A 70,092-nucleotide genomic window follows, 5' to 3' on the forward strand; every position below is an offset into this window, starting at 1 on the left:
CATTTTTTTATGCCTTAAACTCATATTTGCATTTAAAAAATGTATGATAAGATCTTGAGTTCTTGTTTCATTCATTCTCATCTCACATTGATTCTCTGAAGTTGTGGCTGATCAAGCCATCAGAAGAAGATTACCACTTGACAACTAATGAAATTAGAGATGTGATCAAGCTAAAAGACCTTAATCCCATGTCAATTAAACCCAAAACTCATTCGACAAAGAAAAGAAGAGAAAAGCCAGATGGATCTCAAATGCTCAATATCAATCCTCTTCTTGAAATTCTACCCATAACTAAAACCCTGCTTGTTATTGGACATATCCATTGATTGTGAAGATAAGAAGAACATGAACTGAAGAGTTGAGTTTGCCTTTTTCTGATTGCTTGCTAACGGCAAAATCCTCTGTTTAGCGGCCAAAGGTTGAGGTTTTGTGTTGGGTGGCTGAGGTGTCAGAATTAAACATGTGTTGCTATCTTATTGGATAGGCAGACCATGTGGCAATGATGACTGGTGCTCCCGTTGTACTGAAAAATTTCTCCACTTTTACACTACACTCTTTTTGAACCCAGCTTCATATATAATTAAAGCCCAACTCGGCCCATAATTTTACGGGTGAAACTTGTTAACGACCCGCGACAGTTGGCAGAGCACAGTTGGCTTCGTCTCCAAAGCGTTGAAGCTCCTCCTCTTCCTCCTTCTCGATCTACAGACTTTTTTCTTTTAGCAAATCTCGATTCACCTAGTCTGAGGTGCGTAGTTAGTTTCTTTTTGTTAATCTTTCTTATTCTGTGATTATTAGCTTAATCATTTTCTAACCATCCGTTTTTCCATCTCTGCTTATTCTCAATCGGATTTTGATCGATCGTCCTATTAGGTTATCGGGGAATATGAGTCGCGGTGGATTTGCCGTTGAAGTTACCGGCCTGTCTCCTAGAGCAACCGAGAGGGATGTCTATGATTTCTTCTCCTTCTCTGGCTCAATCGAAACCGTTGAGATCGTCAGGTATAGACGAGCAATTTGTACCTGACTTCATAGTTTTACCTTAGTTCTTTCGTTTTCGGTTCATTTTACTTTGATTGTTTGGTTTGGGAAATTTACAGATCGGGTGAGTGTGCATGTACCGGTTATGTGACGTTCAAGGATTCCTATTCTCAGGAGACTGCTTGCTTGCTCAGTGTGAGTCTATCCTTGACTCATTTTGCAATTTCAATTTACTAATAACTGTTTAGGATTCTTTGAGGATGCTTTGATTAATGCAGTACTGTATTTTATCAGTAGTGTTTGTGGCTTTTCTATAAGCGTATCTGAAAATTTAAGCATAGGCTGTAGAGTTGTTCGTGTTTTAGTGATCATGTATAGTGCGAATTGTGCTGTTTATTAGCTTTATGACTTGCCAAAGGCCTTTTGGATATACTGATATATGCTTATAGGAGTTAGCATGTGAAATTGGGCGTTCTGATTTGGTTAAAGTAAAAGATTAAGTAAAGAAGGATATGCTAAAGTTTTAACAACATAACATGCTACCTAAGTTTAACCGAAGTTTTTTAAGAAAGCGGTTGAGTGAGTTAGACAATTACAAGATTCTCAAATATGTAGAGAGGAGTATTTGTTTGCTTTATCGAAAGTGCCTCCAATTAATCACAATTACCTGCTTGGCTTGTTTCATGTTCCTTGCATGTCCCTTTGCTCCAGGTCATATCATTTATTGATATCTCCTGGTACGTGAAGATATTGATATTTTCCCTCTTTTAGTTGCATAAGAAACTGCTCGTAAACCAAGAGGGTCCTGTTTTTTAGTTGTTTCTCGTAAATTTCTTGTGAACTTATCGAAAGTGCCTCAATCTCTTTTGGTTGTTTCTTGTTCCATCCTAGCCTGTCTTACTTTTCAGGGCACTTATTTGTGATTTCAATAGTCTGACTCAATGATGATTTGTTACAACTGATTCCTGATTTATCCTCATAATCTTATTGTCTCAGGGTGCCACTATCATTGATCAACCTGTGTGCATAACTCGCTGGGGGCATTATCAAGATGAATTTGACTTTTGGAACAGGCCTCAATCAAGGGACAATGAAGACACTCATTCAACTGTATACACCTTTTGTATCTTTAATCTATGATATAATGTAGTTGCTTGCTGGGTTGCATATTTGCACACAAACATTTGATGTGATTTATTGTTACGACAAATTATAATGTGTACTTATGTATCTGCAGCATCCACAAACAAGCCAAAATGTTCCTACTGCTGGAGAAGTGGTGTCTGTAGCACAGGAAGTAGTCATGACCATGTTATCCAAGGGATATGTGCTGGGAAAAGATGCATTAGCCCAGGCGAAATCATTTGACGAGTCTCATCAATATTCAGCGACTGCAGCAGCCAGGGTTGCTGAGCTGAGTGAGAGAATTGGCCTCACTGATAAGTTCTGTGCAGGTGTTGAAGCTGTGAGATCTGTGGATGAGCGGTACCATGTATCAGAGCTCACGAAATCAGCCATATCAGAGACTGGAAGAAAAGCCGCAGAAGCTGCGAATGCCGTGGCAAACAGCAGCTACTTTTCCAAAGGAGCCCTTTGGATGTCAGGTGCACTTAACCGAGCAGCTAAAGCTGCAGCTGATTTGGGCAATCGTGGTGTTTCACAGTAACGTGTAATTCTATATAGTTAAGATACTCCTGTAAAATTGTTATTAGTTTGTAGTTTGATACTTCCTGACTATGGTGCTGGTATACAATGTGGTTACAGAAAGAGCAGGAATGGTGGAGGTGTGATATATCATTAGAAAATTTGGGAACCCAATAGCCAGTAAGAGCTGAGTCATGATCCAGTCATCAGCTATCAATTTGTTTTTAAAGTATTGCCAACTAGTTTTATAGATTGATTTTTGATCTCGCAACAAACGATACGCCTGGGAATATTTTATGGTTTCAACTCGAAATGTCACACTAAATATCTGGAAGATTAAAGCGTCATTACTCGGGAAAATTGGAAACTTCAAATCAGGAAGAGTCGCCAGAACGTAGAATTGACTCCAGGTCGGTGAGCTCAGTTCAGACGTCCACACAATCACCATTCATCCAAATCAACGGTCCATATCAAAAGACGACCCCTTTCCTTTGACACTAAGCATGGGCTTAGCATGAAAGATACACAACGCCGCATGTTTAGGTTTAAACAAAAATCACGCGGTGGCCCACAAAAGCAACTTTAACGGGCCTCTTTTCCTTGGCGCGGGCCCACTTATTCGATCTAACCGAACGCAAGGCGCCGCTGTAGGAGTCGCCTCATGGTGCCGCGAAGCAGCCGAAACAAAACCCCTGTATTGCGATCGAGACTCTCCAATTCCACACCCGCCCAAATTTGACTGTGACCCTGGAAATTCCAATCTTCTCTCTCAGTTTTAATTTCTTCGATTCTCAGATCTTTACGGCGGACACCTAGATCGCTACGCCGCAGCATTTCTACTTCCACAGTTTCATGTACGGTTGATTCATTCAAGCTCTTCTCTGAGTCGCCGTCGACCGAGTTACTGAGTCACTGGCCGAGTCGCGATGGCGGGGAAGACCGACTCGGTGTCCATTCGGGTGCCGTACAGGAATCTGAAGGATACGGAGGTTGAGATGATGGGGATGGACGAGCCTCATCATCGGATCGACCTCAATTCCGCTACGCCGTCGCCGTCGTCGTCGTCGTCGCCGGCTGGGGTTTCGAAAGGAAGCGGCGACATGTCGCCGATGCAGAGTGTGGCGGTTCCTAATCAGAACACGCTGATGACGTTAATTCTCAGCTGTACGGTTGCCGCCGGCGTTCAGTTTGGTTGGGCGTTGCAGCTTTCGCTATTAACTCCATATATACAGGTCCAATTCTTATCGGAGTCATGAGCTTTTAGTTTCCTGAATTCCTAGTTTTATTGATATTGTAGAAACTGCAATAAGCTCCAGGAAAGTTAGTTAGGATTTAGAGAAGTAAGGAAGTTAGATTATTGATAGACGATTGTGCTTTTATATTGGTTATGCATAATATACACTAACATAGTTTGTAAGAAATGTTGAACTTGATTCACATTGCAATGCCGCTTCATTTCTCTTCATGTTGGTTTGTTAATGCAGTGCTAGAAGTTGTGATTGTAAATTTGTAATATAACTAATATGGAGAGATTGTGTCTTCTGTATGTCACCACGTTCTTATGCGTTTAGTATCAGTGGGTGCTAGTATTCATCTCTATCTTGCCATTGTCATTCATACAGTTCTTATTCTGCATCATGTTGCGTACCTTTTATCTTGAATTTGACGCTGATATGATGAACTTACCTTACCTTTTTTTTTTGATGTTCGAGTATTGTTGCAGACACTTGGAATAGGGCATGCATTTTCTTCGTTTATTTGGCTTTGTGGCCCTATTACGGGCCTTGTGGTAAGTGATGGTAGTCAGTTTCAGTAATTTATCAATTGTACTCGTACCTTTTCAGCCTTGATCTGTTAAATTTTTTATGCCAAATTAACGCATGTAGTTCTCGGGGAATTTTTTTTTTGTCAAGGTTCAACCCTGTGTTGGTATTTGGAGTGACAAATGCTCTTTAAAAATGGGGAGAAGGCGCCCCTTTATACTTGCAGGATCTCTCATGATCTCTGTTTCTGTGAGTGCATCATTGCAATTTATTTTCATTTAAATTTAATTCAAGTACAGGTTGTGTCTTTATTTGCTAAACCAAGTCTTGTAATATAGGTGATATTAATCGGATTTTCTGCAGACATTGGATACTTAATAGGAGATACACACGAGCATTGCAGGTTTGTCACCATTTTAATTTCTTTGTATTATATGTCGCAAAAACTCGTCTACTGTTAGCCAACTCATCTAATTAATTGCAGAACCTTCAAAGGTACCCGTACGAGGGCAGCTTTTGTATTTATTATCGGATTTTGGTTGCTGGATCTTGCTAACAATACAGTGCAGGTTAGTGTTCTGAGACTATTAAAGACAAGCACACTTGTACTTTGAATACTTAGATAACAAAGTGTTCCATTTTACAAGGTTCTTATGATTGAGCACAAAATGAAACTTTTAATTTTGTAGGGACCAGCACGTGCTCTTCTAGCTGACCTATCAGGTGACCTCTCTCTCTCTCTCTCTCTCTCTCTCTCAGTCACCACAAATTTTATGTTTTCTTGGGTATGTCATTTAACTTACAGTACACACTATCTGAACAAAAATCCTGATCATTACTATATTTCAGGTCCTGATCAACGTAACACGGCCAATGCTGTGTTTTGCTCATGGATGGCTGTTGGTAACATCCTTGGATTTTCAGCTGGAGCAAGTGGAAATTGGCACAGGTGAGACCATCAACTCATGTTATTACTTTAATGTTATTCTTTCAGTTCTGTATTGAGTGTTTTTTTGAAGCTTTTATTATAACTTTTCCTTCTTATCGCCTCTTCTTGTTTCTAAAGTTGTGCCATTTGAAACAAATTAAATGCTAATGTTGTTGTGCTTACTGAAATCTGCTTTCTCATTAAGATTATCTGCTCCGGACAATACCGTTTGTCATGCAACTTCGTTTTGTATCTGAATTTTTTTTCTTTACAGGTGGTTTCCTTTCTTGCTGAGTAGATCTTGCTGTGAAGCCTGTGGAAATCTTAAAGCAGCATTTCTTTTAGCAGTGGTAAGTTATGAGTAACACAGAAGCTCATATATCTAGACATCAGCTACTTCAGTTTGAGAATCTTGTCAGTAACATTGTTTAAGTGCTAATTGAGTGACATTTCACTTTGTTTTTTTCTTTTGGTCCGAGACAATTAACTTCTATCTCCATGTTTGCGAGTAACTTCAGGAGTCATAGCTGAGTGATGATCCTGATTCACTCTATACTCTATTACTATATATTGCTAAGCATATGTGATTCACGTCTGGTACTTCAGTTCGTGGTTTTATGCTTAATCAATTTTTCATCAAAATGCCCCCCATATATGTATTTTATTTCTACTGTATGTATGAAATAAGTACTAAAAGGCTTGGTCGGCCGTTTATCATATTTTTTATACTGAAGTTTTGGGACAGAGTGGGATACAATCCTACAATGTATATGGTGGTTCTGCTTAGGGGACTAAAGTTTCTGAAATTCTCATTTTGACTTATTCTTAATTCTCTACACTAGCTCATCAGCCCATTCAATTTTTGGTGAGGAGAAAAGAAAAGGCCTGCAGGTTCTAGCTGTGGATATCTGTGGATATATGCTATTCTGTAAAACCCTATATGCTAATTCTCGATATGTGTGCAGGTATTCCTCTTGTTTTGCACACTTGTTACTATACATTTTGCCAAGGAGGTCCCACTCATTGCATATCAGCCCATGCGTGTATCAGATTCAGCTCCTTTATTGGAGGAACATTCAAAATCATTGTCCAATAGGCCAGTTATAGATAATGCCAATCAGAATGGAAGTGCTAATGGATATGTGAAAGATAGAAATGTAAAACATCCCCTCCCAAATGTTGAGGAAGTTCAAAATGGTGGTTTTCAGGATGGGCCAGGAGCAGTGTTGGTAAATTTATTGACTAGTTTAAGGCACTTACCACCAGCAATGCATTCAGTCCTCATTGTTATGGCTCTTACTTGGGTACATGCCATTCCTATCTCCATGACTGTGTCTATGTCATCCTTTCTATCAGTACTTCCCTGATTTCCTAGTTTTCATTAACCATTGGGGTTTTGAGTGTGTATTTCCATTATGGGGTTCCTTCTTGAACTTAAAAAGCTTCCTTGTTATTGTGATGCTTCATGCAGTTATCCTGGTTTCCATTCTTTCTTTTTGATACGGATTGGATGGGGAGGGAAGTTTATCATGGAGATCCTACAGGGAACTTGTCTGAAGTGCGTACATATGATCAGGGTGTCAGACAAGGTGCATTTGGTTTATTATTGAATTCGGTAAGAACTCCAACTTGACAACCAGTACTTCTTCTGTTTGAGAAACTAAATAATAGTTTTATCTAGGATCCATAATTTACTGCCAATCAACCTATGATTAAAGCCCTTTTCTTTTTTTCTTTGGTTTAGGTCGTTCTTGGAATTAGTTCTTTCCTAATTGAGCCGATGTGTAAGCGGATGGGGTCAAGGCTAGTTTGGGCTATGAGCAACTTTATTGTGTTCGCCTGCATGGCAGGCACTGCTATTATAAGTTGGATATCTGTAGGAGAGTATAATAAAGGGATTGAACATGTAATTGGAGGGAATGATAATATCAAAATTGCTTCTCTGATTGTTTTTGCTCTTCTTGGGTTTCCTCTTGCTGTAAGTATCAGTGTAATTTCTTTTACAATGTTGATACCACTCTATTCTGCCTATAAGTACAAGAGTACTGAGATGTTTTTATGTTGCAGATCACATACAGTGTTCCCTTTTCTGTTACAGCTGAGCTGACTGCTGATGCAGGCGGCGGACAAGGTTTGTATAGATTTCACCTTTTGTACCTGTTGTTACTGAACTTAGAGATTATGATTCTGAGGTACTTGTACTGTTGATGCAGGACTGGCTATAGGAGTTCTGAATCTGGCAATTGTCATCCCACAGGTAGTTAAGATGCACTATCCGAAATTATCACTAACTGGTTAAGCTGAATTAAGTTGTTCTGAAACTTGTGTTTACTTGCTTTCTTAAGGTAACTTAATATTCTATCTTTAATATTTTTCTCTGGAATGGGCCACGCTTGGCCTTGTCAAAACTTAATGACTGACGCCTGACAAACTTGAAGTTGGACAGGCCAAGAGTGTGGCTGTGATAAGTTCTAATGGAGCGCGGGTTGAAACTTGTTCATCATATATTTGCTGTAGTTATTTTCCTGGTTCTTAGTTTTTCTGATACTTTTAACTAAGAACATCAATTTTATTCATTATTTTTTTAGCACCTCTGCATTTGGATCTTCACGTGATTAACAATCACAGGCTTTCAAACTTGTTGTATTTTGATTTTATCATTCTGATACAATATGTTGTTGATATGTTCAGATGATTGTGTCTCTCGGTGCGGGGCCATGGGATGCTTTATTTGGTGGAGGAAATATACCTGCCTTTGTTTTGGCGTCTTTTGCTGCCCTTGCTGCTGGCATTTTTGCAGTTCGCAAGCTACCAAATCTATCAAACAGTTTCACGTCGACTGGTTTCCATTTTGGATAGTGTTGGGCAGCTCTTTAGGTGATAATCACACCATGCGCGACTCTTATCAACAATACAGGAGCTTTGGCTCCCTGAAGGATGGTTCTGACATTTGCGTACGTATAACATTCTTATCAATAGAATTACCCAGTCCATATTCAATTCATTCTTTTTTTCCCTCACTTTTTGTGGGTATCTGTACTCTGTAGAGTATATATTCTCAGTTATTATAAAAGAGATATACGTGCATATATTTCTCACTTGCTCATTGTTCATCACTTCAACTAAATTTAGTTAAGCATATTTGGCATACTGAATAAGGCGTTTGACCATTCTTGTAATACTTCATCGACTCTGTATATAATTAGGAGGTGGTAATTGGCATGCGTATGTGTTTCAATTTCTAAATGACACCCATTTGTCAACATAACTATCGTATCATTTGTAAGTTAATGGTACTGGAATACATCCAGAATCATAATTAGGCTATTATATTATGTTCATATTTTCTATTCGAATCATTCATCTGAGTTATTTTGATTACATTACTGACGCCGGCTGAAGTACCTAGGTTTTCTCAGGCCTCCACTGTTACTTCCACGCTCAGCTTCCCCATCCAGGAAAGCCGCCAATGGTGGTCATGCTGATCCACTGTTACTGGAAATAGATCGGTTTTGTGAAGACATGCCTTAAGGAGACTAGCCTAACAAGTTTTTACTATCTTTATACAGATTGCTAACTTTTAGCAACACTGGTATCATATTGTAATCTTGGACATTGTATAGAAGAAAATGCTCTTTGATAATGAGAATTAAAACAAAGAAATCTGTAAACTATGATACTGGCTGTTAATTAATTGACCACATATTAGTCGAGCCACCATAGACTGATGTAGCGTCGTTGTCCAGGTCACAAGTCTTGCGTCGCGGTCTGGCTTACCCAGATGTTTCCCCTCGATAGCAATACGCCAATCTTTGATGTGAGTGGCATTCCAGTTCCTTCTTTAAACTTCGCTTACAAGTGGCTATGAACCTTGGCTTGGCTTTCGGGCGTGTAAAATGGCAAACATCCGAAACTGTTGGCAGGTCTATTCTAAACCATTCCCTTTCATCTAAATCCATATGTTATGGCCAAGTTATCAGCATGCAAATTCTGCAACAGTTTGTTTCTATTTTTCTTCTCACCCATCTCTTTCCTTCTAGTTTCAACACTCATCACTTCAGCATTGTCTGCATTACTCTCCAAATTTCCAGGTGGGTCCTCCGTAATGGACGGCTCCGATGGATGGGCCACCTCACTCTCGCCACAGGAAGCTCATCGTGGCCACGAGCTGCAATGTGAACAGTAGCATAATCAATAGAGAACAGTTTATATGTTAACCAGTAGTTGAGGAATCACTATCAGATCATATCTCCTATGCCCAAAAGCAAATCCCTGAAAACAATAAAAATCGTTGAAATTCATTTATAGAAAAAGAAAAGAAGAAAGAAAAACCTCTTGGGATCTTGGCTTTCAATTTGGAGAGATTTAAACGTGACGTCGAGCTATGCAACCAAAGGCACATGAAAACGCACCAGAAGCCATGAGAGCATGTGCCAGAGGAGAAGATTAAGCTCTTTCTTTTCTAATTTCAGCATCACCTTACTTGCAGACACAGACACAAGTTGTTATATATCTTTCTCCTCATTCTTTCTTGCCAACTAAACAAAGAATAAAACCCCCTGAAACAAATAATGGCTAACAGATAGATTAGATCATTTTACATCATTAGAATTAGATAGCAGGCTAGGCACCATGAGGAGTAGAGCTTCAATAAGGCCGCCTGTGCCACGTGGACGATGCGACCGACCAATGAGGTGCTAGCAGGCCATCGCTGTGAGGATATTTTCAGCATTCAATCGTTCTATAGTAGGGATGTTTTCGGAAGACTGACGTGTGGCGTGTTCTCATTGGACGGCCGCAGTTAACCACGTAGCTCAGGGGCCTTATCGGACACATTCTCACTAGGAGGAGGAGTAAGGAGAACATGCATCCACCCTATTCCAATGGATTTGGGGGCACAATGGCACAACTAAATACTAATATAAGCATGTGATTTAGCCAAGAGTTCCTTGTCTTTGGCAAACAACATGAAGCAGAACTTCTATTTCATATACCAGTAGGACCTTCCCATGTCCTATCATATACAATATTGTACAGTACAGATGTTCTAGTCGATCTCTTATTACATAAAATACACAAAGATGCATAATTCAGTATCTCCCTTCTTACAGAGTAAGGCTGCTAATGATTTCTTCATCAAAGAAATAAAAATCCCACAGTAGTTGACAACTTCACAATTCGCACCCATTCTTTCACAATAAAGAAAGAAATAGCCGTCAGAACAAACCCATGTCCTTTTGCATGTAATCTACTGCATGTCTTTAATTCATAACCAACTACTCGAGCGATGAGAACCTCTTTCTTTTTCCTTTTTCTCTGTGAAAAGTAGGGGGCTCTGTATATATGATTGTAACATCATGATGATATGTATCTTAACAAGAAACCAAATATGCGATTTAAAATCTCATTTGTTTGACGTGCTTCTGATCAGAAAATCGTCAGGGGTCAAATGTCAATCTTATATATACATACACATAAATAAATACACACACAATCACCAAGGTGACGAGGATTGCATGATTATGGATTTATGGTTCTCACTTATTAACTGGGTGTTGGATTCATATGTTAGATTCTTTAATCCTTTCATGGGTCCTCACTATCTGTTTCTGATGAACTGGGGAAGAAACAGGGATAGGACCTTGATCAATATTCATAAAGTACTTACTAGTCCAACATTTATGGCCAGGCTAGGCTAGGATAGGTATATAACCCCTAAATCCTTTACTTGTAGTAGAAGTTGCCCCTACTAACGCTCCCTTCCCTTTCTCTTATCTTCATTTCATGATCATGCTACAACAGTAATGTTGTACACAGGTCCTTTCAGCCCATGATAATTTGATTCCCCTTTATATATGTGGAGACTTGAAGTTGACAATCAACTTTGAAATGTAGCTGGGCACCAGCTAGCTGCATTTTGAGTCCCACAGACACACAACCTATTTAGCTTTTTCACTTTTTTTCTTTGAAGTGAAATTTGATGGGATATAAAAGAGTACAAAGTAGAGAGTTACAACAAGAGTATAAAGAAAAGTATCCACCAGAGAAACAAGAGAGTATACACATTTCTACGATACATACACAAAATGGAGTCTCGACCAAAACAAATTGGTCATAACTAACAGAAAGAAAATATAGACCGATACGACAATGAGGTGGGTCTCGTTAACCTTGTTAAAAGAAAATAACCGAGTGAAAATAAAAAGAGAAAAGAGTAATCAATCAATCAATTTTTTAAAAGAAAAGAAAAAGTTTCTGGTTTTTGTTCTGTTGCTCTGTGCAGTACACTCATAGTGACATATGCCATTTGGGAAATGAGGTGGTGTGGCAGAAGAGAGAGGAGCAGTGGGGGGAGAGATAGAGACTTAGAGAGAGATGGAGATGGTTGTAACAAGTATTGTATATTAGGTGGTACACAAGGACAAAGAAAGACACAGCTCTCTAGTAGGGTTGATGACAACAGCCCCTTGCTCGGGCTTTTCAAAACCCCCACCCCCTTTGGCCTCTTCGCCTTTCTTTTCTCTCTCCATTTCTGCTTCAGCATTTTATCGAACACCTTCAATGCATACTTAGCTGCACCAGGGATCAGCTTCAGAGAGCTTCAAGCTTTGATGAGCCTTACAGAACTAAATGATAAATGGGGATGGATATGATGGGAAAGCGCTTCGTCCTAATCCACGATACCTGTTGGTGGGTTAGGTAGCAAACCCTGCCCCCCTCATTGGACCCATCATCTCCCTCCATAGATTCCTCCTCTCTGTGCAGTTACAGTCCTCTTTGGAATTACATATACAGCCAGCCAGCTCATTTTTTTTCTTCTCTTTTTTCCCAAGTAACCCTATTCTCTTCTTTCTACTCAATTATAATATATCACACTCACGAATTTGTTCTTATGGTATATGTGTACAAAATTAAACCCTAGCTCAAATAATGTAATGTCACATAGAGAATCAAGACTGAAAATGCACTCATTTTGGATTGCCCCGTTTAAAGAATGTTTTATAGTACCCCGTAAGTAACACAAGATACACTATAAATAATTATTGAGAATATACATCCCACATTGTGAATTGAGACATAGCATGTAGGTCTATAAGAGTTTGGGTCACTCCATCTATTGCCAATTTGTTTTAGATGTGAACCCTAGATCACTTTATCATGGTATCAGACCGGATTACTCACATCCACGTATGAAGCTCAAATGACTACACACACTCTACATCGAAGCTCAAATGACCACACACACTCTACATCACCCAAAATGTTGTCCACGTGTATGGCTTGAAAATTCTCAAATCTCACATTGGGAATTAAGACCTAATTTATGGGTTTATAAGAGTTTGAGTCAATTCATTTATTACCAATTGGTTTTGGATATGAACCCTATATCACTTTATTAAATTTACTCTAAGGGCTTCTATACTCTTAAATTTCAATATTTTTGAAGACAATTTTCGAAATACTGTATAACTTTTTGTTACTCTCATTTCTGACCTCAAACTAAAAAATATCTGTATAGATTTCTATGTGATATGTAATAAGTTAATGTTATGAACAATGAGTAAATTCGCACCAGATCTTCTTGTCCAAATCTTGCATTTTTGTATGCTTGCATCCAGATAGACTTTAAGAAATCTGCTCCCTAGTAAAAAATTTGACAATTTGAATTTCTTACACAGCTCGTGTAAGAAAGACCAGAGTCTTTATCCTATTTCCTAAACAAGAAATAAAATTTCACTCAGTGATTGATTTCTCATATAAAAGGAGAAATCCTTCCTATAGTATATAAGAATCACAAACACTCTCTCCCTCCCAAAAGTGTGTGTGTGTGTATATATGGAGAAAATATAAATTCCTAGAAGCTGCTGATAAGGTATATAAGCCATCCAGTGCAACAGTTTCTGCACAACCTTCCATTTGAAGAAAACTCAAATCCTCTTTTCTCCAATCTTCATGAGAGCTGCCAGATTTTCATGACACTTCTGGTTAAGGTATACTGTATTTGGTGCCCATGGCAAGAGCTTAATCAAACTTGAGCCATGACTGGGAATGGGATGGCTTTTTTCCAAGCAAATTTCATGCTACAATCTCCTCACCATGAAGATCATCATGAACACCACCAGCCTCCCACGTCTCTCAATCCATTACTGCCTTCCTGCACACCTCAAGACTTTCATGGTAACATAACACTCTCTAGCTAGCTCTTGCCTGCTTTCTTTCTTTTTCTCTCATTCTTACATTTTTCTTGTTTTTTTTTGTTAATATATGTTAAGGTGTTGCATCGTTCCTAGGGAAGAGGTCAATGTCATTTTCTGGGATTGAGTTGGGCACTGAAGAGGGTCATGCGGAAGATGATCTATCTGATGATGGGTCACAGGCTGGAGGGGAGAAGAAGAGGAGGCTGAACATGGAGCAAGTGAAGACACTTGAGAAGAACTTTGAGTTGGGGAACAAGCTTGAGCCTGAGAGGAAAATGCAGCTGGCTAGAGCTCTTAATCTGCAGCCAAGACAGATTGCCATTTGGTTTCAGAATAGAAGAGCAAGATGGAAGACAAAGCAGTTGGAGAAAGATTATGATCTTCTTAAGAGACAGTTTGATGCCATCAAAGCTGACAATGAATCCCTCCAAGCTCACAACCAAAAACTTCAAGCAGAGGTAATACAATTAGCAGCTCTATTATTGAAATGCTTTCATGGTTTGTTAAAATATAGTTCATTTTGAATATATGAGCCCCTTTTCATCACAAAGGTTTTTGCTTTTTGACTTTAATTTTTATTGTTTGTATCATGATTTTCAGAACCCCTTTGAACCAATAATCACTTATTTACATAGTTGCTTTACAACATAGATTGCCCACTTTTTGATTCACTGATTGATCATAATTTGGGGATCAATGGTAATCATGATCCTTAAAGTACACATCTTTCTTACACATACTAAAAACTATTCTGGGTTTTGATTGGTTTCTTGAATATTTAGAGTATGGAACTTGACCATGTCCATTTCTGGTATGGTTCTTGCAGATACTGGCACTAAAAAATAGAGAACCAGCAGAGTCTATCAACCTGAATATAAAAGAGACAGAGGGTTCTTGCAGCAATAGAAGTGACAACAACTCTGCAGAAATCAAGTTGGACATTTCAAGAACTCCTCCAGCTATAGATAGCCCTCTATCCTCTCATCAAAATCCAATTATTACAAGCAGATCCCTTTTCCCTACCTCTACTGCTTCTACTATAAGGCCTTCTGGACTACAACAACTCTTTCATCAAAACCCATCATCAAGGCCTGAGCTACTCCAATGCTCTCAGAAGATGGATCACATAGTAAAAGAAGAAAGCTTGAGCAACATGTTCTGTGGCATTGATGATCAGTCTGGGTTTTGGCCATGGTTGGAACAACACCAATTCAATTGAAGTGTGCTCAAAGAGGCAATCTACCAATTACCAATGATGCTGTATGAGTTTTCTATTATCATAATTCATGTTTTGGGGTACTTAATTAAGATATTATTTATAGGGTTGAATTTTCAAGTGGTGGCAGAGAAAAAAAAAATCCTCATTGAGGAATAAAGGGGTATGTATGTTGACTCTGAAATATATATATACCAAATTACCAATACCATGTTTTCTAGGGTGATTGGAGAAATCACATTTTCCAGTGACTGAATGTGTCGTCATGTTTTTTCTTACTTTGGAATCATGCATTTGTACTACTAGTCTACTATCAAAAGCAAACTTAATGTCGGCAATGGTTCCTGCTGATTTCACTAATGTAGTTCAAACTCTACTATGAAGTTGGTCAGTTACTGAAGCTATAGACTTGAGAGAGATAGTGAAAGAGAGTGACCAAGTTCTCTACCCTAGCTAGAGTAGAAGAGTTTCAAAACTTTGAAGCTTGAAGCAACCGACTGCGTAAGGAGGCTAGGAAATGGTATCCAGCACACAATTCAAGAAGGAAAAAAGACAAGGAGATATGTATATGAAAGATTGGAGGAAAACAGAGTTGGAAAGGGGTCATATTCTCGTGAAGGGGACGTAGGCTAAGATTCATTTTCATATCAAACAAACTAGGCAATGGACAAAAGCTCGAGTATATGCTTCTGTCTGTCTACAGAGGACTGCTCCCACCAGCTCTGTTTTGGCACTCGACCAGCACTCTCTTATGTCTACCTTTCTCTCTGCTTTTGCATTTGAATAGACTATGGCTAGAAATCAAGCGAAGGAGAAGAAGTCATGTGAACTTTGCTGTCACCCACTCCCTTCACCCTTCTTCACCCTTCACAATCCCGCACAGACATCTCATCAGTTCCTCCTTCACCCTTTATATATATATATATATTGATACATTTCTCTCTTACATATATTGGTCCATTTTCTAGCTATATATATAGTTATATACCAGCTCTCTCTTTTCAGTGATGTAATGCTTTATTTTTACTCAATACACACGTCCATTCTGCAACAGTTACTTTCAACTGACCTAAAACAAAAGAACAATCCTATCATCAACTCAGTGAATCATTACCATTATTGTTGCCTCTCTCTGATACCCTTTCAAGATACTTTGATCCTCAGAAGCAACATACTTGACATGCCAGTTATATGATTGCATTGCATGTAAATAGACAGTAGCAATCTATTGCATTGCATGTAAAGCTAAAAGGTCAAGGCTAGGGTTAGCTATCTGCAGCTGTCATTCTGCAAATCACCGTTTTCTGGCATGCATTTGCTTACTGTAATCTGGAGAACATTTAGGCCAAGATCCTTCACAGTTCTTCTTTTATCCAAACAGATAGACTGCATCGATCTGCTTGAAGATTACAACTGTCATAACAGAGAAATATCTCCCAATATAAATAACCCAACTTGAAGCCTGCCCAGAACGAGTCATATATATATATAAAATTAACAAGCATGTGACAAAATCTACAAATATGTATAATATATAGTTGACACTGAATGATGAGAGTGAAAAAGAAAGAAAGCTTGGCACGCAAACAATACAGTACAAATGTGCCGTTATGCATGTTGATGTGTTTTTTCTGTCAAGTAATCCTTTTCATGGGATCATGCTGTGAAAAAATTAAATAATGTTTGGCCATTCAAGGCTGGAAGCTTCGGCATTTTGCTGAAATACGATGCTTTTGGTTTTAGATGGCAACTTATATTTATATACATGACTAATGCAAATGAAGTAGTGGCTGAAATTAACAATTCCCACACAAACAAGAACTCGTTAAGTGGCCACATGCAATTGTAGCTTCACAGCTTAACCAAGCACATTTGTTTGCGAGCACAAATGCACATTTGTTAGGTTTCTATATATTGGATTAGGATAGCACAAGAGTATTTAAACATATAGGGAAGCTCCCTAAAGAGCATGTTTGCGATTTTGAAGACCACAGGCTGAGGATAACATGTGCTCGACACAAAGCATAATACAAGTTATGCGTGCATTATTGCATTAATCTAATCTTAATGCGTTTTAAACTTTTAAGCTACTATGAATTTCTCAATTAGAAGTTCTGTCAACGGATAAGGTAATATATATTGAGTGACTTTTGTGGGATAATGATTTTGAATATGCTAGATATGGGTTTGGGAGCAGGCAGCATTATGTTTTACCAGATCCTATTATGGAACCAACATTTTTTATCTGAGATCAAACTTGCTAGATCTAATTGATGTTATTGGCAGGTGTTGGGGGTGTTATCAAGATGTGGCTTGTTTATGGGTTTGGCTTTGTTTAAATTGTTTTTCGATACGATTTTTCTCATGAAAATTCCACAAATACAAAAAAAGGGCGGACGAGCTCAAATTAATTCACATTCCAACTTCTTATAGTAAATGAAAATGCCTAGTTTTCAATTTCTAACCTAAACGATTAGCCTAAAGTCCAGTTTTAGTATATTGTCAATTGGAACACGTTTTAAAAATCATTCTCTTGAGATTGTGATCCATTTATGAGAAAAAGAAAAAACATTGTATGAACAACAACATAACATATTTCATTCTGACATTGCACTACGATTAACCATGAATTCCCCATTTCCCCTACATAAGATGATAAGATTGTACAAACCATGCAAAATGTAAATACTCAACAAAAATCAACATGAATAAGACGGCCCAAGTCCCAAACAAGGCCAACGAAAGCCGAACCCAATGGTCTTCACTTGTAGCCCAATTTAGTACCAAGTAAACGCCGTGGTTCCTACCTCTCCATTCTCAGCCAATAGAAATTCAGAAAAATCCAAAGCAACACGTACAGATTCAACTACCGACCACCCAATTACGCTCTCTATATCTCCCTCCTGTTCTTTCCTCACTTCTACCGGATAAGCCTAATGGCCTCCTCCTCCCCCGCTTCAATTCTCTCTCCCGCCACCACCACCACCACCTCCTCCATAGTCCACCACCACTCCTCCAAGCTCCCCTTCCCTTTCTCCACCAAACCCACCACCTCTACTTTCTCCATCAACAGACCACTCACCAGACTCCACGTCTCCACCCCAACCAACAACACTTCCAGTACCACCGCCAAGAAACCCACCTCGGAGACCGTCTTCTTCGACGGCGGGGCCCACTACGGCGACCTCGCCGCCAACCTCCTCCTGGGCTTCACTCTCCTCTGGCTCCCGCTGACGTTGGCGGCGGTGTTCCGGGCCTTCTTCCTGAGGTACAGGTTCACCAACCTGCGGGTGACGGTGATATCGGGACTAACGGGACAGGACAGGAGTGACTTCTCGTACAAGGTCATCAAGGACATCCAGGTGGTGCCACGTTTCATCGGCGAGTGGGGTGATATCATCATCACCCTCAGAGATGGCACCAAGGTCGATCTTAGGAGTGTGCCCAAGTTCAGAGAGATTGCCAAGTATTGCTTATCCATGGCTGATAAGCCTGCGGTGGTTAAAGAAACTTGATTCTATAGAAGCTTAATTTCATGCAAAACCCTACTTTTGTATAAGAATTCTGAGCTGTGATTTTATCATGATTAGCGATTACTATTTTTTTTTTTTGTGGATAAGAAATTACTTGGTTGCCATCTCTGTTATGAATGAAGAACTTTATCTGAAAACAGATTGGTGATCGAAATGCCGTTAGGTTATGTAGAACTGCGACACGTAAATGTTTAGAGGATGGACAGTAAGGACCTAGTAGCGTCGCTTGGTATAGGTATGGTGCAACTGTTTAACAAGTGTAATTTGAAATGTTGAAACTTCCGGCGGGTTTTCCCTCGGCAAAATGTGCTTACCCAAAAACACTTGTATTTCAGGTTTTCAAGTCACACTTGTGTGTTACTAACAAGAACAACTAGGTACATTCGAAATATTTGTACAGATATAAGAACACTATTGAAGTATATATTGAATTGGAATGCACATGCACTTCCACAACTCTCGGACCATCATTTGAGTTGAGTAGCAATGTCTTAGCTAAATGGATAGCATTTGAACGAGGATGCTCATTGGATAGATATGCTTCACTAGAGCATTCTAGTGTCTTGGTCTTTGATGTTGTAAACCTTAGTTTTTGGAGGGGAGTTCAGTTCTAGTTTATTTCTTTGTTCAAAACAGAGAAATTTCTCGGAACATGTTTATAATGATCCAGCTAATGGGCCTCTAAGCCGTAAGTGGCTTCAACTGGGTGAAAGGAATGCCCTAATGTTGCCTATAGTCGGGCTTTGGAATCATGTAAAAGCGCACTTATCTAGCTCAAATGGCCCACCTATATGCAGGGGTGGGGTGATATGACCACTAATGACCCATTAGGCATTGTCTATTTGTCTGCAAATCTGGACCCCGAAATCTTATCATCACACTCATTTTAAACTTGGTTGATGGGACACCCTGTCATTTCAACATTTGTTCTTTTTTGCTTGGTTAATCTTCTTTTGAAACAAGAATTAATGGTCCGTTTTCTCATTTTCTGTCAGGTGTCTATGCATGTCTCTCAACTACTACCTATCCATTTTTGTTGTTGCAGTACTAGTAGGGTCAATCATTACCGACTGATATTGTAAGTCATTTTAGAGAAGAGAAAAAACAAAACATTATAATTATGCTCAGCATTGTTTACCTTAGAATGTAAATACAACATATTTTAAGGGTGCTTCTGTGTTTCGTTAAATGTACAAAACAAACAGTGTGATCTTCAGTTCAAGAAGTATTTTATATTTGTATTGTATTTCATAATTTGCTCAAAGAATTTTTACCAAAAACAAAACTAATTACAGCAAATCTATAATGACCTACGCATGGGCTGGTAAATTTGTGGAGCCAGAAACCATCTGTATATAAACAGGGCCCGAGTGTCAATATCCTTTAGCCCACATGCATTTAGCAGCCCCTGGCTGTGGGACACTGGGACGGTTCGTTACTTTGTTCTATAGCTTAACTCCACTTTCTTCTCTTTTTTTGTTTGTTGAAATAATGTGGGGGCTTTGTAGGTCTAGGGCTAGCGAAGATTTATCATTTATCCCTATTCATGATGAAGATTTTGATTCAGGGTCCTAATGAAAGCGAGGCAAAGAGGGGCTGTAATACCCATCAAGTCATTTTGAAAAGAAACTAGTGTAGAGTGCTATGTTATACTTCTAATCAATGAGTACAATATGTTTCTTAAAATGTCTAAAATGAATTGGAGCAGGTAGAAGATGTTGAACGAATGTAAAACATAGAAGGTGCTTGAGTAATTAAGAAGTTTGAAATGCCTAAAAGAAATTTAGCTTAGAACGGGATGAACAAACAAGGAACAAAAACAAGTTGGCATGAAGAGTCTTAATCTTGTGTGATGTTCTTACTTCTTAGTGCTCTTCTTGGGGACCCATGGGACTTTGTAAGGGAATCATGCATTTGGCAGACATCAACTTCAGGTAAAAGAAACCCTTTTTAAAGCTCAATAAAAATGAAACAACTTGGCTACTTCAATCCAAATATCCAATAACGTACATATTCATCATAAGGAAATATGGAGCCGCGCAACTTATGAATTTCACTTGCTCATCGTCTGACAAAACCCGAAAGTACTTCACTGTAAAAGTGAGCAATCATGTGCATATCCCACACACCTACCCTTCTTAGTTCTGAATCATCGCAGCACACTCATACAGTTCTTCGTTTGAGCTTGCCTAGGCAGCCTAGCTACTAGCTACAGAACCACATTCTTTACTGTACTGGTTGAGCTTCTCCCAAGTTTTTGAATATGTTTCGACTTTCAAATCATATTCTTCTGTATAGGTCTTCTGACCAAAAAAAAATATTCTGTATAGGAAACTAGGAATGGTTCAAGTCTTCTGTATAAGATTTCCTATGGACGAGAGAGACGGATGATAAAAAACTGAGAGTTTGAATAGTCAACATCTATAAATATGTTCCAATGCAAAAACATGTGGATATGTTTCAAGGCTGGATCACCTATCTAGGCCTAACGCACAGATAGACGCATGGCTTTATTCCATACTTTGTTCATTAGCTTCAAAGGTTTTTCATTTTCATGGCTTCCCTTCCCTACATGCATGGTTGGGCAGAGTAAAAAGAAATTAAAGGAGAAAAATGGACCAAGCTAACCAGGTCCTCGAGTACTCACAAAAGGAACTGATAATGAGTAAGTTAGCCAAGCTAGCTGGGGTAACTTGCTGCCATTAGGGTTCAGAACTGAAGAAACTTTTGACCATATATTGCAGTGCACCTGTCCGATCTTCATCCTTTTCTCTTCTGGCATGTGGTAATTTGGTTTCCTCAGAAAAAGCAAAAACAGATAGGAGTGTGGGTTATGGGGGGTGAAGATCAATCGGAACTCAGAAATAAAGAGTAGTGTAATGGTGGTGTCAAGGCACGAGGCGCAGAGGAGGTCCTTATTTCCGGCCAGTTAGGATTTTGAGGAGTGCTTATCATGAATTGGTGAGAGCCCGTCTTTAATCTTTATTGAAAGAAGCTAAAGAGAGTGGGATATATATATCGATGGATAGAGACCCATTTTCTTAATTATGTAATACAGAGACTAGTGTGCTTAATTCTGATCATGCAGGTCCCCTTTGTTCTTTGCAGGTTTTGTTTATATGACCGGCCACACTTAAAATTCCCCTTGCCAATGAATGTGTTGTAGCTTTTGGAGCCATTTTTAATACCAATACTTCCTCAATGTAACAGTAGCTTCTTGTTGTTGTTGTCTGATCATGAGAGTTTCTCCAGCTAACCAGTCAATAAGTGGCAGATTCATGCATGAATTGTACAATCTACAGTACTTTGATATTATTAGTCATAAGGATATTTCAATTACAAATTCGATAGGGTTCTATCGATATATATATATATATATATAACATTACTTTGTTACATTTTAAACCCTAGAAATATCACTAATTAGCAACCAATTAGTGGAAGTACTCAATAACTACACAAAACCATTAAGGAAAAGGCTAGTTGAAATTTGACGGTGAAGAAGTCTAAAGTTTAGAATTCATAATTTCTCCCTTGCCGTATAAGTTTAAAGGATAGAAGATTGTAAACAAGTTCCTTCGTGCTTTGTCGTCTTCTACTATTCACCATACTTTCTAGGAAGCAAATAGTGTTACGGATAGATTAGTACACTTTGTTTGTGGTGGTTCCATTAATAGTGTTCGGTTTGAGCAGTCTCATGACATTATACATGATGTGATCTACGAAGATATGTGTGGTGTTTCTCATGTAGCACGGGGTTTTAGTTCTTGGTCTCCCCGTTGTATAATGATTTTATTTTCAATAACAAATGCGATACTCTACTAGGTGATCTTCCTTTTAAAAAAAAAAAACTAAAAACCAATGGTGACTAGGGAGGGTCTACAATATACTCAAAGCAACATCAAAATCAACATAAAGAAATCACACGCACACAAAATTGGGGCAGTATTATAATCAAATACTCATTAGTCTGTCACCCCGGTACATCCAAGTTCCAAGCGCACTTTGAGTACGTAGCCAAGAGACCAAGACCACTCGACCAAAGTGTATGCAATATTCTGGCGGGAAATTCAAAGTTAGTGATAACTATAGCAATGGCTTTCCAGTAGTAGAAGCTGTTTCTGTTGATCGATAAATCGACCATCACCTGTATTTTCAGAATCTTGAGCGCAGCTTAAAAATAAGCCTAGATTAAATTACGCGACTTCTGTATACTCTTTGTTGCCTCACATACGTACAGTCTCAACGTCTATTTGATCACATGGAGTTCTCAAATCTGAAGATATATATATATATATATACTGCGAGTCTGCGAACAAACAAAGTTGTCTGAGTAGTCGTGGAGTCATGGACTCATGGTTCTCTATCCTATGTTTGACTGATTGAGAGCCAATATACTTCAAAAACAAAAGCTATATATTTGAAATAAGCCCGGAATCCATTTGAAGCTAATGATCATGTTGAATAAACCAAGCACAGTTAAACTGAATTCACTGCATAGAATCAAGTCAATCAATGGCGGATCCGGCCCAGATGAACTTGAAGCTCTGGAAAAAAAAATTATGGATTATGTTTAAAAAAAAGTAGGAAGTGAAACAGAGAGTACCGAACCCTTTCTTAGTTTCTCACTTCTCTGTCTCTCACTCTTTCTTCTCATCTTTTTCTCGACTCCGCGTCTTCTTCTTGTCTTCTTCAGTTCAAGCTTGTCGGACGTCACCTTGCCATCACTAGTTCGCCACTCCCCCGCTCCGCTGAAGCTCCAATCTACAAGTTAAGCTCTAAGTTTTTTTCTTTAAAAATTAAATCAAATTATGGATTATGAAATGATTAGAATATAAAATTTGGTGGGTAGGTTAGAGAATTAAAGGTTATACAAACTGGATATATGAGTTTTTAAGTTAAACTATCGATCTAGAATGATTGGAAATTTAGAATCTGAAAAATCGTATATGAATTCGTTTGTGTTGAAATCTCATACATTAGGATTAAGAGTACAACAAGAGTGTCATCTCAAGTTTTGGATAAGATGAATGTTATAGATTAATAGATATATAATGTACTATTTGTAACTGAATTGTAAAACTAAGAGGAAATTGTATAAGAAAGATTAATATGTTAACTTCAATTGTTAGTGTTAGTTGATCTATATGATTGAATGATTCTTAGAGTCATGGTTTCTGACTATGGAGACTGGTGTGGATTGTATGTCATGTTTTCGATTGCACTTGTTATGCCATATTGGGAATTTGTAGAAAGAATGATCCATGAACTTGTATTGTAGTTTAGAGGGAATAACATGTTCCATATTTTAGTTTTGTTGCTTTGATTAGGGCCCTTAGAAATCTGAACATGTCAAACCCTTTTGCATTGCCATGATTTCAGAGACCAAATAACAACTAACATGGAATGAAGAACGTTTATTGCTTTGAATCTTTTATTTTTTTTTCAGCACTCTTGTATTACTCGTGCTAACATTTAAGGTGATTGTTTTAGGATATTGCTTATTGTGGTGTAAATTATGTTTGTAATTGTATTTATCTTTTCACTATATGTAAATATTTCACTGGTTGTTCATTTAATACTGTGGAATGTACTTGGAGGTATGCATCTTATGTTTGTTACGGTACAATATACTATTTTTTCTGTGCGATTCTTAAGCAAGATAACTATGGCAGAAAATAGTTAATTTTCTAGACTGTCTACATTTAAACCTTTATATTGTCTAGCAAATTTGTTTGTTTGTCTAAATTAACTCATATGACATTTCAATAGAAAATCTGCCACTACGAGTCAATAAACAAGAAGATCAATACAGTGATTAATCGAGGGCCGCAACAAGCTAGTTCAAAGTTTTATCAAATCAATAAGGTCAAAGATCTTATTTCTGACTTCTCTAAATTGAGGGTGTAAAGGAAGAACAATTGAGATATATGTGTATATATATTTTGTATAGTGGGATTTGAAAAGGAACACAATGTGTGCACAAAATGAGCAGAGGCATGAGATGATGGGAATCTTATAATCTGAAAAAGGACACAGCAATAAGAAAACCAAACTAGCTTCTAGCTAAATGGGAATAAGGGGAGGAATGGGGGGCATAGGATTCCCGAAACCTTGCTTTCCCTTTACAACTGAGAGAGATAGAAGAGCATTGAGAGCATAGTAGTTTGTATTCAGAGAGATATGGGGAGAAAAGTGAAGGGAAGATGAAAATCCAGCCGAGTGTTAGAAAGGTGGCTCTACTATCAAAAATGAGGGTGCCCACAGCCCACAAAGCATGTAGGAATCCCAAGCAAAGAGAACCCCAACGTTTACGTAAAGCTAAAAAAGATAAATTGTTACATGACCCCCAACTTTTGCTCCACACGTGGGACCTTTTTCCCTTGTGTTTCTTTTCCGTCGAGGAATATTAGTCTCTTTAAGTTGTAAGATCGATCAGCTCTCAAAATAGTTATGTTAGTCTTCAAAACATATGTAACATAAGTGCTCAATCTAGTAAATTTTCTTGGCTATCAAATGAGTTGCTAAGTGGTTTTTAACGTAGTAAACATAGTTAATGTATGAAATGCGTCAACACACCTTAATCTTACGCACCCTTATAAATGTAATTGATCTGTTTGGCTCAATATAAATTCTGTCATTGCATTGTTTTAGTTTTTCTATCCATATATTGTATTAGAATGCTAAATATGTTAGTTAGATAAATATATAACTAAATGAATTAAGTGTTGTTAACATATATAACTTGCATGCACGAGTAACATACCTTTGCTCAGTTTGCTGCATTGAAAAGTTCATTCAAACCTCTATATCAACTCCGCGGCTCATACTCATTACCAAATGGGGAAATTAAGTAACAAGATCATGCATAATGGGAATTAAGGAATATATAGAAACGTAAAAAGTTGCTTTGTACTCTCATTGAAAGCTTTTGTTGATTAAGTGTTCAGCATCAAACTTTAAATGTAGGGTAAATTTCTCTCCTTTTCAGCCTTCTTTTTCAACCTTCGTGTCCTCTTTCTTTTGTTATTCTAGCTTGATTTAGTGTAAAGGGCATACAATAGTAAGGGAGCGTTAAGCAAATGCCAAATCGGGCCCTTAACACAGACAACAAGACAAAGTAATTAACATGTACTTAATTAGGGCTAAAGATTAAATGGGTGCAAATCTCTTGAAAAGCCATGAAGCTTGGCCCGCAAAGTTGTTTTAGGGTAATTACTTTCCGAAAGACACCCAGAGACTAAATGACAAGGTGAAACATCTGTTTGAATACAATGCCTCTCGAGGGACCTAAAACCCTGTTTAAATATATGTAAAACACACGGTGATTGTTTACAAATCACTCGTATTTTATTAGGATTCATACTTAACATGATCACCAAGATAACAAGGCAGACTTTTTTCCTTCTTTTGTAAGGTTGTTATTTGTTCTGACCTTTTCACTTGTACATGATATAATTGAGATGAAGATTGTACATGAATATTATACGTTCGTAATCAATAATACATGGATACTCTATCTTTTAGACTATATGCAACAGTTGAATTTTAGAAAGAGCATGAAATAGTAATTATAACTATTTACGAATAATGTAGGTTTAAAGTTTTAAGAGCAAAGTGAGTTATGATAGGCTCAGCTAATGATTCATCCATGCCTTTTGTTGAGAAATGGGAGCCCTAGAATAGGACCATTTTAATTCGTTTCTAACAAATTGCTTAAAATGAAGAATATTTAAGAAAAGGCTAGGGCAGGGAGAGCGGGGACACTTGGCGCGGCGTAATCGAGTGGGTGGCCGCTGGGGTTTGCCTGGGCATGATGAGTTGATGACTGACGATGATGTGATCGGAGCTAGCTCGAGTGAAAATAATATATTATAAGCTCTCCATTTACCCCACCTCTTCTAATCAACTTACCAATCTCTTTGGGAACTTGGGCCTCTTCATCTTCCCTACCTAATCTCCACTGCAGAAAAAAACATTATACCTTGCGAATCAGATTAGGTTTTTATAATTTCCTACCCTAGCCGACCTTAGTGGAAACAGTATATAATTGCATCCTGGAGTTTAGGCTCTAATATCCAAAGAGCAACCTCGGCCTATAAATAAACATATACACAGACTCACTACAAATAAATCAGGGTTATGAAACGAGGTAGCCACTGAAGGAGATTGTCTGCAGGCTAACCTTTCAGTCTTTATCATTCATGTATTACTAGCTTGCATCATTGTCACTCGCATGCATTGCTATTTTTTGTTGTTGTCAATATTTAACTACGTACTGAGATGAATTTTATTGAACAATAATTTATAGTTAATTTGATGTTGTCCATCTGGTTATTTGACCGAAAGAAGGAGATTAATCATCTTGGCTAGCTGAACGCATTATTACAATTCCTTGGAAACATTGGTATGTTGAACTCATATAGTCATATTTTTTTACTTTAAATCACAATATTATAGTTTGCTAGTGTGTAGCAGAAAACTTGAAGGAGGTCACGTACAGCCAGCCAACTAGAAAGACAACCGGCGGCAACATGCCGGACAAAGATCAGGCGCCAACAAAGTAGATTAATAGAGAATCTATCGTTTTAGGAACACAATTCATAAGAGATTACGATTATATCTTTGATCCTAATTATCAATCGTTTACTTTAACTATTTATCTACAAATTGATCTCCGATCCATTATGAATGTGGGGGAAATGTCTTAGACTTTATCAAATTTATTTTGATAAAGACGGTGACATTGGCCACAGTTTTGATGCATATTTTTCCCACGGACACCCTACTGGCTCGCTGAATGTACGATGGAAATCAAGATTCAGTGAATATATTACATGTATAATTGATTCTTTCAAATCAAATGTAGTGTCTTCTAGGCTTTTAGTAAAGAGCTAGTACATTATGTATGAATGCATTATCTCTTGTAATTATCAGCTTGATTATTAAGTTCATCGTGGCCCATGCGATTAGATTAGGATTGAACATTTAATCAAAGTAATGTACCAACATGTTAGTTAATTATATACTAATCCATATGCATCATATAAATGGGACCAACCGGAACTAAATTCCTTAAAACCGCGTGATATGAGATCGTTTGTCAATGATGACGATTAGTTACTTGCATAAAAATGTCAATAACATATATATTGAAGTCTTGATCGAACTGTAATATATATAAGTAACAGTAGTTCTTGCTATACACATTATAAAAATAAAGACAAGAAAGATTATCAATGGCTAGAAATATTAAGGCTTTCATTTTTTTTTAAAAAAGAAGACCCAAAATGACAAAACTAGCGCACAATCGGTGGACGAAGACGACCTGTCTACGATGGGTGTGATTTTCTTTAGTTTCCAGAACAGTTAATTTCGTAAAGCTAGCAAGGGTTAATACATGGTCATGATGCAAGACTGATGTAGACATACAACTTAAACAGTTAACTACAAAGGTTTGTATATACATTGGAGCAAAGAAATTAGCTTTTTCATAGGGTTCCACAGAGTCGATCGATCAGTCTTCTTTGAACTGCAATTCTTTTTCTGAGTCTTGGCATCTCATCAATTTACAGTGCTAACTGGTTTATATATTTGTCCCTACATCACCGACCCTTAACCCTTTTACAGCGACATGTTCCAGATTCCCCTCAGGAATTTGAAAGCATGTGTATATATAGTACGTTAGCTCATATAAATGTACTTATGTAGTCTACATAGGAATATAGCTCTATATCTATCGTCTGTTATGAACTGAAGTACTATCTGCAAATTGAGAACAGATGAGCAAGGTGGTTTTAATCTCTTGCCTGAATCGATACCTATTTTTTGGCGGGAGATGTCGTTATCAAGAAAGCGACCGATGAGGTGCCCAATTTCTTGTTTCTTGCCGTTTGGAGGGCTCCACTAATTGAATATGTCAAAAGTTAGATAGGATTGGACATTCCTTCCTATTGGACCACGTGGTGGACAGTGAACTAGTGCACGTTGCATGGCTAACGAGTATAAGCCCGCTTAATTTACAAGTTAAGTAATTAACCGGGGTAGCACTAAGTTGAGTACACCGTATTTACTACAGCAATTGGGGATAGCCCTAAGCTTGTGTTATTATTGTAATTTTATTATTGATATATGAAAACATTATGTTTAGTTGTTACTATACTATGGTGTTACACCACAGCCGGGTGAAAGCAATGCTAGATTTTATGAAATTAATCAGCAGATTAAAGTTGTGATTTGATTTCTGATTGTGTACTAGCCGGCTAGTTCATGACCCCCGAGGACTTTTAGTTTAAACTAGACAATTAAGTTCAAACAAGCTGATAAACGAGAGAAGAAGATTACATGTATTTATAAGATTTAACACATTTACATTGTTAGGTTTCTGTCACCTCTGTGATAGCTTGTGGGGTTCGTTTTTTATCTTCTTTTAGTTTTGGCTACATTCTCATAATCTCATTGCGTAGGATTAAGACTATACTAATACTGAACAAGTTGAATTTACTGTTGACAGAGCAAGATTTGTCTTAATTCACGGAGTATATACAGAATGGTATACCGACATGTTGGCCTTCGGCTTTGATGCCCAGGATAGAGGGTGCCCCAGTATCTATACAATTTATATACAACACATAGTTCTTTTGTATCTACAATTTGCTGTAACATATAAAATATTTCCACTTGTTTTGGACATGCGAACACATCGTATATCATCCATTCTTTGGGTAAGATTTTTCTCATATTTGAACTTGTAAATTGTTCAGAAGAAAATCGATGTGTAAATATTACTGACGGTATACTAGTTAAGTCTTGAGATGACATGCTTAAAATGTAAATTGTTGTCTCGTATTATTAAATTGTGAAGTTGATAATGGAAATTTTTTTAACGAGCATACAAATTGTATCATATCGCTTTCTAAAGGAAATATGATAAACAATTCAAAGAGAGAGAGAGAGTACAATTTTTGAGCGAATATGTGCGAATATTGAAAATGATTCAAATTAAGAAGTTCAAAAGCTGATGATACAATTAATCCCATTTAAAATGATTATAATAATTTAAGAAAAAAATATACAACTAGCTAATTTCATTTCCAAATATGTTCCATGATAAATTGCATTTGACAATAATAAGTAGCTAGACAGCCTAGCAACACTCCCATAAGAACACGTACATGATGAATGACATGTATGCACAACAAAACTTACAAACAAGTTTCAGTTTTAAGTTAAAAAATTCAAAATCGAATTCGTATTTACTCTCACTTGTGAATCAAGAAAGTGAGACTACATGAGGAAACTGCCAATTGAAGAAAACACCTCCAAAATTCCAAAATGGATCTCACATTCTACGTGTCACGTTGAGTGTGGCCAAAAGGAATAGTCCCGAGTTTGAAATACTGGGGTCGGATCACAGACACTGTAAGTTCTTAGGAGAGTGGATGATGATGATGATAATGATGATGAGAGAGCATGATATTTTGATGACGGAAATAATTAACATACCAAAGCAAGCATTGAATTGAAATGGAGATTATATTAACGCAGGCCGCTCGCTCAGAATGAATGTGAAGCTGTTAGTTAGGTCACGAACATGGCAACGTCTCCTTAAAACCCACAAAATGATTCAAAAATTTGAACCATATAACACATTTGATAATGTGTCATACACATGCCAGAGCAAATCATACATTTCTCCTTTTAAACTGTTGATACAGTAGTATACAATTATAACATTTCCATATCATAGTGTTCTGAGTATATAAATTTTAAAACGGACATTCTAAGTAGGACTAATACGTCGCATACATCATAATTAATGACTAATATAACAGCTCCAATTCTGCTGTATAAAGTATTGAATCCGGGAGCAATGTAGAAGTTTCCTAGATACGTAGTTGTGTATATATAAATAGTGAGGTGCTTCTAGGTGAGAGTGGCCCTGTGGGTCTTCGTCTATCTCCTCCATCATCATCCATCCATTAATGTTATGTCATGGAATTCAGCGTTATTTTTCAAACTCGCCCTCATACCCGCGCACTAAACTAAAAGCAAAAACAACCCGTTAATTTCCGATTGGTTTTTCTGCCATTTAAAAAATATATATTCCAGACTACTATGCATCAGTCCTCGTAAGCCCTTTGGTTTTGTTCTGTTCTGTGTAACCTTGTTGATTTCAAAATACACAACCAGCTCTGTTCAGAGTTTACTCTTTATTCTACAATCTACATCTCTCTGTTCACTCCAAGATCGTAGCTTTCAGGCCAAACCCTTCTGTAAGTTTAACCAAACACGAGTTATACTTGCACCCAGATCTTATATATTCTCAAATGTCTGATTTCTTTTTCGCTTTTTCTCAATTCAGGGGAGGAATAAAACTCCAAAGGCGTCTGAAAAGTTAGAATCCGAGGCAATCAATCCAAATCCTCTATGGTGGTATAGAGTCTATAGGATAAAGGATTGGATACCATTTAGGATATAGCTTTTGAGGGTCTTGGTCTGGAGTCTGGACTATACGTGCTTATTGCTTATGGTTCCGTTTGAACCCAACAGTGTCTGTAAAGATTGGTAAAAGAGAGGGAAGGGTTTCTTTTGGGGTTTACCCGTTTTGTTATATAGGCTGGGAAAGAGTTTGGTATGCAACTTGGGTTTGATAAAGGGGAGAAGGAGGAGCGTCTCACACAGAGAGTGAGAGAGTGAAAGAGAGTGTGAAAGTTTTCAGATTAAAGACATCAAATGCAAGAAATTAAGAGGAAGCTTGGCGATGAATATTCCGATTCCAAGAAGAAGGAGCGCCATATCGTCACTTGGAGTCAAGAGGTCCTTTTCATTTCTTCTTTCTTTTTGTTTTTGTTTTTGATACTGGTTGTTATTATCGATTGAGAGTGGCGGTCTGTTGATCAGCAGTCAAATGGGTGTATTGATCGCCCGGTGTTTGCTCTCTTACTGAGATTGGTTTCTCACATGTGTTTGGTTTTGCTTTTGGTTCTGGTCACTTGCAGGAGGATGATACACTGCGAGACCAAATTAGCACTCACGGAACAGAGAAGTACGAATTCATTCCTTTTTGTATTCATCATCATTTTCTTGTGGGAGATTGAATCAAGGTTTGATGGTTATGTTCGATCATTTTCTGTGCAGCTGGGCTATTATTGCGTCTAAATTCAAGGATAAAACAACGAGGCAGTGCAGAAGAAGGTGAATTTCACAATCCCAAATTTATTGTTGAAAATGATTTCTGCTAAACATGTCTTCCTCACTGTTTTCTATTTGGTTGTGCTCAATTATTGGAGTGTGATTGATTTGACTTCCAATTTTTTGGTTTCTAATGTAGAGTTTGACAATATTGTTGCAGATGGTACACGTATTTGAACTCGGACTTCAAGAAGGGAGGATGGTCACCAGAGGAAGACATGCTTTTATGTGAGGTAATTGGTACAAAGCTTTCCAGAACTTGCTCTGGGATAGTAGATAGGACTAGTACATAGTTGGGAATCTGGGTTACATAGTAAGACCAAGCAGGACAGACCTTTTGTTTGCATAGTATGTCCACCTAAAGTTCAACAATAAAATCGACCACTGTTTATTGAAATATTTTTGTTTACTCCCATTATTGAAATCAAGGTGATCTGCTGTGCAGGCTCAGAAGATCTTTGGTAACAGGTGGACTGAAATAGCGAAGGTGGTTTCAGGAAGGTGAATAATAGATATAGAACAGCTTAATGCAATCACACGGCTCTGGTATTTGTTATCAGGGACTTAACATTATAATATCATGCTAATTATGCAGAACTGACAATGCTGTGAAAAACCGATTTTCCACCTTGTGCAAGAAGAGAGCAAAATATGAGGCATTAGCGAAAGAGAATGCCACTTCGTACGTAAATTCGAATGACAAAAGGGTCATAATCAGGAATGGCTTCAATACAGATGGAACATCAGAACATACATCACCTCTTAAGAAGATGAGGTAGAGTTAGAAGTCGCATGTATATAATAACTTAATGTTGATCCGATTATAACTTAATGTATTAGATCTCATTATTTCTGCAACACAGGAGGAGCCATATCACTAATCTCTCAGAAAATTGCAACTATGGTGACAGACGACATGGGCACTGTGGAAAGACGAATCAGCAGCTAAGAGCTCCGTTTACTGTGTTGATTCAGAACGTCTACAATGTAAACAACCTGCAAGATCAGCATACTGTCAACATCACCAAGGAAGTCCCTAGGAGCGGTAAGCCATCCCAAATAAAATAAATTGCTTGGGACTTGATTTGATTGCTTTGAAAAACCTGATAGCCGAAGCTTTTCTTTTTGGCCACCTGAATGTGGCCGATTTGTTAGAAGATTCAGTATGTGGTGATTATCTGTTTTCAAGTATAAAACTTCAAGGGAATCTAATCTTGTTCTTACTTTCATTCATCAGCAGCACAAACTAACAAGTTTCAAGGATCGTTTCTCAAGAAGGATGATCCAAGAATAAATGCTTTAATGCAGCAAGCAGAGTTGCTCAGTTCATTGGCTATGAAGGTTAACGCAGATAACACAGACCAGAGTCTTGAAAATGCTTGGAAGGTGAAAAATACTTACATCTTTGTTCTGAGTTTGGCCATCAACATCTGATCGTTTGGTTTCTGAATAGGGTTCACCTAGTACACCTTGTAGCAACAGAAAATCATATATCACTCTCATAGAAATGACCAAATGAGTATTATGCTCAACATTCAAAAAAATTCCATCTTGACAAGTTAACTACCACGCATGGTTTATATTGAATGTGAATTCCTCACTTTTGGATATTTGGATTTCGGGGTCATTATGCAGCTGAGCTGCCATTGATACATGTTTTTCCTCCATAAAAAAGTATACATGGGACATTTCCAACAATGTCATATAACATAAATTAAATGTCATATTCAGGTTCTCCAAGATTTCTTGAATCAGAGCAAAGGAAGTGACATCCTCGGTTGTGGAATACGTGATTTTGATTTTCAACTTGAAGATCTTAAATATCTTTTACAGGACTTAAGGAGTACGAGTGAAGGATGTCAACCATCTTGGCGGTAAGAAAAGTGATCCTGGCCACTGATTTGATTTTAGTAAGCTGAGGTTAATAACCAACAGCATCTAATTCATAGCTTGCACATTATAGGCAACCAGATCTCTATGATGAGTCTCCAGGAAGTTCTGAATACAGTACAGGGTCAACTCTTCTGTCCCAAACAGAGTGTTATAAATTGGAAGAGAATGATTTTGAAATAGGTACAATAAATCAAGATTTTCCGCCAGAGTCACAATCAATTCATACTGGAGGACAAAATAATATTGGAGAACTTCAGAAAGGCATCGTTTCCAATGGAACTAGAAAGCAAGGTAATTGGTTCTATAGTAGATGTAATTGAACTAGAAATCTTGATAACTTTTACTTGTAAATATTTAGCACGCGTTTCTAGTTGTTTACGTGCTGTAATGCTGATACTATCCACACCTATTGCAGCAGAGATACTTCCATCTTGTAATAAAGCAACAACGGATGATGCAGTTGTTTCTGCATTGTCGAGCACAGAGTTCAGTTCTCCTATTCAAGTTACTCCAATGTTCAGATCCTTGGCAGCAGGAATTCCCAGTCCTAAATTTTCTGACAGTGTAAGTTCCGTCTTAGGAGTTCAACTTTATCTAATAGCTCTCTGATTTTAAGGGTTTAATGGCTCGAGTAGCATACAGCAATAGTATCAAAAGCATCCCTTAATTGTATTAACATCACTAGTAAGCTTGTGACGTTAACCACTGCTGAGTCACCAGCAACAATTTACAGCAAGTAGTGCAACTTAACTCTAGTAGTTAGAATTTATAGTATCATGATAATTGATGAGCAGCAGCAGCAACGGTAATCTGAGTCCTTTATCAAGTCATTAGTAGGATACTGAGATCACTTTACTGGAGCATATGTAGGAGTATTAAACAACTAATCAAGAAAAGGTTTTGGTTATCATTAGGAAAGGTTTACCTTGCAAATTCATGAATAGAAGTTTCTTGGTTAATCAGTTATGAACAGGCATTAAGACTATCAGGAGGAGAACATACTTGTGTTATGAAGATCATCCTACCAAAACATAGAGCAGAACACATATTTTGGTATCTCAAGTATTAAGATCTCGAGATGAAAATCAAGATTCTTCTGCTAAAACCTTGAGTCCAGTAACTTATGTGTTGCTTCTGCTCTGAATAGCTATAACTATCTTTGGATACAATATGCACCACAAAATTTTGATGAACATCATATGACATAGTACTTCAAAAGTTCAAATGACAGTAATACCAGGGAAGTTGTTTCTCATTTCTTCATAGAACTTTCTATTAGCCATGGCACTCAGTAAATTATAGAATACCTAGCTGATGTATCACATAAGCATGAAATCTGAGTGCAGAGAATAATATGATGGAACTGACCATTTATGCTGTTGTTGGATCTTTCAGGAGAGGAGCTTCTTGCTAAAAACGCTTGGAGAGGATTCCCCTTTTCCCAACCCAAGCAATAATTCACAAACACCACTTTGCAAACGAGCCCTCCTCCAAAGTCTATAGCCAGCCTTTTCGTTCCACCTCTTATATAGCAGTTTTACATGGTTCAGATGATGATCGAGTTCATTCTCTTCTGAATTCCATTTTTCTTAGGATTGCAGCAGTTCCAGCCTGAAGTTTTACAAAAAAAAGGCAGGTTAAGAGATCTGCTTCCCAAAACCCAGATCTAGAATGCAATGGTGCATTCTAGAATCTCCAGACGTATCTAACGTAACCACCCTTGGAGTCCCTTATCGGTACTCAACCTGTGTGCTTGGTGTGTCATTCTTTTGTTTGTTTTGTTTTTTGGTGTTCCATTTTTTTTGGCCTTGGTTTCATCAGTTCAGTTGTACAGAAACTCCTATATCCATAGTTATTTAGAGTGTAAGGCTATAAGTATACATCGGCAGCTCGCCTATATCTCCAGCTAGAGTATATTATAAAAGAGAGAAGTGAAAAAAAAAAAAGGAAGAGAGAGAGAGAGAGAGAGAGAGAGAGAGAGAGAGAGAGAGAGGATTAACCAGATCATATGGATTCCTGTTGTTTTGGTTTTAGTTTTTTGGTTGTGCAGAAGGTATAGAATAATTTCATAGTTTCTCCTTTGCTTTGATTATTATCCCCTGATTTCTGATGTAACCAAACTTAATATAATTGGAGTGAGTTTTGGTGTGTACTGTCTCTTCTCTTTTCTATTTACCTTCCTGGAATTTTAACGCATGATCATATCTCTTTTCTCTAGAACACAAGCAAGATAAACACAACCGGAAAGAGAGTGGCTTTAAGGTAGAGAAGGATCGAGCTAAGAAGCCATTGCTAATTACCAGTTCACAGAAAACCTACCTTCTTCCCATCACTTCGAATTTACTTCATAGAAACTAACAATAGAAAAGAAACTGAAATGGGAAGAAGAAGAATACCTTACAAACTGTATGAAGAGAATTCCCAGTTTCTGCTCCACCTCCTCCGCCTTTGAACTTGTGTTGATCTGAGATGTCTGCAATTTAAGACTAAACTCAGAGGAGTGGTGGAAGACAAGTGTAATTATGAGGAAATCAAAAGGCAATTGGTAAAAAGAGGGAGGGAATTCTCTACAAAATAAAGCGGCACTTATTTGCTCTACACTTTCTCGAAGATAGCGCGAATTGTCCGTTTTATCCCCACAGTTCCGGCGAAGAAGTGCAGACTTGGAGGATGAATTAGTAATAAAGGTCAGAGCCCTCATAATTCAAATCCTCTTCGGCCTCAACATCGTTGACCGCCATGATTGCCCGCCGAGCATTTCTTGGTTTCCGGCTGAATCCAGAAGCCCAGTGGGCCGGCCCTCTTGTTGCTGCTTCCTATTTTGTTTACACAGTCACACATCAAGAGTTAATAATAATTATAGCTAAAACGAACTTAGTTCTTCAGATACAACCAGATTTTCTACGATTGAAATTTATGTATACGAGTTTGTTAATAAATATTGATCAACAAAAAATAAAGAAAGTGCTGGATCGAGTGCTTGCTTGGCTGATCAGAGAGCCAAAATCCCCTGACAGATAGAGGAGAGAGTCCGAAGCACACAAATGTATGATCGAGCATGATAATGATCATCAGCTACTGCTCTTAAATTTCACAAATCTATCTACAATTGCGCGTATGAACTCTCTCTCTTCTGTCAGCCCCTCTTTAAAACTCTCCGACCTTCACTGAGAATATCATCACATCTCAACGAGCACGGTATAAATAGACTTTAGCCTACAGGTTTCTATGAAAACTTCGAGCCATGTACTTCCCCATGCATCACTATCTTATCTCGATTGTCCTTCTGATCTTAGCATTGCCCTGCCTGACACTTGGTGATGATGAATGGATCGGTTTTGGTCATATGCGGTTTTGTAGGGTTCGAGCTCAAACCCAAATTCAATGTGACAAAGTGGTCATAGCCAGAGGAATAGCTAGGCCTCGAAGCCAAATTCATGTGTACATTCTGAACCTTGTGGTACCTAATATTAGCTAGAAGAACGTGCAAAACTGAACGCCTGCTCTCTGTGTGATATATTCACATCTAGTGACAATGGAGACGATGCCAAAGATATAAGCTTATCAATGCAAAATTGAGAGCAGCAACCACCAAGCCAAAATTAGCTTCACTCGATCATGTTGAAGATGATCATTTTCGGATTAGAGAACAATTTTGGGATGAGTGATGAACTAGTTTTATTTGTAAATGACCAAATGCAATGTGGTTTTACTTGAGATTACTAGTTATATTGATTATTTTGGTTACCGGAACTTTGATATTGGTTTGCAGATCTAAGTTGGAAGCCTTCTTTCTCTCTGTGTTTCAAGGATTTACAGACATACTGAACAAATCCCTACAGCGCACTTAACTCATAGTGTATCGAACATTATATGATTAGCTCTACTGTCATAGTGAATCTGACTTGTAACATGTAAGAGAGTTTCTGCTCCAGAATGTTCTGAGTTCAACCACGCACTTCTCATAAAGGTCTATCAGTTACATTAGTATTCGGTAGTTTTGAACAATGAGTTTTCAATGTTTACAATGATATATATGCCCACAGTTGAAGGGAAGAAGAGAAACATTTGAAAAAAGAAAATCAAAAAATCAAAATCAAAATCACTAAGCTTCAAAATTGTTAATTTGGCTTTTTCTTCTTCTGCAGTCTCTGCAACTTCTTCCATTTGAGGTAGATCTGATATGACAACCCAGAGAAGACCATGACAACACAACCCCATTGCTTTGATGATAGGGGGTTGCCGCTGAGCAATGACGACACCACAATGCTCACAAACTTGCGGGTGGTGGTAATGGTGGTGTTGGCTAGGGAACCAAATCTGCTTATGGTTAGGAAGATGAAATTCTGGCCAACAGCGCCACAGAGACAATAGAGAAAGATGTCCCATGCTGCTTCAGGATGCATCTTGCAGAATTGAACTGCCTCAAATCCGCTACCTCCTGGCCAGCCAAACATGTATATCATGTTGTATATGGTGCCCCATAAGTTCATGCCTAACATTATTTCCCAGGCACTTGTATTTGGGTACCTGAGCAAGAGCAACCAAAGACAAATAAATAAACAAGGAATGATTTTTATATGGCTACACATCAATTTGATCCTACAAAAAGAATATATATAAAAACAGAATGTCAAGCATTACAAATGTATCAAGCTTTACTTAAGATATACCTTGCTGTTATTGAATCCTGAGTAGCATTTGTGAATCCGTCAAAAGCAAGGTTAAGGAAGCACAACCCATAACCAAGAGGTGCATTTGGGTGTGCCAACTTGCTGATAGTCTTCGAGCTAGTCTAAAACCAACCCATGAATACACAAGAAGAGCATGAGAACAAACAAATATGGCGAGAAGTTTTCGTGAAATGTATAATCACTTATAGAAAAAAGTTCTTCTGACAAAGGTAAAATCATCTCTCACCTTCAAGAGTGCAAACATGGATACCCCTCCAGCAACAAGGAGAGTACAAACATACTCAGGTAAGGTGTATCTTATGCCATAGACTAGAGTACCCATCAGCATCACTGCGTCCAAGTAATAACCATTTATTAAGTCCTCTATACAACAATATCTTCTTCATTCTTAATGCCAGAATTTCATACTATCAAACGCAATTTGTAGCAAGTTTGTTCAGGCAGAAAAAAAAAATCAATAACTTGCGCAAGTATCTGACCTGGAATCATTTTTGAGGATTTGGCCAATACCTGCAATTAACAAGAATAACATTCAATTGCAAAAAACCAACCAATCCAAAAATCCAAAGAACCCATCATCAGAACGAAGACGTTTAAAAGACCTAATCCAACCATCACTATAACTACCGACCGAAACAAAGATCAACTCAACAATCATTAACTACACTGTTAAAATGAGCTACATGAACCTATTCTTCCTATCTAATTGCGAGTCCTCAACATAATGCTGTTTGATCTATCCTATCACCGGATTCCATACAAAACATATAAGATATGCATTACTATAACCACAAGAAATTCAAAGCAAGCACACTAAAGTTGATAATGCTAGGCACACTACAGTCAAGCATCTAGCAAAATCGCATTGCAAACAAATCGAACTCTATACAATCCCCTACATTATGCAAAGTGTAGCAGACACATTACAAATAAATTGAATCGCCAAACACAGACCTGTGCCGGGTAGCTGATATACTTCAAAGCTTCGATTCCCATGGCCGGCCCAATTGTATTAGTAATCCCTGCACTCCAGTAACTCCACAACGGCGCACCACCGGCATTACTGCTGGACCAAATCTTCAACACTGTTCACACAAAAACACACACCACATAATTAATAACAGCTCACTTCTAAGCTCAAATCCTCCAAATCACACATTGAATTAGGTATTGTTACTATAGTACACTCACTTATATATGACCAGAATAAACAGACCACACTTTGGGCCAAGTTCAGAAACGAGAGATGCTCGAACCGAATCTCATCTGGGCCGAACCGCTTGGTGGACCTGCACACAAATTTGATTGATTGAGCCAATGGCTGAGTCTTCAAATCGGATCGTGATCTATGAAATTAGAGAGGAGATTAACTCACAGAGTTTCCTGAAGAACACCTTGGTAGATATAAGCGGCCCAGATACCGGCGACGCAGAAAGCCAAGACTGTCACACGCCGGAGCCCCGACCCGTGAACCTCCATTGCTGGCCGGAGATATCCGACTGTAAAACTGGGGAAAGCGGGATGCTTGGAGAAATTTACCGAACTGCCGGAGGAGTCGTTGGTATAATAAGAGCGCCAAATCTACGTGGGCTTTTCTACGTGGAAGATGCTTATTGGTTGTGTGACTGCTCGTCCCGTCTCTCATTGGCTACACAAACGCTGACGTGAGAGAAGAAAAGAAAAGAGTTAAACAACACAAATCACCATTGCCACCATCAAACAAATGAATTTACCCCTTACGGTGGAGGGTGATTCAAAAATATTGATCGACTATCTGAAAATTAAATTCCTCAGTTCGATCTCTGGTTCATGATATTCTAATCCTTCCTAGGGTTGTGATTTTTTAACGGTTCCGAACTGTATCTAAATAGTTTTTCCATCTTTTTATGCAACATATTGGCAAAATGCATATTGTATACCAACTATGCCTGTACAAGTAGATGAGAGAAGTACATATTCGCGTGATTGATGGCTAGCTCTTGCAAGTAGCTACACCTACACGTTAGTGTCACTTGTTTGCGAACCAAAACATTGCCCTAAGATTGAGGTGAGGCTCAACTTGACTCGGAAGTCGAAAGTTACGACACTTTGGCAAAACGACGTCGAGCTTAATTATTTGTGGTACTGCTGCGTTGCTTGGGTTGATGTCTGGATGATCTGATGAATCTAAGACTAGTCGAACACGCGTACGTATTAGCCACAATTTGCATGTCGTTGTTACTTGTTGCCCAGAATGATGCAAGAAGAGTCCCTATGAATTGACACCAATTCTCACTATCAATACCACCTAGTCGTGTTATAATCATCGATCAATTCATTCCTCTCATTCTCCGATCTATTGCCTTCGTTTTAGGATTATTCACTCGATATACGATGAGCTGGACTTGAATTTGTTCTAGATTATTGAGAAGAGTCATCTACGCAATCATACTTAATCATTGTGTAATTTAACTACTAGCTTGCGTTTTTCATTAAAAAAAAAGGTACTAGTTTGCGCGCTATTTGAATAAGAGAGTTTATTGACCCGGCTGCCTATTTAGCTCACTGCAGTCAACGAGAGCAAAAGGCATGACAATGCATGTAATCATTTCTTACATTGTTTTTTGAACTATTAAAATTTTATATTTACACTTCCAAATATATATAAATAAGAGGAATTTTGACACACGTTCATGTTAATATGAATACAAGTATTTTCCTTTTAAATAAACTTAATAACGGTTTTGATCAACCTCTGACTGGATCAAATCCTACACTAAACCAGGGGCGGCCCATGGGCTGTGCCAATTGTGCAACAGCACAAGACCCCAAATTTGTGAGGACTTAAAAAAAATTAAATCTTACTTATAATTAGGAAATAGTCATTAGTTACAAAGTTATTCGATGGTTCAAATGGCCAAGGTTTTCGTCTTCTAAATGTGGTGAGTTGGGTTCAAACCACCTTACTAACATTTTTTCACTCGAAATTTTTTTAATCATTTTTCTCGCGAATTCAACCCATAAAACACTTAAAAAATATTTTCTACCAAAAAACCCTTCTTATGCCATTCCACTCTTCTGTTATTCCATGTCCACAAAAGAAAAAAAACATAATCTAGTGAAATCAATTCAACCATTGCAATCAACAATTCAACATCAAAGATTCGAAAGGTAATCTAAATCCTTACTTATTAGATATATTTTGTTTTTTAGTTTTTACTTTTTAGTTTTAGATATGTTCTATTGGTCTTTTCATATAGTTCAATTCTATGAATATGTGGTTCTCTAATTTCTCTATCATTCTTGAAATCTTACTTGCGATCAACCATGACGCAAGACAGGTTAGATACTTTGGCTTTGATTTTAATCGAACATGAGTTTTTAGAAAAGATTGATTATGAGAGTTTGATAGATGACTTGCATCTAAAAGTGCTAGAAGATTAGTGTTCCAAAAGTAGTAATATTGCATTAATGAGATTATCATGTTCTCTTGGTAAACGTTGGTTTTAGTTAGTGTTTTTTTGTAATGACTTTTATTACTCCTAAATATCAAGGCAATCAGACAGACACCATGGCTTATGTTTTTGCATTTGTGTTTGTTGTAGCTAAATTTGAGGTCTGAATCTCAGATTTCTCAAGTCATGTAAACAAAAATTATGTACTTATATTTTGTAAACAGAGAATATGAGAATACCTATTTTGTTGAAAAATTTATTATAATGTTTTTTTATCTATTAGAAATAAGACTTCAATACGTAAGTCGCATAAGGCCTCACAAAACAACGGACCGGCTCGGCACTAAATCAGAGTAAACCACGCTAGTACGTGATCGATGACAAAGAGGGGTGAAGGTGGGCAACAAACATATGGTATTTGATTAATCCCCACTTTCCTAGCTAGAGTAACATCCACTTCCATCAAATCATACATCGAATTGAACAAGAATGCTTTCAAACTCGGCAAAATAAAAGGCCAATCCTCCCACTTTCAGAAACTTTAGCCATTTGCTCCACCAGAGTAGTCTCACCCTTTTGGGTGGCTTAGTCAATCTCATCTTGAAGAAGAAACAGAATTTATTCGAAAAGGAAGGAAGTCAATCTCATATCGAAGAAGAAACAGAATGAATGAAGCGAAAGAAAGAATATTTTAGTTTTTGTTCTATTAAATATCTTCCACCTCACAAAAAAAAAAACCTTTTGCCCTACAACCTTTTGACTTGATTAGGAATTGTAATCCAAGCTTCATGTGTGAAAAGAGTTCTTGCATGGCGTCTGCAACAGAATTTTAGTCAAGGCTTCCAAAATTCTACGCTACTGATATTTTATTTCAAATTTGTCCACATGCCTCATCAACTCCTACCTGTCTTTTTTGGGGTCATAAACTCCTATCTGTCTTTCTGTCTCCCCCCTGCCCAATAAACCGAGAATGATGCATCTTTTTTTTTCATTTCCTATTATACCCCCACAAGGAATTTATAGCTAAATGATCAGAACTTTTAAACTTTCTTAGATGTTCAGTTTTCACTATGAGTCAAGTTTGTACCCATTTTTTCATCTGTTGAATTTAAATGAATGGAAACAGCTTACAATCATCATTTTTAACTTCATATTTGTCTATCATGTTATCATCAGGCGAACCATCATGGTTTATAGTTGTATTTGCTTACATAAGTAACATTCTACAATTATTTTAACGACGATTTGATAGATAAATTTTTTAAGTATAAAAATCATAGTACACATCAGTGATTCAAAAAACTCATTTATGCTTCAAAAAATGATTTAGGGCTTTGTAAGTTGGGTGCTCCAATACCTTATATAATTCGGGGAATGGGTTTCTGATCTATTTCGATCGGACTGCAACATTTTTCAAGGCTCTAAGACTCGATCCCTACAAGAAGGGTGATGTTGCCGCCGGCAGGGGTATGACTCAGGTTATTGAGGCAAGGTTTCGGTGCCTCGATGGTTGCTTCATTCCCTTTAGATATGGGCTCTCAAGGATTGCATTTAGTTATTTGCTTTGTTGTTTTTATTTCATAGTATGTAATGATAGTCGGGATAGCGGTCACCATATGTGGGTTATCCCGACATAGATTCTAGTTGGTGGCGGCTGGAATTTGCTTGCTAATTGTATTCCAAGTTCTCTAATTTATGTTTCTTGCAATTTACTTTTTCTTGTTCTTGTTTATTTCAAATTTTGAGAAGTAGGGTTGAATGTAGTCTCGGTTTGAGCACTTTTGGTGCCTTATTCCAGGCGGGTATTTTGCATTGTCATTTGGTCACTATCTCTTAGTGGTATGCTCACTGTATTTTATGTTTGGTGGCAACATAGTGGGAAACTATTATAATTAGACTTATGGCTTTGTGTGAGTAATATCTTCCTGGTATGTAGCTAAAATTATAAAACAAATAGAGTTGATAAAATTACATTATTTGCTAATTAGTGTTTAATGAAATATATCAATTCGTTTAATTGAAATTTTTGCTGTGATTTCAGAGTTTTCTATGTTGAATTACTGTAATTTAGGTTAAGACTTTATATCTCCTTTGTATTATATGGTATCAGTAATAGTAATGGTTTAAGGCCCTGCTTCTAGAGAAAAAAAAAATCAGATCTTTATCCAAGAAAAAAGGGCATCTCGGTCATTCGGAGTAACGAAATTCATTACCAAACCAAACCACAAGTCGAGCAAGAAGGATAAAACAGAGAATTCACGAGATGACGTCACCAATGAGCGCGTACCCACGCTTTTGTCGTGACTCCCACTAACAAGAGATTTCCTCCTCTGCTTCTCATTCCCATTCCCATTCCCATTCCCACCTTCACCCCTCTTTCTCTTCCTTCTCCTCTTGGCTGCTTCTCCCTCAATCTAAAATCACTACCATTTCACAAACCCAGAAAACTATAACAGTTCCAACGGTTCAGATTGTGTGATTAATCTACTGTTCTGACAGCTTCCACCAGCACCAGACTAGGAAAACAAGAAGCTGTCTTTTTTGAAGTAAGCACCAGCAAATGGGCAACTGTCTAGATTCCTCTGCTAAAGTCGACACAGCTCAGAGCTCTCTTGGTACTTCAGGTATATTTCAGGAGATTTTATGTCTTTCTGGCACTTTAGGAGTTTGGTTTTTTTTTTTTTTCAAGTTGTAGACGTTGTAGACTTGAGTTCAGCAGTCCTGGTTCGGAAAGTGTTGTGTCTTTTGGGTTTAACCCAGGTTAGCTGCTCAGGTGGTCTCAAATTTTCAATTCATTTCTTTTGTTTCTTGATGCATCATTAACAGTTCTCATATATGATCTGAAGTTTGGAAAGGTTCAAAACTTATGAAGTTACCAATTTGGCTAAAATTGTGTGTTTTGGCTTTTTGTTCCTGTTTTAGCAAAGATGAACTTCACACATTTAAAGGTGAAATATAGAATAGTGTTGTTTAGCTGAAAATTGATATGTTTTTCTAAAAGGGGTCAATTTGTGAAAAGGGTTTTGATATCTGCAATGATCGTGTGATGGCTGTGTTAAGATGACACGCTATGCCCTCTAGAAGCAAAGGCTTCAGTGATAATTGTGGTCCTAAGGAAAATAGGCATGGTGGTGCTTTGTAGTGATCACGGATCAAAGATGCTTGATTTAAAGTGTTTTGTAAGCCAGGATAGCTGGTACGGGTGTACTGTTGTTTGAGATAAGCTGATAACTCAAAGCTATGCACCTTGATTTGTAAGTTTACACGGGAGACTTGTTCATTCGTGTTGAATTAGTTTGCCTAAAGTGTCATCGTCTTCTAGAGGATTGGTAGTTTGGTTGGCATTTCTTCTTTAGGAATGCTCTTAGCTGGTTAGAGATTGGTTGAACTGAGTTTCTTATTGTCAGATCGGCGTTGTGACTGTATATGTGCTTACCAATTACTTTTTTTTCTCTCGTCAGCGTCGGGGACTTCCAAATGTTCCAGCAAAACCAGCCCTTCGTCAGCTGGTCCCTCCAGCTTAACCATTTCATCATATAGTGAAAAGAGCAATGGTTCGAGTCTTCCTACCCCAAGGACGGAAGGGGAAATATTGTCATCTCCAAATCTAAACCCGTTCTCATTCAATGAACTAAGGAATGCCACTAGGAATTTTCGCCCTGACAGTCTTCTCGGCGAGGGAGGATTTGGTTATGTTTTCAAAGGCTGGATTAATGAAACCACATTTACAGCAGCAAAACCAGGGTCAGGAATGGTTGTAGCCGTCAAGAAGCTAAAACCTGAAGGTTTCCAAGGTCACAAGGAGTGGTTGGTAAGTTTCAATTACAATATTTCTCTTTTGGTATGTACATTTTATTTCTTATTTACTAATAGCCACCCAATCTCAGACAGAAGTTAACTATCTTGGCCAACTCCATCATCCAAATCTCGTTAAGCTTATTGGGTACTGCTTTGAAGGTGAAAACCGGCTATTGGTGTATGAGTTCATGCCAAAAGGGAGCTTAGAGAATCATCTTTTCAGAAGTACGTGATATATACGGGGCTTGTTCTTATTTTTTCATTTTTATTTTTGTGTTCAGCTTCAAAGTGGTTAAACTGCTGAAGACAATTTGTATGATCATTTGTAAAAAGAAGAAGAAAAGGAACCATAAGGTTGCAATTTGATACCAAGAAACTACTTTTGGCTTTAAGAGGTGTTTGTAACATTGGACTTCAATCTTTTCAGGAGGGCCACAACCACTTTCATGGGCAATAAGAATGAAAGTAGCCATAGGTGCTGCCAGGGGGCTAAGTTTTCTTCATGAAGCTGAATCACAAGTTATTTATCGTGATTTCAAGGCTTCCAATATTTTACTTGATGCGGTATGTTAAATATAAAACACACAATGTCCATATCTTCTACATATTCCCCTAGAACTTCTAATAGACGTTTTCTTCCTTTTGAATTAATTCATTCTGATGTTTGGGGACCTTCCAAAGAGTCTACTGTGTCAGGGATGCGGTATTATGTGTCATTTATTGATGATTGCACCCGTCTTTCATGGGTTGTTCTCCTCAAAACTAAAGATGAGGTTTTTCCGGCTTTTCAAGCCTTTTATATTACTGTTCAAACACAATATAATGCCACAATTGAGTGCAGTATTGTGTTTGAAAACTTTTATGATCAAATAGTATAAATTACTCACTAACTTTGTTGGTTGACTGGCTGGGTTGCAGGACTTCAACGCAAAGCTTTCTGATTTTGGCCTGGCCAAGGCAGGTCCCACTGGTGACCGGACCCATGTTTCTACTCAAGTCATGGGTACTCAAGGCTATGCAGCACCTGAATATGTTGCCACAGGTCAGTTTGTGTTTAATTATAAGTACCACTTGGTGTTTTGCGACTTTGTCTATGGCAGATCAACGTAATCTTTATTATCTTAGAGACTTAAACACCTCGAGTGACTCTATTCGTTCTCAAGGAAAAATGATTTTACGAATTTTAAGTTTGTTGTTAGTTTTCTTTATTCTAATAAATGGTATAGAAGGTTAGCTTATGAGGAGTCACTGTTGGCATGGAATGATATTCTCTGGAGTCCGGAGCTAAATGGCTAATCTTAATTATTTAGAATGTCCCCATCTATTTACTCCAATGTCTAAAAAAAGTATAGTTTAGCCTTCTGAATTGCATATGAGAATTGGTGGTACAAATTTTTTATTCTATTCTGACAATTGCATGCAAGTCTGGTGGGATTTTGTCAAGACAGACTTGGTACTTTGTATGCAAATGATTGTTATAGAGGGTATGATGCATGGAATCTCAAGTATTTGGACTTATTATGTTCAAAATGCTTTCATAGGTTAATTTCTGACTAGTGCATTGTTTAACAGGTCGATTGACTGCTAAAAGTGACGTTTATAGTTTTGGGGTTGTATTGTTGGAACTATTGTCTGGACGGCGAGCTGTTGATAAAACCAAAGTTGGCGTTGAGCAGAATCTTGTAGACTGGACAAAACCATACCTGGGTGACAAAAGAAAGCTATTTCGGATTATGGACACCAAGTTGGAAGGTCAATATCCTCAGAAATCAGCCTACACAGCTGCTACTCTGGCTTTACAGTGCCTAAGCCCAGAATCTAAACAAAGGCCTACAATGTCAACAGTTGTAGCTACACTAGAACAACTTGATGGCCCCAAAACACCTGCCAGAGTCTCTCAATCAGAGCAGCAGGGAGTTTCTCTTCATAATCGCAGGTCCCCAATGCGACATCACCGCTCTCCCTTAAATTTAACACCCAGTGCATCTCCATTGCCATCCCACCGGTCATCTGCATCTGTTCGTTGAACACAGTTTTCTCTGGACAATACTCATTTGATTCCATATTTTGTTTACATAGAATCAAGTTTGGGTCTTGTATTTATCACACTTATGTATGAGGAGGTGTATTGCTGCCTGTAATTCGGAATACATGCTTACCTTTTTTGTGGTGATAATCTGTCTTAGTTATAGTTGTGTATAGAATTAGCTATCAGTGTAAATTTGCACTCTTTACTATTTGCCTTCACTTTATCGATTCTCTATTGAATATGATAGCAGCTAATTAGAGATCATGTTTCGTATGTTGTGGTTTGTGCCGTTCTGTACTTCACTTCTCTTCTCATATATCATTTCCCTTGTATACAACTTTTTTGCTTGTACACTGATTTAAACAGGACCTGTTTGTCACGACCTCAAAATTTCGAGTATGATACTCAAATTCGAAGTCATGAAAAACACTAAAACAATCTCAATGAATCGAAATCATTTAAATGTCACAGCGGATCATCTCTGAGTTCAAAATACAACTCAGTCAAACCGATTATTACAAACTAAAATTTATAATTCAACATTATAACAAATGGAAATGTATAATCCTCACAAAATTCTCACAAAGGAATCCACACAAAATTCTCACCACAAGATGGAAATAAATAACTTCAAGTCATCTGAGCGGTCCGTCGATCTTCAGAGTAGTCCGTCAATTCTGCTAATCCACACCTGCGGAGTTATCTCCTACACCATCGAATAGGTGCACCGGGATTGTAAATACAAACCCGGTAAGCTTTGCAGCTCGTATGAGTAAAACGACAATATAACTCGCATATCAATATATACGAAAATCCACAAATCAACAAATATAAATGCACTCATTACTCATTAGACTGCCCATCTGGTTGTCTAATAACGTGAAAATATATGTACTCATGAGAATTAGGCAACCCCTCTGTTTATCCAAATGCATTTATAATACGGGTACTCATAAGCGCTGGTACCCCTTTGTTACCCCTCATGTAGTACGCCGCCGACATTGGACAACCATCTGTCATCCAATATCAAAAATATATGGGTACTCATAAGCCGATAACCCATCTGTTACTCATATGCAGTACCTCGGCAGACAGACTAGAGCTCTAACTGAATCGTAACTTTCGCCCAGCCAAAAGCTAGGTTCCGACATGCCAAACACGTCCGAAGACTGGTCCGAAGACATAACTCGTCCGAAGACATAAAAACACGTCCGAAGACATAAAACACGTCCGAAGACATAAACTCGTCTGAATACATAAAACACGTCCGAAGACAAACACGTTTTAACAAAACTCAATGTTAAAACCACGTACAATAATCATCATGTGATATTGTACAATCAAATCACATGCTCAATATATAAATCTCATCACCAATTGAACATATTCACAATGAAATCATGATAGTATATAATATGTACCTATTTATATGTACCTATTTACCATTTATACAAATATATATTCCACTATATCATATACATATCATATTTTATTCTTTACAATTCAGCATAATCCCGAATCTCCGTAAGGGTAGATTCGTAAATGTGAGATTTTACTCACCTTATAATCTCGATCGTAATTCCACAATTCTGAAAGTAATTCATTTTCTTGAATTATCGATCACCTTGAAAAGATAAGAAAAGAATTTAGAATCGTTACGTAAACCTTAAATGCCGAAACAGTAATATTATTTTACTGTTAAGCAATTTCTGGTTTTACGAAATTACTGTTTACAGAAGTACTATTCACATATTTACTATTCACATATTTCTGACAAAAAACACATCAATTACGAATTCCTGTACGTGTACATACTGTTTACATATTTCTGTACATATGCATACTATTCAAATGTAAATAATGTCTCAGTAAATAATAATTACCGATTTATCCTTCTGAAAGTACTTTTATATTTATTGAATGTAATTTACATTTACTGTACGTAAAAATAAATTTTACAAAATTACTGTTTACGAAAACACTATTCACGCGCTGCCGCACGTCGCGGCGCGTGAGGTACACGCGCCACTTACTGTGGCAGCGCATGGGGTACACGCGCCACTCACTGTGGCAGCGCGTGGGCCCCATGCGCTGAGCCTAAAGCCGTCGTGTAGCACGCCACTGCTGCCCCCTAATCTCCTCCTTTTTTCCCCCTCTTCCTCCCCACGGCCTCACGCCGCCTCCTACCTCCTCCACGCACCCACACGCGCCGCCTAAGGCGGCGGTAACCTCCCTCCTCCAATCCTCCTCCGATCTCCACAATTACAAACCAAAATCATCCAAAAATCCACACCAAGCATCACAACTATCTAATCAAGCTAACCTCACCTCAATTCAACGTTGGAGGAGTCGGATTCTCGCCGGAGGAACGGCGACAGAAGTCGCGCAGGCTCGGCTCGGAGTGCGAGGGCTCACGACGGGGCGAGAGGGTGCGTCGACCTCGGGGTCGACTGCGGAGGGCTGCGCGGTGCTTCCTGGGCTGGCGGTGTGTGACACGGACGACCGGTGAAGGAGATCGCCGACGATGACAATGAGGGAGAGAGAGAGAGCTCGGGGAAAAGAGAGAGAAGAGAGGGAGGGAGGCGCGGGTTTGGGGAGAAGAGGGTTTCCGAAAATGGAAACCCTACTTCTGATAAGTTTCCTTTTATACTCATTTCTAAATCGGAAACTAACTTCCGTCATTAATAAATTTCACATTCGACGTCCGATTAGAACGCGTGACATGTCCACAAACTTGTATCGACGAGCTCTACAACTTTCGTGAAGGAAGTTTTCGCAAACGAGCGACGAAATAAAATTCGATATTCACGTCGTGGAAACGTAACGTTTTTCTAAATCGAAGTTCCGATAACGTTTCCGTTTCGATTTCCGACAACGCAAGGCGACACAAACACGTTTAATGAGTTTCACAACTCAATAAATTTAAAATCAATCCAATAAATCATCCCGAAAAGTCGGGTTATTACACTGTTTTAGTTGCTTGCATGCCTTATAAAATCATATACGGCATCATCAAAGACATGACTGACATGAGGAGCTTAATGTGCCTGACATGCAGTTTGCCTAGGTATAAGTATTTTGTAAGGAGGGCATGAGGTATATATTGGAACACGGTACGAGTTCATATTACTACTGCTGCCACTGCTGCTTGAATTTTCTTGTACGTTCTTCAACTCAGCCACAACTTCAGTCATTGTTGGCCTGCTCTTAGGGTGTGCAGCAAGGCATCGGAGGGTGAGTTCCGCAAACTGTTGAGCCTCTTTCGTTGGGAAGTTCCTTCCGAGTCTCTGGTCGATCACTCGATGCAGTTGTTGCTTGTTGCAAAGATATGGTCCGGCCCACTGTGCAAGATCTCCGGCCATCCCATCTGAATATCTCTTCACGGCACAACTGCCTGATAAAATCTCCAACAGCACCACTCCAAAGCTGTATACATCGGTTTTCAGCGTTACATGTCCTGTGAATAGAACACATAAACTAGCTGCTTAGTGCTTACACATCAGTTCAGTTGCATGCAGGAACTTTTGCTATGAGTAGTTGAGTTACCAGTTTCTATGTATTCCGGTGCAATATAGCCTTTGGTGCCAAGAATCCTTGTCATTATGCATTCCTGATCACCTTGAGGTCCATATCTTGCCAGGCCAAAATCTGATAGCTTAGCCTTGAAGTCCTGCAATCACAACTTGTGAGCTTCGATTTATAACAAGCATGAAGAGCTTAATCGTATCTTTAGTGTATGTGGCAGAAAGCCTCACTTTGTCCAACAAGACATTGGAAGCTTTCAGATCTCTATGAATTACCGGCGTGCCAAGACTGTGAAGAGAATCTAGGGCCTTGGCTATATCAATCGCTACGTTAGTTCTTGTTCTCCAATCTAAATCCGGCGCCTTTTCTGCAGTTTAAGCCAGATCAACTCACCTTAATTATACCTAATCCATCCCAGCCTTCTTATGCTTATTACAAGTAGTAGTAGAGACTAGAGAGTCTTAATGATCTGAACTCTAACCTGCCAGTAGTTGGGTCTCCAAGCTTCCCTTGCTCATGTACTCATAGACCAATATCCTATGCTCACCATCGTGGCAGTAGCCTATTAGCTTTACTATGTTGGGATGGTTTAGTTTGCTCATGAATCTGATTTCATTCTGCAGCAGGCATACCATTAGGTAATCATAAACCTATTTCTTCACATATTAGAACAGAGATGTGAGTATCTGAAAAGCCTCACCTCCCATTGTTCATGGCCCTGTGGCCCGGTCTTTCTGAGCCTTTTGATGGCAACTGCGAGTCCCTCATTTGGTTTTGCAGCAGATGCCATACTGCAGTAAGTCACATACCCTATGTAAACATCACCAAATCCACCTTGCCCTATTAAATTTCTGCGACTAAATTTTCGCGTCGCCTCTTTCAAGTCAGTATAACAAAAGCAGTGCAACTTGTATTTGCAGTAACGATGAAACACTCCATCATTCTTGTTCACTCCCTCGACATTAGAACTCTTAGCAGCTTTTCCGGCAATTCGGAGACCACGTTTTTTCTTTTTGCTAGGCTTCTCTGCACCTGTCAAATGAATTCACCAGTGGACACGTTAATCAATTAAGCCAGGGAAGCAATTAGATTATATTGAGCATATACATAGTCATATACAAGTACCTATATCTGTGTTTGAGGTAACATGTGTGATCTCCTGAATTGGAGATCTGTCTCTTTCACGTTTTCTTTCTGTATCAAACCGAATGCATTATGCAAAAATACGCAAAGTATATCTATATATTAGCACACAGAAGGTTTATGTTCTCAAGGATAAAAGAAGATATCGATAAGCACAAGAAAGATATTACCACCGACAGAAGTTGAGGAAACAGTTGGAATAGCTCCTTCTCCAACTGTTCTATTAATTTTCTTGGATAGATGAGAACCGCCTGCACCAATTTAAAGAGTAAATGTATTAGTTCGATCAGTATATTATCCGGGGTATTCGATCAAATTTCTGAAATGAAGACGTGATATATATAACAATTTCGGAAAATGCAAACCAGGAATTTGAACTGGTGAGTTTGGGTCTCGACGATGTTTCCTCAAACAGTTTCCCATCGTGTTGATGTGTATTAGTATTGATGATCGGTGATGGAAGAAGAACCTACCCAGAATTAAACCAAGAGACTTGCACTCATATTTATGTGATTAACTGAGGAAACAGAGAGATTGTGATCCTGATTAACATATGCATACCATTAGCTAAGCAAGTAGAGTTAAAAATGGTGTAACCAATGGCGTAAACCTTGAAATGTACGATTTGGTGTTAACTTCTAGGTAATAGGTATAAAATCCCATGAGGGTTTTCGAATGTTTTATAAGGACAACGCAACTGTATTTCGATGAATTTGTAGCTTCACTTTGAATCAATAAAATACATTGGCTCAATAGCTTAGATCATGAGGTTGAATCTCAATATGTACGTGTTCCAAGCATATTGTTAATTTGGCACTGCATGGGCTACTAATATTCCTACTATACTATTAGTTTATGCTTTCTTTTTCACATTAGAGACGATAAAACTCTTAGATTTTAGTCTAATCCTACTCTGAGTTCTCATCATATTGCTGTTTAATAATACTTTACACAGCTGGGAGATGAAATCGGGCCGCAACTTCACAGGGGCAATCAAACTGGAGATAGGACTAATAGAAGAGAAGAAACAGTAGCAAGAGGCTAATTATAGTACGGTTGACCGAGTTGACCACACTTGCTGTTCTTGATTCTTTCTTCGTCATAGCAATGTTGTACGTTTGTCTTTCTTTTTGTCTTGCTGCTCTTGTTTTTGTTGCGCTGTATATCTTCCTGGTTTTTGGGGCTCGAGCATGCATCTTCTTGTTTCCTGCCTCATTGGAGCAACCGCTGGGCTTGTTTAGTTTCATTTTTTTCGGTTTTCCCATACAAGAAAAACACAGATATGATCTTCAACTGTTCATTGGCGCGGCCGTGCTGATATTAGACGCGACGTCTGGAATTTGTGGTATCATATGCATGTAAGTTATAGATCGACTTAAATATATATAAAGAAACTGAATACGTATCAAATAATGAAAAAAATTTAATTAAAACCAATGTTATAAGGCGTAAGCCTTATGTTATAAAAAATAGTTAAATGTGTAGATATATAATTATACACATACAAAAAGAACAAATATACATAAGAACTTACCAATTTATTGTATTTAAATATAATGAAATTCATAATCCAAACGTTTTAGATAGTTTTTGTAATAACCCTAAATTTTCAAAACAATATTTGATTTGATTTGAATTCTATAAAGTTATGAAATTCAATTAAAATGAATTTGATTGTTTGCAACTTTACGGAACGGAAACGGAAACGTTCTCGGAACGTTTAATAAGAAAAACATTACGTTTCCGAACGAATTTATCGACTTTTATTCCGTCGCTCGGTTGCGAAAACTTTCTTCACGAAAGTTGTGGAGCTCGTCGATACGAGTTCGTGAGTATGTGACGCGTTCTAATCGGACGTCGGACGTGGAAGTTATTAATGTCGGAAGTTAGTTTCCAATTATAGAAACGAGTATAAATAGGATGTTTTAGTGATTAGGGTTTCCATTTCAGGAAAACCCATTCTCTCTCTTCTCTCCGCCTCCCTCCCTCTTTCTCTCTCCCCGAAAACTCTCTCCCTCTCCTCAGAAAATCGCCTCCGTGCGATCTGCCTCCCTGGGCCTTCGTGTCGTGCACCGCCGCTCCCTATGGCATCACGAGGCCCTCCGCACCAGACCCCGAGCTCGCGCCGCCCTGTTTCGCCGCCGAGAGTCTCCCCTCTCTCTCCGAGCCTTCTGCATCTCGTCGCAACCTCCGCCTCCAAGCCGTCGCGTTCCTCACAGCCGGTCCCTAGAGTACCGCGTGACCTCCGCAGCAACCCTCAAGCTCACCGCTGCTCGAATCGACGTCGCCGGCTTCTCACGCATCACCGACGACAAATCGAGCTTCCATCGTTCGAATTAGGTAAAAAAATTGATGTAATTGAATTGTGGTTTGTGATTGTTGGATGTTTGGGATTGATTTGGGAGATTTCTGGATCGATTGGGGAAGGATTGAGGAGAATCGGAGGTGTAGGTGGCAAGGGTTGAGCACCGCTGCCTTAGGCGGCGCGTGTGAGAGGGTGAGGTAGTGTAGGGGTGGCCTAGGGCCGTGGAAAGGGCGGAGGAAGAAAGGAGGATGGTTTTGGGGTGGCGGTGGCGTCATACGCGCCTTGGTGGGTGTCGGCGCGTGGGCCCCACGCGCGGCCTGCCGGCGGGTGGCGCGTGTACCCCACGCGCCACCACGTGCGGGCGGTGCGGCGGCGTGAACAGTATTCCAGAAGGGTATTTTGGTAATTTACTTACGTACGGTAAATGTAAATGTAAATTTTATTTACGTACGGTAAATGTAAATGTAAATTTTATTTACGTACGGTAAATGTAAATTAAATTTTACGTAAAAGGTAAGTTGTAAAAGGTAATTTAGTAAATTTTATTTACTGAGATTGTATTTACATTTGAATAGTATGTATACGTACAGAAATACGTAAACAGTATATATACGTACAGAAATACGTAAACAGTATGTATACGTATATAAATACGTATTATTTGTGTATTTGTACAGTAATACATGAATAGTACCCCGTGGACAGTAACTTTGTAAAAACTAAAAATTGCTGAACAGTAACAGTTTATTACTGTTTCGGCATTTAAAGGTTTACGAAACGTTTCTAAATTCTTTTCTTGTCTTTTCAAGGTGATCAATAAATCAAGAAAAGGAATTAGCTGCGGAATTTTGGAGTTTCGCTCAAGTCGATAAGGTGAGTAAAATCTCACATATTTACGAATTTACCCTTGCGGTGATTCTAAGATATTTGTAAGAGTTTTTAATATTGAAATACGACATGTATACAATATAATGGATTCTATATATATTTTATAAATGGTAATAAGTACATATATATATAATTTGCTATATTATATACTGTTATGAATTCATCTGAATTAGGTCAATTCGATGACAAGCATGTGAGTTTAATATGGAGATTGTTAAACGTTTTGTCTTCGGACGTGTTTATAAATTATGACATGTATAAGATATAATGGATTATATATATATCATAATAATGGTAAATAAATACATATATATGTAGTTTGCTATATAATATACTGTTATGATTTTATTGTGATGATGTCATTTTGATGACAAGATATATCGAGCATGTGATTTTGATTTGTACAATATGATGTGAGATTATTGTACGTGATTTTTAACATTGAGATTGTTAAAATGTGATTTGTCTTCGGACCTGATGTTTGGTACGATATGATGTGAGATTATTGTACGTGTTTGGCAAGTCGAAACCTAGCCTTTGGCCGGGCGAAAGTTACGATACAGTTAGAGCTCTAGTCTGTCTGCCGTAGTACTGCATGTGAGGTAACAGGTGGTTATCTGCTCATGAGTACTCAGATTATTTTGGATGTTGGGTAGCGGGTGGCTATCCAATATCGGCGGTGTATTACGAGAGGGGTAACAGATGTGTACCAGCGTTCTTGGTACCCGTAATATAAATGCATTTTGGTAACCATAAGGGTTACTTAATTTCTCATGAGCGTTTTGTTTCATATTTCTTTTGGACGACCAGATGGGCCGTCCATTGACTCATGAGTGCATTTATATTTGATTGATTTATGGATTTTCGTATATATTGATATGCGAGTTATATATTTTCATTTACTCATACGAGCTGTAAAGCTTGCTGGGTTTGTGTTGACAATCCCGGTGCACCAATTCGATGGTGTAGGAGATACTACTGCAGGTGTTGATTATTGGAGGTTGAGTGACGACTCCGGAGACTCGAAGTCGTTTGTATCCTACTTGTGGTGAGGTTTCTAGCGTGGTTTGTGTGTGAGAATTGGTGTGGTTTTATTTGTGAGTTTTGTGAGATTGTGAGGATTATTACATTTCCATCTTATGTAATGTTAAATTATAAATTGGGTTGTAATAATTGGTTTTCTGAGTTGTATTGCGAACTCAGTGATGAGCCGCTGTGCACGTTAAATGATTTTGATTTCATTGAGATTATTTTGTGTTTAACGACTTTAAAATTTGAGTTTTTTAGCTCGAAATTTTGGGGTCGTTACAGTTTTCCTCAAATTAAACACATTATATAAATAAATATAAAAAGATACTGTCACGACCCCAAAATTTCGAGCATGAAACTCAAATTTCGAAGTCATGAAAACACTAAAACAATCTCAATTAACCGAAATCATTTTAAATGCCACAGCGGATCATCACTGAGTTCAAAATACAACTCAGTCAAACTGATTATTACAAACCAAATTATAATTCGACATTATAACAAATAGAAATGTATAATCCTCACAAAGAAATCCACACAAAATCCTCACCACATGATGTAAATTAAATAACTCCAAGTCTTCTGAGCGGTCCGTCGATTCCTGCTAATCCACACCTGCGAAGTTATCCCCTACACCATCGAATTGGTGCACCGGGATTGTAAACACAAACCCGGTAAGCTTTGCAGCTCGTATGAGTAAAATAACAAATACCACCCGCATATCAATATATACGAAAATCACAAAACATTAATTATAAATGCACTCATGAGTTAATGGACGGCCCATATGGTTGTCCAAAAATATGAAAATGAAAGTGCTCATGAGAAATTGGGCAATCCTTATGTTTATCCAAATGCATTTATAACACGGGTACTCATGAGCGTAGCACGTAGCACGCCACCGCCGTCCCTAATCTCCTCATTTCTTCCCCCTCTTCCTCCCCACGGCCTCACGCCGCCTCCTACCTCCTCCACGCACCCACATGCGCCGCCTAAGGCGGCGGCATCTCCCCCAAATCTCTCCTCCTCCGATCTCCTCCAATTCGAATCAAACAACCACAAAAATCACATCAAAGCATCACAACAACCAACCTAGGCTAACCCTTACCTCAAACGAGCTTTTGGACCGTCGGATCGTCGCCAGAGAGCTTGAGAGGCCGTCGGAGAAATCGCAGAATCTTGGCGTCGTTGGTGGAGTTCCGGCGCGGCGTGAGATGGTGCGTCGACCTCAGGGTCGACTGAGGAGGGCCGCGCGGTGCTTCCTGGGCCGGCGGTGCGTGACACGGACGGCCGGTGATGGAGATCGCCGGCGTTGACAGTGAAGGAGAGAGAGAGAGAGAGAGAGAGAGAGAGAGAGAGAGAGCTCAGGGGTAAGAGAGAGAAGAGGGAGGGAGGCGCGGGTTTGGGGGATAAGTGGGTTTCCAGAAATAGAAACCCTACTTCTGATAAGTTTCCTTTTATACCCTTTTCTAAATCGGAAACTAACTTCCGTCGTTAATAACTTTCACGTAGACTTCCGATTTGAATGCGTGACGCGTCCACGAACTTGTATCGACGAGCTCTACAACTTTCGTGAAGAAAGTTTTCGCAAACGAGCGACGGAATAAAAGTCGATATTCACGTCGCGGAAACGTAACGTTTTTCTAAATAAACGTTCCGAGAACGTTTCTGTTCTTGTTTCGTAATGTCGCAAACAACCAAATTTCATTTTAAATGAATTTCACAACTTTATAGAAATTAAATCAAACCAAACATCGTTCCGAAAAATCGGGTTATTACAGATACTTAAAAAGATTATTTTCTAAGGCGTAGTAAATGCGTAAAAGACGTAAAAAACGTAACATAAGGCGTAAAAGGCGAGCCTCGGTGTCCAGATCGAAAAACAAAGACGTTATGTAAGTAGCTTTAAGTTTTTTAAGCCTCAGACGAACCTTGAGACGAGTTTTTTAAAACATTGATTAAAACCCTACTCACAACCATTATTGCATAGTACACGGTCGAACCGGACCTCTCAGCTCCTGGCAGTTCAGTTTTCAACTTTTCATCAAATGGCACCCGGAGTTCCCCCAAACACTCTAGTAGGGACTAGTGCAATTAATTTTTTTTTTTGAAATTAATTATATGCTAACCCTTGTGAAGTGTTCGGAGGAACTCTAGGGGACACCTGATATTGCCAGATAGCTAGGGCAATGTAAATACTATAATACTACTACGAACTAGCTACTACTACTACTACCGTCCTGGCAGGTACCACAACGCATCATATGTTTTGCTTAGTGATCGAGTTATTTAGGAAGTTAGGAACCCTGCATGCATGTGGTACTATTTATAGTGCATGGCTGCAGATGCTTAGCTATCTTGATTTGCATTTGGCTAGCTCTTACGTTGCCTTTGGTCGTGTTTAAGCAAAAGGCCAGGTTACTCAGGTAGAAGATCGATGAGCGGTACAAGAATTGATAGGAGCATTGTAACGACCCTAAAATTCCGAGCTTCAAAACTCAAAATCTTAAAATCGTTAAACACAAAATAATCTCAATGAAATCGAAATCATTTTAATGTCGCAGCGGATCACATCTGAGTTTAAAATATAACTCAGTCAAGCCGATTATTACAAACCCAAATGATAATTCAACATATAACAAATGGAATTGTATAATCCTCACAACAACCTCACAAATAAAATCACACCAAATCTCACACAAAATCCACGCTGGAACCTCACCACGACTGGATGCGATCGACTTCGAGTCTTCGGAGTCGTCACTCAATCACCACTACTCAGCACCTGCGGAAGTATCCCCTACAAAATTGAAATTGGTGCACCGGGATTGCAACACAAACCCGGTAAGCTTTACAGCTCGTATGAGTAAAATATGAAAATAACTCTCGTCTCATAAAAGGCACAACTCCACATCAACACAGTATAATGAAAATCATGAGAAAACGAGCAACCCATCTGGTTACTCTAATACTTTCACAAAATGGTAACTAATGAGCGCTGGTACACATCTGTTACCCCTCACTTAGTATACCGCTGATGTTGGGTAACCACCCGCCACCCAACATCCAAAACAAGCTGAGTACCCATGATCAGATAACCACCCGTTACCTCATGCAGTACTATGGCAGACAGACTAGAGCTCTAACTGTATCGTAACTTTCGCCCGGCCAAAGGCTAGGTTCCGACTTGCCTCACATGTACAATAATCTCACATCATATTGTACCACACATCACGTCCGAAGACAAATCACAATATTTCACATTTTTCGTGATAAAATCATGTACAATAATCACTCATCAAATTGTACGTTTTAAAACTTTCACAATATATCCATAATAAAAATCATAACAGTATATTATATAGCAAACTATATATATTCGTATTTATTTACCATTTATACAATACATACATAGTCCACTATATCATATACATGTCATATTTCATAAACACCTGAAAAATTACGTACGATAATCTCACATCATATCGTACCATTAAAATCACACATGCACAATTTTTCTGTCACCGAAATGACTATTTTTAATGAATTAATAACAGTATGTAATTTAATGAACTATATATATATATATGTATTTATTACCATTATACTATATATATACGTAGTCCACTAAGTTATATACATGTTGTAATTCATTAAATAAACACACTTGCAAAAATGTTGAATCACCGCGAGGGTAGATTCGTAATTCAGTGAGATTTTACTCACCTTATTGACTTGAGCGTAAATCCTCAATTTCCGATGATACTCCCTTTCCTCGATTTAGCGATCACCTTAAAAAGATAAAAACCAGCATTTAGAATCGTTTCGTAAACCTTTAAATGCCGAAACAGTAATAATCGGTTACTGTTCAGCAATTTTGGTTTATACGAAGTTACTGTTCACTGTTCACTATTCACGGTTACTGTACAATACTCAATTAATACGTATTTCTGTACGTATAAATATTAAATACGTATTTCTGTACGTATAAATATTAAATATGTATTTCTGTACGTATAAATATTAATACGTATTTCTGTACGTATAAATATTAATACGTATTTCTGTACGTATAAATATTAATACGTATTTCTGTACGTATAAATATTAAATACGTATTACTGTACGTATAAATATTAAATACGTATTTCTGTACGTATAAATATTAATACGTATTTCTGTACGTATAAATATTAATACGTATTTCTGTACGTATAAATATTAAATACGTATTTCTGTACGTATACGTACGATTTAATGTAAATACAAATTCAGTAAATAAAAATTTACTAAATTACCCTTTTTACAATTTACTTTTTACATTTACTGAAAGTAAATTATAATTACATTTACCGTAGGTAAAACTTAATTACATTTACCATACGTAAATAAAATTTACATTTACATTTACCGTTACACAGTAAATTACCAAAATACCCTTTCAGTCGAAACTATTTACACCACCTCACACGGCGGCGCGTGTGGCACACGCGCCACCTCCGGCCGGCCGCGCGTGGGGCCCACGCGCCGAGGCTAACCACGGAGCGTGTGACGCCACCGCCGCCTCCAAATTCTCCCCCTCCTTCCCCTCTTCCTTCCTACGGCCGCAGACCCTCTCCTACACCCTCTACGCTCCCCCACGCGCCACCACTAGGCGGCGGTATCCCTCCCCCTCTATCTCCATCCGATCTCACTCCAATACATCAAAATTTCATTACAACAATCACACAATCGTCCATAGCATGTATCTCACCTTGATTTGATGGTGGAAAGCTCGCCTTGAGCTCGGTGGTGTCGAAGGAGATCGGTGCCGATCTTGCAGGAGGTGCGGGAGCTCGGCGTGGCTTCTTGGCGACGGTGGAGGTCGCGTCCGGGCCAGGAGGGAGGGAAGTCGAGCTTGCGGTGGCCTAGGGTGTGGCTGTGTGAGCCACGGCGGGCTGAGGTCGGAGGGCAGGGGAGAGAGAGAGTCGTGAGGAGAGAGAGAGAGAAGTCGAGAGAGTGAGAGAGAAGGGAGAGCGGCGGGTTGAGAGAGAGAGAAGGGTTTCTGATTATGGAAACCCTAATTCCATAATCATCTATTTATACTAGTTTCCAAATCGGAAACTAACTTCCGACGTTAATAACTTTTACCTCCGACGTCCGATTCGAACGCGTCACATATCCACGAACTCGTATCGACGAGCTCTACAACTTCCGTGAAGAAAGTTTTCACAACCGAGCGACGAAATAAAAGTCGATAAATTCGTTCGGAAACGTAACGTTTTCTTATTAAACGTTCTCGGAACGCTTCCGTTTCCGTTTCGTAACGATTGCAAACAACTCAAATTCGATTTAAAACAAAATTCACAACTCAATAGAATTTAATTAAATTCAAATATTGTTTGAAAACGAGGGTTATTACAATCTACCCCCCTTAAAGGAATTTCGTCCCGAAATTCAAACTCACTCATCAAACAACTGTGGATATCTGGTCATCATGTCTGACTCTAGCTCCCAAGATGCATCACCCTCATCATGGTGACTCCACAACACCTTGACTAGCCCAACTTCTCTCCTCCGTAGCTTCTTAGTGGATCTATCCAGGATACGAACCGGCTCGACAACAAAAGTGGCATTTTCCTTCACTTCAATGGTGCTATGATCGATCACATGTGACTCATCTGGTATATACTTCCTCAGCATGGAAATGTGGAAGACATTGTGAACACCCGACATACTAGTAGGCAAGGCTAGTCGATAAGCTAGTTCGCCCACCTTCTCAAGTATCTCAAAGGGCCCAACGTACCTCGGTGCCAACTTTCCTTTCTTGCCGAATCTCACTACACCTCTCATAGGTGAAACTTTCAAGAACACATGATCACCGACCTCAAATTCCACATGTCTCCTTTTCAAGTCTGCATAGCTCTTCTGTCTACTCTGAGCGGTCCGGATTCTATCTCGAATGATCGAGATCTTCTCCGTGGTTTCCTGAACCACCTCTGGACCCATCAGTGCCTCATCACCAACTTCGGCCCAACAGATCGGAGATCGACATGGTCTACCATAAAGTGCCTCATAAGGTGCCATGCCGATGCTAGAATGGTAGCTGTTGTTGTAGGCAAACTCAATCAATCTCAAATGATCTTCCCAGCTACCCTTGAAATCCAACACACATGCTCTCAACATGTCCTCCATCACCTGATTCACCCTCTCCGTCTGTCCATCCGTCTGAGGGTGAAAAGCTGTACTCATATCCAAGGTAGTGCCCATCGCCTTCTGCAAACCACCCCAGAACTTCGAAGTGAAACGTGCATCTCTATCGGAAACAATAGAAACTGGAGCACCATGAAGTCTCACTACCTCATCCACATATAGCTTCCCAAGCACGTCTACTGAGTACTTCATCGACACTGGGAGAAAATGAGCCGACTTCGTCAATCGATCGACAATCACCCATATGGCATCGTGACCCTTCTTCGATCTAGGCAACCCGGTCACAAAATCCATAGATATCTACTCCCACTTCCAAAGAGGAATAGTCAGTGGTTTCAACATGCCAGCTGGTCGTTGATGCTCTGCTTTCACTTGCTGACATGTAAGGCACTTCGATACAAACTCTGCTACATCTTTCTTCATACCGTTCCACCAGAATTGTCTGCATAGGTCCTTGTACATCTTGGTGTTCCCTGGATGGACGGTATAGCGTGAACGATGTGCCGTACGAAGAACCTCCTCCCGAAGATCATCACAATCTGGAACACACAATCTTGCCCCAAACCTCAACCCTCCATCGGGTCCAACTCTCCACTCAGAAGGACACCCATCAAGCGTATCAACTACAAGATCCGCCAACTTAGCTCGTGAGAGTCTATCCTGCGCCTGACCCTGTATGATCCTCGTGATCAATGTGGGTTGCACCGTGACACTACCAAGAAAGACCCTCGGTTCTCCTCCCGATGGTACCAAATCAAACTCTGATGCAGCTTCTAGCATGAACCATTCCTGGACCATAAGTGAAGCTACCACGCCTCTCGGTTTCCTGCTCAAGGCATCAGCCACCACATTTGCCTTCCCCGGGTGGTACTCTAATGTGAAGTCATAGTCCTTGAGGAGTTCCATCCACCTCCTCTGTCTCATATTCAGCTCCTTCTGTGAGAACAAGTACTTCAAACTCTTATGATCTGAAAAGAGTTGAAATTTCTCACCATACAAGTAATGTCTCCAAATCTTCAGGGCAAATACAACTGCCGCAAGCTCTAGGTCGTGTGTCGGATAATTCTTCTCATGAATCTTCAACTGTCTCGAGCCATATGCAACGACTCCTCCATGCTGCATCAACACACAACCCAAACCCTGGAGTGAAGCATCACTGTAAATGACATAGCCACCACCACTAGAGGGAATCGTCAACACTGGAGCTGTGGTCAGTCTAGTCTTTAGTTTGTTGAATGCTTCCTCACATGCATCCGTCCACACAAACGGAGTATCTTTCTTGGTCAACTTGGTCAATGAAGATGCTATACTAGAAAACCCCTCGATAAACCTCCTGTAGTAACCTGCCAACCCGAGGAAACTACGTATCTCTGTAGGGTTCTTTGGACGACTCCAATTCTTCACTGCCTCTACCTTTGCTGGGTCCACTAGTACTCCATCTTTTGAGACAACATGACCAAGGAATTTGACCTCTTCTTTCCAGAACTCACACTTCTCTAGCTTGGCATACAGTCTCGCCTCCTTCAAGGTCTGCAACACTGTTCTCAGGTGCACCACATGTTCTTCTTGTGTCTTGGAGTATATCAGAATGTCATCCACAAACACCACAACAAACTCATCCAAGTACGGGCTAAATACTTGGTTCATCAAACTCATGAAGACAGCTGGTGCATTCGTTAGACCAAATGGCATGACGACAAACTCATAATGTCCATACCGGGTCCTGAAGGCTGTCTTCGATATATCTTCTTCCTTCACTCTGAGTTGATGGTAACCGGATCTCAAATCAATCTTAGAGAACACTGTAGCACCTTTGAGCTGATCGAACAAGTCATCAATCCTAGGTAAGGGATACCTATTCTTGATGGTCACCTTGTTCAGTTCTCTGTAGTCCACACATAACCGCAGAGAACCATCTTTCTTCTTCACGAACAAAACAGGTGCTCCCCAAGGTGAAATGCTAGGTCTAATGAACCCTTGGTCTAATAGCTCATCGATCTGCACCTTCAGCTCCTTAAGTTCATTCTGCCCCATTCTATATGGCGCCTTTGACACAGGTGCTGTACCGGGTACTACATCAATGCAGAAATCTACCACTCTTCGAGGAGGTAGCCCCGGTATCTCTTGGAACACTTCACCAAACTCAGATACTACCACAATGTCTGTGATAGTCACTTCCTGATCCATTGACTCCACATGTGCCAAAACTCCTGATCTCATGGCGTTGTCGGACTTGAGACAACGATAACGAAACACTGGCTCTCCAGGTCTGTGAAAGGACACTACCATGTCGAAACAATCAATCACAGCATGCTGTGGTCTCAACCAATCAATCCCCAAGATCACATCATAAGTGTGGTCCGGAATCACAATCAACGAAGCAGAGAACTCTCTACTCCCAATCAATATAGGACAAGCTTTGCAGATTGTCTCTAACTCAAGTGACACTCCAAGGGGTGAAGTGACACATAAGGCGTCCCCGAGAGGTGTAGGAATCAATCCTAGCATCTCCACTACCGAACTAGCAATGAATGAATGCGATGCTCCCGTATCAAACAACACTCTAGCAAGGTAGTCAAAAAGTGATAATGTACCTTCCACTCCTGTGTCTCGCTGACCCACTGCGAACACTCTAGCTTGGCCGGCTGGTAGCTGTCTCTGTGGCCGTTCCTGTCTACCCGGAAGTGGTCGGGTACAATCTCGAGCTATGTGCCCCACCTGTCCGCACCGGTGGCACCCTCCTCTCTTCGGTTTCGGACATGCTGAGGCGTAATGTCCCATCTCATTGCAGCCATAACACCTCACTGCTGCTAATGGTCTGATTGGTGCTGCCCTGATAGCTAAGGGTGGTGCCCTTGTCGGGGCCTGATAGTGGGGTCTTGGCCTCTTCCATGACCTATCCCTCTGCCCTGAGTGCTCGCTGCCTGTATAGACTGCCTTGCCTTTCCCCTTCGCATCTCTGTTCCCCACATCACCCGCTCGAGTCTTCTCTGCTTGCTCCAAACTCATAGCACTCTCAAATATCTGCTCCCGTGAAGTCAGGCAAAGGACTGATATCATGGTCTTGTACTCTTGCTTCAGCCCACGTAGATACTTCTGAGCTAAAGCAGTCGCACCCATAGGCCTGACATACCGATACAGTTGCGAGAATCGAGCATCATACTCTCTAATGGTCATGTCTCCCTGTACCAATGCCAGAAACTCCAACTCTAAGTCCTCCTGTACTGAGGCTGGAAAATACTTCTCTTGGAATATGGTGGTGAAATCTCCCCATGTGAATGTAGACACATCCACAATCTGTCTCATGCTCTTCCACCAATCTAGAGCCTCACCCTTGAGAAAGAATGTAGCTATCTTTCTCTTCTCAATCTCTGTGCACTCTATCATCTCAAAATAAGTCTCCATACCCTCGATCCAATGGTCAGCTACCATATGATCTAGTCCCCCATGAAATGTCGGAGCTGACAGTGCACTAATATCCTTGATCAGCTTCAACACTCGACCGTCATCTCTAACCGCAGGAGCTGGCTCATCCTGCTCCTCCTGCGGCGCAGCCTCCTCATAGAGGTTCTCCACGTTGCGGACTCGACCTGTGGCCCTACCTCGACCTCGGCCTACCCGCTCTACCTGTGGAGCAGCCTCCTCATAAAGGTTCTCCACGTTGCGGACTCGGCCCGCGGTCCTACCTCGACCACGTCCTCTTGCCCGTCCTCGGCCCTGTCCTCGGCCCTTATCAGCGTTCATCACCTTCAAACAACGAAACACTTAGTCAATACTTGTGAAATCTCGAATTCAACTAAAACAGATTCAATAGGTATTAACATGAAATTTCAGGATATGATGAATCATCGAAGTATCATCACGATACTTCTCGGAGGACCAAACCATTAGGTATGGCTCCTAAAACACTCTCGCGTACCCGACGACATATCAATACCGAGGAGCATGTGATGGGGGCCCGCCTGCAGTCGGATCATCGCTCCCGGATGGTATTGATAATCGCCAAATACGCACTTAGGCTCTGATACCAACTGTAACGACCCTAAAATTCCGAGCTTCAAAACTCAAAATCTTAAAATCGTTAAACACAAAATAATCTCAATGAAATCGAAATCATTTTAATGTCGCAGCGGATCACATCTGAGTTTAAAATATAACTCAGTCAAGCCGATTATTACAAACCCAAATGATAATTCAACATATAACAAATGGAATTGTATAATCCTCACAACAACCTCACAAATAAAATCACACCAAATCTCACACAAAATCCACGCTGGAACCTCACCACGACTGGATGCGATCGACTTCGAGTCTTCGGAGTCGTCACTCAATCACCACTACTCAGCACCTGCGGAAGTATCCCCTACACCATTGAAATTGGTGCACCGGGATTGCAACACAAACCCGGTAAGCTTTACAGCTCGTATGAGTAAAATATGAAAATAACTCTCGTCTCATAAAAGGCACAACTCCACATCAACACAGTATAATGAAAATCATGAGAAAACGAGCAACCCATCTGGTTACTCTAATACTTTCACAAAATGGTAACTAATGAGCGCTGGTACACATCTGTTACCCCTCACTTAGTATACCGCTGATGTTGGGTAACCACCCGCCACCCAACATCCAAAACAAGCTGAGTACCCATGATCAGATAACCACCCGTTACCTCATGCAGTACTATGGCAGACAGACTAGAGCTCTAACTGTATCGTAACTTTCGCCCGGCCAAAGGCTAGGTTCCGACTTGCCTCACATGTACAATAATCTCACATCATATTGTACCACACATCACGTCCGAAGACAAATCACAATATTTCACATTTTTCGTGATAAAATCATGTACAATAATCACTCATCAAATTGTACGTTTTAAAACTTTCACAATATATCCATAATAAAAATCATAACAGTATATTATATAGCAAACTATATATATTCGTATTTATTTACCATTTATACAATACATACATAGTCCACTATATCATATACATGTCATATTTCATAAACACCTGAAAAATTACGTACGATAATCTCACATCATATCGTACCATTAAAATCACACATGCACAATTTTTCTGTCACCGAAATGACTATTTTTAATGAATTAATAACAGTATGTAATTTAATGAACTATATATATATATATATGTATTTATTACCATTATACTATATATATACGTAGTCCACTAAGTTATATACATGTTGTAATTCATTAAATAAACACACTTGCAAAAATGTTGAATCACCGCGAGGGTAGATTCGTAATTCAGTGAGATTTTACTCACCTTATTGACTTGAGCGTAAATCCTCAATTTCCGATGATACTCCCTTTCCTCGATTTAGCGATCACCTTAAAAAGATAAAAACCAGCATTTAGAATCGTTTCGTAAACCTTTAAATGCCGAAACAGTAATAATCGGTTACTGTTCAGCAATTTTGGTTTATACGAAGTTACTGTTCACTGTTCACTATTCACGGTTACTGTACAATACTCAATTAATACGTATTTCTGTACGTATAAATATTAAATACGTATTTCTGTACGTATAAATATTAATACGTATTTCTGTACGTATAAATATTAATACGTATTTCTGTACGTATAAATATTAATACGTATTTCTGTACGTATAAATATTAAATACGTATTACTGTACGTATAAATATTAAATACGTATTTCTGTACGTATAAATATTAATACGTATTTCTGTACGTATAAATATTAATACGTATTTCTGTACGTATAAATATTAAATACGTATTTCTGTACGTATACGTACGATTTAATGTAAATACAAATTCAGTAAATAAAAATTTACTAAATTACCCTTTTTACAATTTACTTTTTACATTTACTGAAAGTAAATTATAATTACATTTACCGTAGGTAAAACTTAATTACATTTACCATACGTAAATAAAATTTACATTTACATTTACCGTTACACAGTAAATTACCAAAATACCCTTTCAGTCGAAACTATTTACACCACCTCACACGGCGGCGCGTGTGGCACACGCGCCACCTCCGGCCGGCCGCGCGTGGGGCCCACGCGCCGAGGCTAACCACGGAGCGTGTGACGCCACCGCCGCCTCCAAATTCTCCCCCTCCTTCCCCTCTTCCTTCCTACGGCCGCAGACCCTCTCCTACACCCTCTACGCTCCCCCACGCGCCACCACTAGGCGGCGGTATCCCTCCCCCTCTATCTCCATCCGATCTCACTCCAATACATCAAAATTTCATTACAACAATCACACAATCGTCCATAGCATGTATCTCACCTTGATTTGATGGTGGAAAGCTCGCCTTGAGCTCGGTGGTGTCGAAGGAGATCGGTGCCGATCTTGCAGGAGGTGCGGGAGCTCGGCGTGGCTTCTTGGCGACGGTGGAGGTCGCGTCCGGGCAAGGAGGGAGGGAAGTCGAGCTTGCGGTGGCCTAGGGTGTGGCTGTGTGAGCCACGGCGGGCTGAGGTCGGAGGGCAGGGGAGAGAGAGAGTCGTGAGGAGAGAGAGAGAGAAGTCGAGAGAGTGAGAGAGAAGGGAGAGCGGCGGGTTGAGAGAGAGAGAAGGGTTTCTGATTATGGAAACCCTAATTCCATAATCATCTATTTATACTAGTTTCCAAATCGGAAACTAACTTCCGACGTTAATAACTTTTACCTCCGACGTCCGATTCGAACGCGTCACATATCCACGAACTCGTATCGACGAGCTTTACAACTTCCGTGAAGAAAGTTTTCATAACCGAGCGACGAAATAAAAGTCGATAAATTCGTTCGGAAACGTAACGTTTTCTTATTAAACGTTCTCGGAACGCTTCCGTTTCCGTTTCGTAACGATTGCAAACAACTCAAATTCGATTTAAAACAAAATTCACAACTCAATAGAATTTAATTAAATTCAAATATTGTTTGAAAACGAGGGTTATTACAAGCATATAATGCGACGTTTTTAATATATTATCTCTCACATTTAGTTTAGTTATTCACTTAATAATGTTCATTTTAACTTAATTTACTGTTTTTAGGTTTATTGGAGCAAAACAAGAAAAATATGTGTTGAAAGGATCAAGAGAAGCAATAAAACCCGGAATCAGAATTCTGCCTCTGCAAAACAGTCAACTTCGACGGATCATAGCGGACAAACGATATAGAGGAAATTCTGCATACTATATGGATGGAAATCTCTATAAGTCTAGTTTGCATAGCCGTTGGAATCGTAGCAATCTTAGTTTTCTGGATGAAGTTATGCTTGATTTACTGAGCAGAGGACAAAATGTCCGAGAATGAAAAGAGGAAACAATCCTAGTTAAGGAAGGAAATAAGGTATCAGCATAAATTATGGATAGAAAGTTGAGTTATTTTATGCCCTTAGATCAATTTATCATCATAAAAAAGAAGGGTCAAGATTAGCTCAATTTTATAGGATTTCTTCCATATATATAGGAGACTTAATAGATGAATGGGGTGATCTCCTTTTGCCGCAAACAGTTCTCCATCTCCTGCCTCTCTTTCTCTACTCCATAATATTTTAGGATTTTCTTTCTCCTTAGTGATTTCCCTCTTGTATAATCATAGTAGTTGTGCTCAGAGTTTCGACGAACAAAAAGTGTAACTCTATGAATTCTTCTTTTTATTTTAATTCAATCTTTATATTGTTCATCATATTATTATTCTTCTTCCTGTTTTATTTTGAT

General features: G+C 39.0%; 8 protein-coding genes and 1 long non-coding RNA gene across 15 annotated transcripts; 6 read left to right on the forward strand and 3 right to left on the reverse strand.

Annotated features, from left to right (window-relative positions):
• The first annotated feature begins 631 nt into the window (after positions 1-631).
• Positions 632-2,857, forward strand: LOC126792779 (binding partner of ACD11 1). The gene is made up of 5 exons (XM_050519257.1): positions 632-748; positions 874-1,002; positions 1,101-1,176; positions 1,978-2,091; positions 2,219-2,857. The coding sequence occupies exons 2-5, from the start codon at positions 887-889 to the stop codon at positions 2,645-2,647; spliced, it is 735 nt and encodes a 244-aa protein (XP_050375214.1). The 5' UTR covers positions 632-748; positions 874-886; the 3' UTR covers positions 2,648-2,857.
• Positions 2,858-3,312: 455 nt separating this feature from the next.
• On the forward strand, positions 3,313-9,013 carry LOC126792764 (sucrose transport protein SUC3). 2 transcript variants are annotated; one of them, XM_050519236.1, is made up of 15 exons: positions 3,313-3,857; positions 4,349-4,414; positions 4,539-4,637; positions 4,727-4,791; positions 4,873-4,957; positions 5,078-5,111; positions 5,238-5,337; positions 5,591-5,666; positions 6,282-6,620; positions 6,788-6,931; positions 7,061-7,294; positions 7,384-7,447; positions 7,530-7,573; positions 8,008-8,270; positions 8,736-9,013. In XM_050519236.1, the coding sequence occupies exons 1-14, from the start codon at positions 3,552-3,554 to the stop codon at positions 8,173-8,175; spliced, it is 1,824 nt and encodes a 607-aa protein (XP_050375193.1). In that variant the 5' UTR covers positions 3,313-3,551; the 3' UTR covers positions 8,176-8,270; positions 8,736-9,013. The 2 variants fall into 2 exon arrangements, with proteins under 2 accessions (XP_050375193.1, XP_050375194.1); XM_050519237.1 differs by having other exon boundaries at positions 3,775-3,857; positions 4,752-4,791; positions 8,736-9,012.
• A 4,089-nt stretch (positions 9,014-13,102) lies between these two features.
• On the forward strand, positions 13,103-14,938 carry LOC126792777 (homeobox-leucine zipper protein ATHB-13-like). Its single transcript, XM_050519255.1, has 3 exons — positions 13,103-13,494; positions 13,590-13,972; positions 14,341-14,938. Exons 1-3 carry the CDS (start codon positions 13,356-13,358, stop codon positions 14,731-14,733), a joined length of 915 nt encoding a protein of 304 aa, XP_050375212.1. The 5' UTR covers positions 13,103-13,355; the 3' UTR covers positions 14,734-14,938.
• A 2,728-nt stretch (positions 14,939-17,666) lies between these two features.
• LOC126792786 (uncharacterized) lies at positions 17,667-18,316 on the forward strand. The gene has a single exon (XM_050519264.1). It carries the CDS (start codon positions 17,667-17,669, stop codon positions 18,243-18,245), a length of 579 nt encoding a protein of 192 aa, XP_050375221.1. The 3' UTR covers positions 18,246-18,316.
• An 11,998-nt stretch (positions 18,317-30,314) lies between these two features.
• Positions 30,315-35,502, forward strand: LOC126792769 (transcription factor MYB124-like). Of its 5 annotated transcripts, none has more exons than XM_050519245.1 (13): positions 30,315-30,538; positions 30,628-31,082; positions 31,265-31,311; positions 31,404-31,460; positions 31,618-31,690; positions 31,903-31,958; positions 32,053-32,232; positions 32,321-32,502; positions 32,698-32,843; positions 33,189-33,331; positions 33,421-33,641; positions 33,769-33,914; positions 34,746-35,502. In XM_050519245.1, exons 2-13 carry the CDS (start codon positions 30,999-31,001, stop codon positions 34,851-34,853), a joined length of 1,443 nt encoding a protein of 480 aa, XP_050375202.1. In that variant the 5' UTR covers positions 30,315-30,538; positions 30,628-30,998; the 3' UTR covers positions 34,854-35,502. The 5 variants fall into 5 exon arrangements, with proteins under 5 accessions (XP_050375202.1, XP_050375201.1, XP_050375203.1 ...); XM_050519244.1 differs by having other exon boundaries at positions 30,316-30,538; positions 33,766-33,914; XM_050519246.1 differs by having other exon boundaries at positions 30,318-30,538; positions 32,695-32,843; positions 33,291-33,331; positions 33,766-33,914.
• LOC126792787 (uncharacterized) lies at positions 32,323-36,288 on the reverse strand. Of its 2 annotated transcripts, none has more exons than XR_007671947.1 (4): positions 35,752-36,288; positions 34,719-34,961; positions 32,859-32,926; positions 32,323-32,453 (listed from the first exon to the last, which is right to left on the reverse strand). It is a non-coding gene; the product is annotated as an uncharacterized LOC126792787 (long non-coding RNA). The 2 variants fall into 2 exon arrangements; XR_007671948.1 differs by having other exon boundaries at positions 35,747-36,288.
• Positions 36,289-37,289: 1,001 nt separating this feature from the next.
• LOC126792775 (UDP-galactose/UDP-glucose transporter 3) lies at positions 37,290-39,593 on the reverse strand. The gene is made up of 7 exons (XM_050519253.1): positions 39,420-39,593; positions 39,236-39,333; positions 38,999-39,129; positions 38,524-38,554; positions 38,271-38,374; positions 38,024-38,145; positions 37,290-37,880 (listed from the first exon to the last, which is right to left on the reverse strand). The coding sequence occupies exons 1-7, from the start codon at positions 39,521-39,523 to the stop codon at positions 37,472-37,474; spliced, it is 999 nt and encodes a 332-aa protein (XP_050375210.1). The 5' UTR covers positions 39,524-39,593; the 3' UTR covers positions 37,290-37,471.
• Positions 39,594-43,851: 4,258 nt separating this feature from the next.
• LOC126792774 (probable serine/threonine-protein kinase PBL3) lies at positions 43,852-47,546 on the forward strand. Its single transcript, XM_050519252.1, has 6 exons — positions 43,852-44,102; positions 44,940-45,289; positions 45,366-45,501; positions 45,704-45,840; positions 46,195-46,318; positions 46,849-47,546. The coding sequence occupies exons 1-6, from the start codon at positions 44,039-44,041 to the stop codon at positions 47,301-47,303; spliced, it is 1,266 nt and encodes a 421-aa protein (XP_050375209.1). The 5' UTR covers positions 43,852-44,038; the 3' UTR covers positions 47,304-47,546.
• A 2,732-nt stretch (positions 47,547-50,278) lies between these two features.
• Positions 50,279-52,396, reverse strand: LOC126792459 (probable serine/threonine-protein kinase PBL18). The gene is made up of 8 exons (XM_050518874.1): positions 52,339-52,396; positions 52,144-52,224; positions 51,956-52,024; positions 51,531-51,862; positions 51,312-51,447; positions 51,061-51,197; positions 50,852-50,975; positions 50,279-50,762 (listed from the first exon to the last, which is right to left on the reverse strand). Exons 1-8 carry the CDS (start codon positions 52,394-52,396, stop codon positions 50,344-50,346), a joined length of 1,356 nt encoding a protein of 451 aa, XP_050374831.1. The 3' UTR covers positions 50,279-50,343.
• Positions 52,397-70,092: the final 17,696 nt, after the last annotated feature.

The sequence above is a fragment of the Argentina anserina genome, chromosome 4 (genome assembly GCF_933775445.1).
Source record: "Argentina anserina chromosome 4, drPotAnse1.1, whole genome shotgun sequence".
Classification (NCBI taxonomy): Eukaryota; Viridiplantae; Streptophyta; class Magnoliopsida; order Rosales; family Rosaceae; genus Argentina; species Argentina anserina.

Coding starts and splice junctions, on each gene's coding strand:
- LOC126792779 (XM_050519257.1), top strand. CDS start 887: ATGAGTCGCGGTGGATTTGCCGTTGAAGTTACCGGCCTGTCTCCTAGA. Junction 1,003..1,100: donor GAAACCGTTGAGATCGTCAG/GTATAGACGAGC, acceptor GGAAATTTACAG/ATCGGGTGAGTGTGCATGTA. Junction 2,092..2,218: donor ATGAAGACACTCATTCAACT/GTATACACCTTT, acceptor ATGTATCTGCAG/CATCCACAAACAAGCCAAAA.
- LOC126792764 (XM_050519236.1), top strand. CDS start 3,552: ATGGCGGGGAAGACCGACTCGGTGTCCATTCGGGTGCCGTACAGGAAT. Junction 3,858..4,348: donor TATTAACTCCATATATACAG/GTCCAATTCTTA, acceptor GTATTGTTGCAG/ACACTTGGAATAGGGCATGC. Junction 4,792..4,872: donor GATACACACGAGCATTGCAG/GTTTGTCACCAT, acceptor AATTAATTGCAG/AACCTTCAAAGGTACCCGTA.
- LOC126792777 (XM_050519255.1), top strand. CDS start 13,356: ATGACTGGGAATGGGATGGCTTTTTTCCAAGCAAATTTCATGCTACAA. Junction 13,495..13,589: donor CACACCTCAAGACTTTCATG/GTAACATAACAC, acceptor ATATATGTTAAG/GTGTTGCATCGTTCCTAGGG. Junction 13,973..14,340: donor ACCAAAAACTTCAAGCAGAG/GTAATACAATTA, acceptor TGGTTCTTGCAG/ATACTGGCACTAAAAAATAG.
- LOC126792786 (XM_050519264.1), top strand. CDS start 17,667: ATGGCCTCCTCCTCCCCCGCTTCAATTCTCTCTCCCGCCACCACCACC.
- LOC126792769 (XM_050519241.1), top strand. CDS start 30,999: ATGCAAGAAATTAAGAGGAAGCTTGGCGATGAATATTCCGATTCCAAG. Junction 31,691..31,902: donor AAGACATGCTTTTATGTGAG/GTAATTGGTACA, acceptor TCTGCTGTGCAG/GCTCAGAAGATCTTTGGTAA. Junction 32,233..32,320: donor TCACCTCTTAAGAAGATGAG/GTAGAGTTAGAA, acceptor TCTGCAACACAG/GAGGAGCCATATCACTAATC.
- LOC126792775 (XM_050519253.1), bottom strand. CDS start 39,523: ATGGAGGTTCACGGGTCGGGGCTCCGGCGTGTGACAGTCTTGGCTTTC. Junction 39,130..39,235: donor TTTATTCTGGTCATATATAA/GTGAGTGTACTA, acceptor TTGTGTGAACAG/TGTTGAAGATTTGGTCCAGC. Junction 38,375..38,523: donor ATCCTCAAAAATGATTCCAG/GTCAGATACTTG, acceptor ACTTGGACGCAG/TGATGCTGATGGGTACTCTA.
- LOC126792774 (XM_050519252.1), top strand. CDS start 44,039: ATGGGCAACTGTCTAGATTCCTCTGCTAAAGTCGACACAGCTCAGAGC. Junction 45,502..45,703: donor AGAGAATCATCTTTTCAGAA/GTACGTGATATA, acceptor CAATCTTTTCAG/GAGGGCCACAACCACTTTCA. Junction 46,319..46,848: donor ACCTGAATATGTTGCCACAG/GTCAGTTTGTGT, acceptor ATTGTTTAACAG/GTCGATTGACTGCTAAAAGT.
- LOC126792459 (XM_050518874.1), bottom strand. CDS start 52,396: ATGGGAAACTGTTTGAGGAAACATCGTCGAGACCCAAACTCACCAGTT. Junction 52,225..52,338: donor CTCACCAGTTCAAATTCCTG/GTTTGCATTTTC, acceptor AAATTGGTGCAG/GCGGTTCTCATCTATCCAAG. Junction 50,763..50,851: donor ACCGGAATACATAGAAACTG/GTAACTCAACTA, acceptor TTCTATTCACAG/GACATGTAACGCTGAAAACC.